Source organism: Periplaneta americana, chromosome 4, assembly GCF_040183065.1.
Source record: "Periplaneta americana isolate PAMFEO1 chromosome 4, P.americana_PAMFEO1_priV1, whole genome shotgun sequence".
Taxonomy (NCBI): domain Eukaryota; kingdom Metazoa; phylum Arthropoda; class Insecta; order Blattodea; family Blattidae; genus Periplaneta; species Periplaneta americana.
The window spans coordinates 185,647,900-185,719,988 of record NC_091120.1 but is presented as its reverse complement, the minus strand read 5'-3'; the positions used below and the strand labels follow the sequence as shown (position 1 = coordinate 185,719,988).

The window sequence follows — 72,089 nt, the reverse complement described above, 5'->3', positions numbered from 1 at the left end:
AGAACTGGAACAGAATGAAACACAGATTTCTTTCTTACAAAAAGTTGGACTTAGAACAGTCTGGTTCTCAGCCATTCATATGTTATTAAATGTTGTGACTAAGAAAAGAGAAAAGTTGATTAGTAAAGCTGAACAACGCAACAGAAACAGCTGCAACATATATGGGCAAGAGTGTAAGTTCTATCAAAAGGATAAGAAAATTTAGTACAGAGAATCCTGATGAAGCACATTCTATTCCAGGAAAAACAAGGTAGGTCATTTCAATAAAACCATATCGAAGGTAGGATTATTTAGGTCACATCAGATCCAAGACACCCTAAACAGGGAAGTTTCATATCAATGATTTCTATAAAATGGTTATTAGGGACACAATTGAAGAATTCTATGAACAAAAAAAAATTGTTTCAAAAATGAAGAAACTCTTGGTAGTTCTCCAAAAGAAGATAAAACTGAAGTGAAGCTACTCAACACCTATAAGGGTCTTGAGTGGAATGGAATTTGTGTGGAAGAGAGCTCAAAATAAAAGGGTATTTCTTGTTGAGCTGGTGGATATTGTCACCTGAAGGTGTAGAGTAAGACTTGACAACCACTTAACGATGAGTGCAGGGGTAACATCATTGAGCAGTGCATCCAAGAGACATAGTCATCACCTTCCCAGAGTACATGATGAATGAACTAGAATTAGAAAATTCTAGTCATTTCAAAGAGTGGAAAAAAAGTGTCGAGGAGCAAGAAACAGCTTCATACATTAAAAATCGATCTCGAAATACGTATGCAGACAGAAAGATCGTTTATTATCAAATGTCACCATTCGGGAAATACAGATGGAGATTATAGTACAGGGATCCTAAAAAATATATGCACATTGCCCTGCCAGAATTCCCTCTCATGGGTACTCACCTTGTCGTGGTAAGGGGGCTTAAACTTGTTGTTTAAGCTAACAAGTAACAAAGAGTACCCGCATGAGCTGCATTAACACCAACTAGTCCCACTATATTTTTCACTGCGTATGATTCATGGAGTCCCTCAGTGTAAAATTCTCCGGAGGTAAAATAGTCCCTCAATCGGATCTCCGGGTAGAGACTGCACTGAGATATGCCAAGAATCATACTAAAGTACTTATTTGGAACACCAAAAGTCACATCGTCCAGTCAATCAGAGTCCAGCCAGAATTAAAGCTGTATTTTTTATGCGGGTTAATCATTGTGTAACCCACGTTGGGCATAAAATGGAATTGACTCATTTGACTCTGCCTTCTTATGAAAGAAAAAATATAGCATCAAAAATAGCCGCAAAAGTAACTTTCGAAGCTATCTTAGACAATGTGCAAAGTTCTGTCAAGGATGAAATCAAGCAGAAACACCTTGTTACAAAGCAAGATTTACACAATATAATAAGAGAACTTTCTTTAGACGACGACTCCGTACTTCATTATGATGCGCTGAGTGTCAAGGCATGGGTAGAGAAAGAGAGGAGAAACAATGAGAAAATTTGCATTATCCTTTATAAACTCAAAGGCGTAGTTGTGGCAGAATATGCTCCAAATCAACATCATAAGACAACCTAATATTGAAGTATATCGTCGGATACAAATGATATCCAGAACAACTTTGAATAATTAGACTCAAGGCACAACCTCAGTCTATATATTATGACGTACATACATTTAGAAGGTGAAATGACGTGCAGTAATGAAAAAACAAGAACATGGGCACGAAAAATCAGTTAACATAGTTGAAAGACTGTAATGCATCTCTTCACACAATATAGTGTACAGATTTTATTTTATTTTTTATTATTTTAACAGTGAAGACCTGCAAACATATTTGTACAAGTATTGTAATCATTTGACAGTAGGGTGTAGTCACACAAGATAGACACATTTATGTCCTAATTATGTTGGTTTTTATCATGTTTTTATTATATTGTATGCTTATTAATTTATATTGTATTTTGGTTTGTAGAGACATATGTATCTGTTAGTGATGATATTGCTATATAGAATGTTGTATCTGATGATGTTGGTATGAAACCGACGAAAACGTTCATACAATATTAAATCATGTAATGTAAGGACTCGCACCTTACATATATTAATAGTAAAGTCATTGACTGAAAATAAATATTCGTATTATAGAATATCCTCAATTAAAAACTGAAGATTTCATGCTGGGAATTATGACAGAAGCACAGTCAAAGATATTAAAAAAAATATATATATGACACAGACTGTATATGCATGGATTCCACTCATGGAACAAACACCTACAGTTATGAAATGGCAACACTGCCAGTTCTCGATGACATGAGACAAGGATTCTCATCTGGATTCTACTTTTCAAACAGAAATGACCGAACTGATCTAGACGTGCTGCTAAAGGCTGTATGAGAGAAAGTAGGACACAACGACACTAAGATATTGATGACTGACATGGCAGAAGTCTTTTACAATTATGAGAGACTGTGAAAAGAGGTTTTTTGCAGTTGGCATGTCAAAAAAGATGACTAGACAAAATAAAAAATGAATCGAAGGAAAAAAGACACCTATACTACAATTTATATTTCACTTAATGAACTAGATGAAAACGCATTCAGAATTATTTTACCTGTTATCATCAATGAGATATACGAAGATGAAGAAACACAAGATTTTTTCAAGAACAAGTACCTAAAAAACTGTCAGTATTGGCCTATTGTTAAAGAAAAATGCCGGCATAAACACAAACATGCATTTGGAAAAGTTTCATTTGACTCTGCCGTCTTGTGAAAGAAAAACTACAGCATCAAAAATAGTTGCAAAAGTACCTTTCGAAGCTATCTTAGATGATGTGCAGAGTTCTGTTGAGGATGAAATCAAGCGGAAACACCTTGTTACAAAGCAAGATTTACGGAATATAATAAGAGAACTTTCTTTAGACAGCGACTCCGTACATCATTATGATGAGTTGAGTGTCGAGGTATGGGTAGAGAAAGAAAGGAGAAACAATGAAAAAAGTTGCGTTATCCTCTATAAACCCAAAGGTGTGGTTGTGGCAGAATATCCTCAATTAAAAACTGAGGATTTCGTGCTGGAAATTATGACAGAAGCACAGTCAAAGATATATAAAAAAAAATGACATCGACTGTATATGCATGGATTCCACTCATGGAACAAACACCTACAGTTATGAAATGGCAACACTGCCAGTTCTCGATGACATGAGACAAGGATTCCCATGTGGATTCTACTTTTCAAACAGAAATGACCGAACTGATCTAGACGTGTTTCTAAGGGCTGTAAGAGAGAAAGTAGGACACACTGACACTAAGATATTGATGACTGACATGGCCGAAGTCTTTTACAATTACGTATCGGAAAACCGTCATGAGAGACTGTGAAAAGAGGTTTTTTGCAGTTGGCATATCAAAAAATCATGGCAAAGATGAATAGACAAAATAAAAAATGAATCGAAGAAAAAAAAGACACCTATACTACAATTTATACTTCACATAATGAACTAGATGAAAACGTATTCAGAATTATTTTACCTATTATCACCAATGAGATATGCGAAGATCAAGAAACACAAGATTTTTGACAATATTTCAATAACAATTACCTAAAAACTGTCAGTATTGGCCTATTGTTAAAGAAAAATGCCGGCATAAACACAAACATGCATTTGGAAAAGTTTCATTCAACTCTGCTATCTTGTGAAAGAAAAAATATAGCATCAAAAATAGTTGCAAAAGTACCTTTCGAAGCTATCTTACACAATGTGCAGAGTTCTGTTGAGGATGAAATCAAGCGGAAACACCTTGTTACGAAGTAAGATTTACGCAATATAATAAAAGAACTTTCCTCAGACAGCGACTCTGTATATCATTATGATGCGCTGAGTGTCAAGGCATGGGTAGAGAAAGAAAGAAGAAACAATGAAAAAAGTTGCGTTATCCTCTATAAACCCAAAGGCGTAGTTGTGGCAGAATATCCTAAATTTAAAACTGAGGATTTCGTGCTGGAAATTATGACAGAAGCACAGTCAGAGATATTAAAAAAAATATATATATGACACCGACTGTATATGCATGGATTCCACTCATGGAACAAACACCTACAGTTATGAAATGGCAACACTGCCAGTTCTCGATGACATGAGACAAGGATTCCCATGTGGATTCTACTTTTCAAACAGAAATGACTGAACTGATCTAGACGTATTTCTAAGGGCTGTAAGAGAGAAAGTAGGACACACTGACACTAAGATATTGATGACTGACATGGCCGAAGTCTTTTACAATTCTTGGAAAACCGTTATGAGAGACTGTGAAAGAGATTTTTTGCAGTTGGCATGTCAAAAAAGCATGGCAAAGATGACTAGACAAAATAAAAAGTGAATCGAAGAAAAAAATACACCTATACTACAATATATACTGTACTTCACATAATGAACTAGATGAAAGCGCATTCAGAATTATTTTACCTGTTATCATCAATGAGATATGCGAAGATCAACACAAGATTTTTGACAATATTTCAAGAACAATTATCTGAAAAACTGTCAGTATTGGCCTAATGTTAAAGAAAAATGCCGGCATAAACACAAACATGTATTTGGAAAAGTTTCATTTGACTCTGCCGTCTTGTGAAAGAAAAAAATATAGCATCAAAAATAGCCGCAAAAGTACCTTTCGAAGCTATCTTACATGATGTACAGAGTTCTGTTGAGGATGAAATCAAGTGAAATAAGATTTATGAATATAATAAAAGAACTTTCCTTAGACAGCGACTCTGTATATCATTATGATGCGCTGAGTGTCAAGGCATGGGTAGAGAAAGAAAGGAGGAACAATGAAAAAAGTTGCGTTATCCTCTATAAACCCAAAGGCGTAGTTGTGGCAGAATATCCTCAATTAAAACTGAGGATTTCATGCTGGGAATTATGACAGAACCACAGTCAGAGATATTTAAAAAAAAAAATATATGACACCGACTGTATATGCATGGATTCCACTCATGGAACAAACATCTACAGTTATGAAATGGCAACACTACCAGTTCTCAATGACATGAGACAAGGATTCCCATGCGGATTCTACTTTTCAAACAGAAATGACCGAACTAATCTAGACATGTTTCTAAGGGCTGTAAGAGAGAAAGTAGGACACACTGACACTAAGATATTGATGACTGACATGGCCGAAGTCTCTTACAATTCTTGGAAAACCGTTATGAGAGACTGTCAAAAAAGAGATTTTTTGCAGTTGGCATGTCAACCACCTTCTTGGAACAAAATATTATTAGACTTTCTTGTTTGTCATAATTCGAGATATCATATCCCAGAAGGATTATAAAAGGTTACCTTCCACCCTGTATACATGATCCCTAATGCTAAAAGAGGGGCAAAGAGCAAGTGGAATTTCCTAGTATACAATTGGGTAAAAAATTCTAATAGAAGTAACAATTATTGTTTAAGATACGTCAGCTTTCTGAGTACACTGGCTCGCAAAACTTTTGTCCTATGAAATAACGTGGAAGTGAACTCTGTGAGACGTTATGTTTGCAATATATCTACATACCTCACTCCACATGTTCTGGGGAGGGAGGAATTCGAACTCTTGAGTTCCAGGTACTATATACCGAGCTAATCGAACCAAAAACATTTTAGAGCAATAGCGGTAAGTTATATATGTAACCTACAAAAATAAAAACATTGAGTCAATTTTGCACCGAAATGTTTAAAACATGCTGTTTATTTCTCTTAGTATTATAGGTTCCGTGCGTTGCAGGGAGAAATGCACCGCTGCGCTCTGAGTGGCGAAAATTGTAAGTTCTTGCGTACTACCGCACGAGCATCAGCTGTCATCTCACAGTGTACTGCCATGGCAGATTTAATAATAACAGTGGGATTTCAAAGTATTTTCTATGACAATAATCGGCCAAATTCTTCTAAGAAAGGTCGTTTACTTGCAGAAAGTGGTCATGTATTAAATTTACAAGAAAAATATTTCGCTGGAATTTGCAAGAGTGTAATAACTGCAAATGTAATAAGACAGACATCAGTTAGCCTGAAACCTTATCATGTCACCATAGAGGTAACGTAGTTATTTATGTATTATTACTATTTGTGATTGATGTTAATTTATACATTAAACAATACTGACTTAATAAGACGACCTCATGTTATCGTAGGTTAATGCTGCTAGAGAAGCGACTAATAGTTCCTGCGAATGTCCTGCTGGATCGTCAGGAAAGTGTAAACACATTTCCGCTGTTGTTTATGCAGTTAACTCCGAACGCATCACTTCGCGAACTGATCAGCCCTGCGAATGGTCTCGACCCCATATCTCAAATGCGGGGAAAGAGAAATATAGCAAGGGGAAGAGATTAAAAGAACTTTTTCCCAAAAAAAAAAAGCAGAGGCTTGAAGTTGAAGCAATTGAAATTCCTGCACTGAAAACCCCATGCATACTGACAAAAATTTTAAAAGAAGAGAAAAAATCAGAATCACTTAAAGTTGTCAATGAACTGCTGGGACATTTAATAACAGATATCACAGCCATTGTTGAGAATAATGCATGTAAAGGGCTAATCACAACATTGTTAATGAAACAAGAAACTAGGCCTATAATAATTAATGAATGTAGTAGCAAAATTTCTGCATTAGAAAATGATTTTTATGATAATCATGTCCTAATTGATAAGACCAGAGCAACTGAAATTTGTGTAAAAACCTTGCATCAATCAAAATCAGATTTATGGTTTACAGAAAGAAAAATAAGGATTTCTGCGAGTAGGGCACATTCAATTAAAACTAGAAAAAAAGATCATGAGAAGCTGGTAAATACCCTCATGAACCCAAAATTGCTTCATGGTAGGGGTCTTAGGAATGTAACTTTTGGAAGTAAATTAGAAAAAACTGCACTTGACAAATACACAAATTCATATGACAGAACAGTTGCTGGTTGTGGTCTTATCATTCACTTAACCCAACCTTGGTTGTGTGCTAGTCCTGATGGGATAGTAATGATGAATGGTAAGCCAGAAAGAGTATTAGAAATTAAATGTCCTATTTCATGTAAAGAAAAACCCATTGTCGGTGAGAATGGGGACATTAATGTATCCTATATTATAAAAAATTCACAAGGAAATTTGGAACTAAAACAAAGTCATACATATTTCACTCAGTGTCAACTGCTGATGTACTGTTGTGGCGTTGATTTCTGTGATTTTTTCATTTATACAGAGAATCATATTTCCATTCTTATAGAAATTCAAAGAAATGATATGTTCCTGAAGGGCTGTATTGAAAAGTTGCAACAGTTTTACTTCACATACTATTTAAAAGAACTGGCATACCGTTCTAATAATGATCTTCAGAAATCAATGGAGGCTGTACATTAGTCATAACACAACACATGTGCACAATGTCATCAATACAATGTAATAGTTCACTTGGACATTTCTGAAGTATATTATACACTTTCACTCTTTGAATGCAGCGTTCAACGTGGATCCGCACACTAGCAATATTATAAGTATCATCAACTTGATCAGGTGTTAAGTGACCTTCATTCATAAAGGGTGGCATTACCAAAATTGCATTGCTCTCCTCCAATACAGTTTTTATTCCGGGAAAACCTTTATCTGCCATAATTTGATCTCCTGGTTCTATCAGTTTCAAAATTCCACAGTCATTTGTGATAAAACTGTCACTGGCTCTACCTCCATAACATTTGGAAATAAATGTTACCATACCACAAGGCGCAATTCCAATAAGAACTTTTGCAGTATATGCAGACTTATAGTTAGAGTACATATATACACGCTGACTGATTTCAGGAGGTTGTTCTGTTTTAATTTCAATGCAGTCAATAATAGCTCTACAATTCGGATAATTATCTTTAAACACAGTAGGCAACGTTGCATTAACAGTATCTTTGCTGGGCCAGAAAACAAAGTTTTTAGTTGCTTGTGCAAGTGTAGGTAAAACAGATTGGAATATTCTAGAAATAGTACTACGGTGAACATTGAAAATTACAGCAAGGGCAGCAAATGGCAAGGCTAACTTCATTTTCATTAAGAATATTAAAAGTTTATTTTCTTTACTAATTTTAAGCTGGGTACTGTCTGACAGTAAGTTCAAAAATAAATTTAAAATTTCTGTGTTAACACCAGCCAGGACATTTAATTGTGATTCATCAGAAATTGAACTATAACCAAAAAATCCTCTTTTTTCATATGGGGAGTCAGACCCAGACAGTTTACTGGAACACTTAGGTTTGGCATATAATGCGTGGAAGGCTGATATGCATGCTTGTGTGCTGACATTGTTTCCATCCGCCACACAACTGAATTCAAACTTGCTTTCTTTGTCATAATTTCTATCTGTCTGAGTTTGGGCATCAGTTTTCCAAAGGGTCTGATGTATCCGGCTGTGAAATTATTTCAGTTCTTTTCTTCAGTCTTTTAAATCTGTTGAGAGAGTCTGTTCCTGTTAACTCCCTTTTGTAACATTCAGGAAAGATACTTGGAACATATGCTGGACTAGCAGGATTTTGAGATTTACACCCTCCTACGAAATGTTCGCTACAGATTCTAGATGATTTGGAAGGTGTCCATAAAGTGCCCTATAAAAATAATTCGTGTAAATGTGACATATTAATGTAAAGATATTGTTTAATGTTTGACAAAACTATAAAGGCAGATGATATTTAGAAAATCACTTCAAATAGATTTCATAAAATGTAGCTTTGGTTTCTATTAAATGTTTTGTAATTTCTGTTGTAATGAGTATAAATTATTTTTTGTTATATGTCTTCATAATGTTATATCTTTAGGACTATTATAATATTGTAATGTACTTTTATTTATACTATTTTTCTGTATTTGTAATTCCTTCTATATTCATAGTATGATTCTGTAATTGTAAAATATGTATGTAATGATACTATGTTTCCATATTTGTCATATACGCCTATTTCTGTAATTATATAATACAGGCTATCATAAAGACTTTGCTATAATTACTGAATATAATGTGCCCTACTATTATGATGTGTTTACAAATATGGCCTACAGCAGCTTATTTTGTAAGTATAACATTAACGTGATTATTTGGGGCTAAGCGGGATGAAGTTAGAGGAGAATGGAGAAAGTTACACAACACAGAACTGCACGCATTGTATTCTTCACCTGACGTAATTAGGAACATTAAATCCAGACGTTTGAGATGGGCAGGGCATGTAGCACGTATGGGCGAATCCAGAAATGCATATAGAGTGTTAGTTGGGAGACTGGAGGGAAAAAGACCTTTAGGGAGGCCGAGACGTAGATGGGAGGATAATATTAAAATGGATTTGAGGGAGGTGGGGTATGATGATAGAGACTGGATTAATCTTGCACAGGATAGGGACCGCTGGCGGGCTTATGTGAGGGCGGCAATGAACCTTCGGGTTCCTTAAAAGCCATTTGTATGTATGTATTTGCATGCAATAGTTACTGTAGGTTTATTGTAAAATCCTCGATTACGATAAGTTCTGTAAAAACTTAATTAGGTATTAATTAAAATACTTAAATCCCAAATACTTAATTTAAACTCACTCTTTCCGATTTACTGCTATTATCCACCGTCTTTTCAAATCCATTTCGTGGGGTCGTGATGGAAAACTATAAAACTTCACATTTTGCTCTGTATTACAATATCTATTATTACAGCTAAAAACACAGCACATAATTTTGCTGGACCGCTTTGACATTTTTAAAATAGCAATCTAAAGGCAACACTTTATGAAAGATTAAATAAATGCGTATAAAATCACTCCTACTCGAATCTTCCAGCAGTCGGCTGTCAACACAGATCACACACAGCTGTTGAAGACAAGCCTACAAGTAGTTCTCGTAGTGTCCGCCTGCAGCAGCACAGTGCTATACGCACGGAGCCTATAGAACATTCCAGGATAATTTTTCATCTTTCCTGCACGTATAAATACCATATTGGATCACAATATAACATCAGTTTTTAATAATGGATACTAAAGCTAAGGTGATAGCGCTTATTGAAGAGGGAGGAATGAGCACTGTTAGTGCTGGAGAACACTACGGAGTGCACCCAAGAACAGCATCCCGTTGGTGGAAACAGTATCAAGAACGAGGTTATTTAACAAGAAAACCAGGGGGCGGACGACCACGCATTTCTACTCCAGAACAAGACGCTGCACTAATTGCTGCCGTTAGACAACAACCATTCAGCACTGCTAAAATCCTGCATGCTCGTGCTAACTTCCCAGGGTCGAGAGACACAGTTAAGACACTAACTAATACAAAGCCAAGAGGGCAGCTATTAATCATCATCATCATTGGCATTACAGCCCTTGTAGTTTAGCCTTAGCCTCCCTCAGAACATCCGACCAATCACTCCTGTCTAACGCTCGTGTTCTCCATCTTCTAATTCCAACTTTTGTTAGGTCAGCCTTAACATCATTCAGCCATCTCAATTTAGGTCGTTCGACTTTCCTTCTTCCTACTGGCAATGCATCTACTAGAGCTTTGGGTGTGCGATTGTTCTCCGGGCAGCTATTAAGGATATATTAAAGGAAGATCTTAGAATAGATCGCATCGCATTTTGCCAAGAATATTATGAATATCCGTGGGAATATGTGATATTTTCAGATGAAAAGATTTTTTTCAAACACCAGTCATGGGCTTATTAGGCATTTCGTCCTATCGGGTCCACAGGGTTCCAACTTGAATATGTAGCATCAAGACAACGCAGTGGACATATTTCTGTCGTTGTTTGGGGATGGATTTCCACGTTAGGAAGAGGAACTCGATGGAAAATTTAAGAGAATTTGACTTCCCAGCAGTATATTCAAATACTGGAAAATATGCTACCCAGCATGCGCATGTTGCAACCTGATGGAATTAAATTTTTTCAACAGGACAATTCCTCCAGCCACACATCTTTGATGTGTCAGAGATGGTTTCAGACTCATGAAGGTGATATTTCACTCGTCCCTTGGATTCCAAAATGTCCTGATCTCAATCGGTTGGAAAATGTTTGGGCCGAACTTCAGTGCATGGTGAATGATACCCTTGATAACACAAGATCCCAGACGTCACAGCAGTTATGGGGAATACTACAGAATGCTTGGGATGATGTAGTCACATCTGAACATTCAGTGCACGGTGAATGTTATCCTGCATAACACAAGATCTCAGACGTCACTACAGTTATGGGGAATATTACAGAATGCTTGGGATGATGTAGTCACATCTGAACGCTATATAAATGGGTTGGTGACTTCCGTGAGGAGAAGAATGGACAACATTATACGATATGATGGTAACTGAAGTGGCTGTTGATTACATTAATCAAAACAAATTAAAATGGAAAGTAGTATTTAATTTATTAGCTACCATTCATTACAAAAATGTTTCTCTATTAACACTTAGGCCCGGTTTCTTCAACCTTTGTTAAAATGCACCTAACATAGCGTTAATTATCTGTAAGTTAAAAATATGAATTGCTGTTAAAAATATTGCGTTTCTTCAACTTTACATTTCACATTTCAACATTCTGTTTGTTAACTCTCTGTTAGGACCAGAGATTCTAGAGTTTAACCATAACCTATAACCAAGTATAGGCTCACTTCTGTTTTCTGAACTCTGACAATTGCGATTCTCGCTTGTTTCCATTGTTTGATTCAGAGAGGATAGAAGTCTTTCTATTCTCTCAGGTTTGATTTCTGCTTCTTTCCTCGTCTGTATCACAATAGTGTAGAGCGGCATATTGGTATTGCTGTTGTGAAATGGAAAACACTGGAACAGAAATCTTGGGACTAATTTCTCTTCGTTCAAAAGAAGCCTTCTGCTGGAAATTATTTTGCAGTATAAACCAATTAATGAGAATAAACAAGCAAACGGATCTAAGTTGAAAGCGAAAAGTGAGGCTTGGCAGAAAATAGCCTATATCTTTGTATGAACTTCTGGTCTGTCAAATCACAGAATCATCCCCTTTGTTCATGTATTCATGGATATCATTTTCTAAATAATTCAGATATATAAGTTCAGCATTTAACGCACCAGCCATATTGGATACTTCTATGCTAACAGAGAGTTAAATGATTTAACTGCATGAAATTGGGCAGTTAAATTAACATAGGTTTTAACAGGCTGTTAGTACTAACAGTAGTTGAAGAAATGCTTCAACTGTTAAGTTTACAGTTAAAATGGAATAACACAATGTTATAATTTAACAAAGGTTGAAGAAACCAGGCCTTAAATTGGTGAAAATTCAGTTTTCAAATATATGTCATAAACCCACCTGGAGTACAAAGAAACGAAATAATGAAGTTTACCAGTGGCATACTATAATTTGATTTTACTTGAAATTAAGCATTTTCACTAATTTCCTCTCCGTTGTATTATTTATAAAATTAAACACATGGAAAAATGTTTTGCATGTTCTAAATTAGCAGTCAGTGTTTACTGTTTACAAGCCAATATCATGTTTGGTGTTGAAAGAACAGACATTTGCTATTTTCTATAATTATGCTTTGTTTATTTTTTGTTCGTTACATCCACATTTTCGTTCTGTTACTATAATATGAGAGTAATATGCAAACCTATTTTTTATGTGTGCAAAATATAAATTAAACTGCGTATCCCATGGGATACAACTGACAATTAAGGTTTAAATTATAGACATACCCATAAAAATTTGTCTTAATAAAACTATTTAATTATTTACACGATTTTTTTAGAATATTAATCAGTCAGTTGTTAGTGCCAGCTTTAATTAATGTAGTAATTAACGTAGTGTTATTTCTACGACAACAGCCAAAGAAAATAAACTATACGCGCATCATAACGAAAAGAACTATGGCTAGAGGAGGATCTACAATATGTCATGTTTATTCATCTATGACACTAGGATTCTCTTTCAGTTTAAAATCAACTAGCTTACGTGTCGTCAAGCTTCTTGTTGTGAGGAGGGGTGGGTCATGGTTGGTTACCTGCAAGGAGGCTACCTGCCGACTGGGGTGAATACAAATACCAACTTAAGAACAAGGAAAACTCTACAGTATATCGGACAAAAGTTTTGCGAGCCAGTGTACATATAATAGTAATATGCGTTGATGTTTTCATGTTCGAGGAAAAGATTGAAAAAGCGAAACATAGTTGAGCTTTTTTAATTTCCGAGAACATGAAAACAAACATACCGCTCGTGTATTGTACATTATTTTGTGCAAAGATCGTTTATTACATACCTGAAAGAGGAATTTCTAATTAGTTGCAATGAAATCTCCATCTTGGTTTCTGTTCAATGACAGCAAATTTTAAAAACTAAAATATCTATCTTCAACATTGTTGCTATAAAATGTTTTCTGTGTATACTATATTGCAGCAGGCCGTGATATACGTCTGTCTTTTTTTTTCCCCCAGTCTATAAATGCGAACTTAAAACAAACTGCAAGGTTATGTAATGATTTATTTTTCATTTTAATATTTTAACAATATTATTTATATAACATATTGCAGTAATAACATCGGCATCTGGAATCTTGTTGATTTTTTCATGGCTTCCTTAATGTTACTTGCATTACAAATGAAGTAACTTTTGTGGTGTTGTAGAGTTTACTTAATTTTTGCAAATATTTAAAAACAATAATTAACAGTGCAATTTAGGTGAAATTGCAGTGGTAAGTTTCCAATTTATAATTATTACTATGTTAAACGTCTCTAAAAATAATATGTTTAAAGCCTAAAGCAGTAAAATGAATATGGCGCTTAAGCAGTAAGAAGAGGGAAATTGTTATGTGTTTTACGTTGGGAATACTGAATGCGGTATTTCACACTTACCGTGTATTGGTTTTGTGCAGAAAGCAAGCAAATACGCATGATCTCACACAAAAGTTATTTTTCGTTATTTAATTGAAACCTATCAGGGAAACACTGGATTAATGCAAATTATTTATCAATATAAGTCTCTACAAAATAACGACATGATTAAAAAGTATACAAAATAAACAATTACTTAAATACAGTGCCCAAAGAAATTATTTCTAAAAAAAATTTTGCATATTAGTTTATTACATACTTAAGATGAAATATGGATATTTTTAAGTACAAAAATACATCTGCATATTTTTTCATAAGTCTGCAATAAAATAACACACAATAATTTAATCTGAGGACCATAGTAAGAGCTACCAGAACTGTAACAACTAATCCCAATCTCTACCACTATCATAGTCTTCATCATCTTCGTCAGTGTCATCATCAATGTCTTCTTCTTCTTCTTCTTCGTCACTGCTAATTTTCCTTCTCTTACGTACAACTTTCTGCTTACCTTTTCTGGCAGCAGGTTTGACATTTTTAGGAACAGGTTTAGTGTTGCTAGGAGTGGGTTTCGTACTCTTCTTTCTGACGATAAACTTCTTGGATTCTGAAGGACCAGCTTCATCACCAAATGAATATCGCAGCTTGAGTCGCTCTCTAATGAGAAGACCTTTGATGAGGCGTCGCCAATTTCCATATACACGCTTCTCCAACTTCTCTTGGTGACGTTTTTCTGCTTCATCTTGTTCCTGGTGACACGCCACAACAATCAATATGAAAGATAAGAATCAGAATATAGTAAATCTCATGCTGGGTTGCAAGAAAGCATTTATAGGTTCGTTAAACACTATTGGTCCTATAACTGTTCATTTAGCGTCAGTAAGCGTTGCAAGAACGACCTTTAAAGCTATTGGTTCGTTAAAGCACTCTGTAAACTATAGGTCGAAAATCGGAGCTGTAAACTGTTAACGGATCGTTATCTGCCATATTGTACATATATTTCTTGTTTTTGTATCTGACAGTATTAAGTAATTTCGTGGATATGTTATCATCAGAAGTAAGTAAGTGAAATGTAATATACCGTATTGGTCCGAATATAAGCCGCACTTTTTATTCAAATTTCAAACTCGAAAAGTTAGGGTGCGGCTTATTTGCGCGGCCGATAAAATTTAAACTTGATATGTGGCGCATGTTGCTACCGGTAATTTTATCATTTTGAAATGGAGCAACAATGCCACGCGCTTGTGTTTGAAATTGTCAGCAGTCGTATGGTATATGACGCAACAATGTACCAGTCTTCATAGTACAGTGATCGTACTCTTTTGTATGATAGGACAGATTAAAACAGTTTGTACGTAGCTACGGGTTCAGCCATGAGCGGAAACGTAGAAAGAAAAGCTTCAACAAGCTTGGGAATTCGGCGCAGTTATGACGCTGGTTTCAAACTTGCAGTTATTCGTCATGCTAGGAGTACGTCTAATAGAGAAGCCGGCAAAAAGTTTAGTGTGGATGAGTCTAATGTGCGGCGCTGGATCGCCTCGGAGGATAAACTGAAAAATGCCAATACAACCAGAAAATCTTTCAGAGGACCCAAGGCTGGGAAATACCCTGAACTAGAACGTAGGGTCCTTTCCTTTGTACAAGACAAAAGGAAAGAAGGGATGCCTATCTCTCGACAAGTAATCCAGGTAAAATCGTTGGAAATAGCGAAGACCCTGAACATTCCACAGACAGAATTCCATGGGAGTATAGGTTGGTGCCGCAGGTTTATGTGTAGAAGTGGCCTTGTTCTCCGACGAAGCACTTCATTAGCACAGAGACTGCCAGAGGATTTTACTGAGAAACTCGTCAACTTCCAGAGGCACGTCATTGAATTGCGTCAGTGCCACTCTTACCCATTACACCAGATCGGCAATGCCGACGAGACGCCCGTATTTTGGGACATGCCGAGCAATATGACAGTTGACAATAAAGGGGCGAAAAGCATATCATTGAGAACAACTGGAAATGAAAAACAAAGAATCACTGTGATGCTGGCGGTTACGGCAGATGGAGGAAAACTGCCTCCGTACGTTATTCTGAAGCGTAAAACTATGCCCAAGGAGAATTTACCTAAGGGATTAGTGATTCATTGCCAAGAGAAAGGATGGATGACAACCGAACTAATGGTGGACTGGCTAGCTACGGTTTGGAATCGCAGACCAGGTGCGCTGCTCTGTAAGAGGGCTATGTTAGTATTGGATGCCTTTAAAGATCACCTCACACCAGAAGTAAAGAAGAAAATTACTGCATTGAAGACAGACTTAGTCGTCATACCTGGAGGTATGACATCAAAATTGCAGGTGCTTGATGTCGTCGTGAACAAGCCTTTTAAAGACCATCTCCGAAAACAGTATTCGGATTGGCTTCTAGAAGGGGGTCATGCATTCACTCCATCTGGGAAGATCAAGAAGCCATCTGTCAGCCTTATGTGTAAGTGGATTCTCTCTTCATGGCACACGATATCACCAGATTCAATCATCAAAGGCTTCAAGAAATGCTGCGCGTCTAATGCTCTGGATGGCAGTGAGGATGACGTACTTTGGGCGGAGAGTGATGAACAAAGTGACAGTGATGAAACAAATACCGGTACCGGTAGTAGTGAAGTCAGCAGTGACATTGGAGAAGACGGTGATTAGTTGTACCGGTATTTTTGGTGATTTACCCACGTAATACCGTAATTGAAGAAAAAGTGTTTAAATAGTGTAAACAGTTTTGTAACTGGATAATGTGACAGGTAAATTTCACTGCACTCAATTTTTCTTCCCCCCCCCCCTTTCCCCCTAAAATTAAGGGTGCGGCTTATACTCGGGTGCAGCTTACACTCGGGCCAATACGGTACATATCACAGTGAACTCGAGATTCATGTGTGTATAGGAAAAGTTTTGTGAATAAAACAATTTTATTACTATTATAGAATCGTCTGATGTAGAGGTCATATTTGATATGGTACAACATCTACCAAGACCAAGAATACTGAGAGACAGATCGAATCCTCTACAAGAATACGATAATATTGATTTTAAAGTTAGGTTTAGATTATCGAAAGACACAGTCATGGCTCTCTTGCATGAAACGGGGCATCATATTGGAAAAAAAATCACATGTAGTAAGACAGTACCATCAAGTAACAGCTGTTGATTGTCTTGCGCTATTACGCAATAGGATCATTTCAGAATGTGATAGTGGATCATATTCATGTTTATAAATCTACAGTTTGTAGAATAATAAGATGTGTGACTGCATTGCAAGAATGAGAAAACAATAGATTACTATGCCTCAAGGAAATTCTGTACAAACAGTAAAACAGGATTTCTTCTTAATTTGCAATTTTCCCAACATTAGTGCTACATAGACTGTAGCCATATGAAAATTCTAAGCCCTAGTGGACACTTGAATGAGATGTACCGAAACAGGAAGGGTTACTTCTCTATCAATCTGTACCAAGAATCGTTGCATGTTGGCCTGGGTCAGTATTTGACGCCTGTCTTGTGCAAAGTTTGAAAACAGTAACTATCCAAAAACACAATATTACCATAGCGACACGCACGTATAATAAGGGAATTATTTGCGCCGGCTACGTCGTTTTGAATCTTTTCCGTTTAAAGATGGAATAGCTAACAGATCGTTAAATATCACATTTGCAACAACGTATACTTTAAAGACTGGAATAGTTTAAAGGTCCGTTACTTTACGAGAGAATAGCAATTTATGAAACAGGTTTATTGCAACCCAGCATCAGTGTATTATTTATTTTCCCAAAAGGAAGCTACCAATCTCTCTATCCTAGGGTCATTAGTTGGAAAAAATGAAAAATCATAAAACTTTATCTGTAAAAGCAAGATTTTCCACAAAAAAAAAAAAGAGGTCATAATAACATGACGTAATGCATATTTTCAATATTTTATAAGTTGTTGTTGTTGTCTAGTACCTTGCATTTGGCAATGAAGCCATTAGCAGTCGTGCTTTCCAATACTTTTGTGGCTTTCATGTAACTGTTTTCTTAACGGGCACCAGTTTTTACAATGTGGCAGTTACATCACCCGACGTAAACCCCCATTATGCAAGGGGGCCGCACCTGTCGTTGGTCAACGGGTCCTTTGGACCTAGCCGGGAGGACTAAATAGATGTTATTTAGATCCACCGACCTTTCCCTCATGTGCCGCTGAGGGACGCTGTTGTGCTGTGATAGGCCAGCACATATGTAAATGACATTTCCTCCATTTTAGATGAAACCATTATACCGCTGTGACTCGGTCCCCAGATCCTCATCTGTTAAAAGCAGGGGTGTACCACGGGCAGGTTGAGGTTGGGAATTGGGTAAGAGAGGCTATAGGAGGCTCATCACTACCCCTTACACCCCATATTTTATAAGTTAAACTGTTAGTTTTATTGATATAAAACTGATTTAATTAAATATTTAATTACAGAGTGTTGATACTACAGTGCACATCACTTATTGTAATCACAGATAATGATTTAATTAGTGACAGTATATTACTATCTTGCAGTTTTATATCACAGTGACAGTGTGCTTTATTTTAGTGAATAAGCCTGTTTGTATCAGTAACTTCGAAAACTGGAAACAACTTTTTTCGGTCATTGTTGTCAATTGGTTAATGTTATCAGATTAGCAGCATTCCAAAGTGATCAGCTGATCACAATAAGCGGTGTGTACTGTATTCTGATGACCCAATTTGTTTGAGCAAGGAATGTTGTTTGTCATCCAATAAATACAGTAGTGTGCAAATTAATCCGAACACGACATATTTTTACATTTTCTGTCATTGTTGGCCTCACAGCTGCTCATACCGCTTTAATTGACATCTGTAGTACGTGTAATTCCATTGTTGAAGGTCTGTCGTTATTTTTTTTATAATATGTGACATTTTGCCTGTTGTTTTGTACTTATAAGCATTTCAGTTGTGTTGAAGACTTAATGCTGCAATCCTGTGTACATTCTGTCGTCTTCACAAATGGATACAACTCCATGAAAATGGTCTAAAATTATAACATTAGCAGAGCATTCTTCTATGACACAGAGGCAAATTGCTGCAGAATGTCACATCGGTTTGGCTACTGTTAATTCGATCATAAAACGATACAGGGAGACTGGATCCATCATACCCCAGAAAAAAGGAAACTGTGGCCGGAAAAGGAAGACTTCACCTGCAGATGATCGTTTAATTGTCAGGAAAAGTAAATCAAATCCTAGACTAACTGCTGTCGACTTAACCCGCGAGTTAATGGCTACCACTGGGGCGAATATTCACGTTACAACAGTGTGGCATAGGCTTTTGGAAGCTGGACAAAGGGCTCGTAAGCCTATTAAGAAGCAACTGCTAACCCCTGTTATGTGCAAAAAACGCTTAATGTGGGCAAAATTACATCAACACCAGACAGTGAATGACTGGAAGAATGTACTTTTTTCCGATGAGTCTCATTTCGAGGTACACGGCCACCATGTTTCTTACTTTACGGAAAGGATCCGAAAAAGTAACAGCAGCTCATCTCCAACAAGCACCTGGAGCATTAATACCTATCAAGGGAATGATGAATTCTGACAAATATATTCAATTATTGGAAACCAGAATCGTACCCCAGCTGCAAAAATCATTTCCGGATGGCAGAGGTGTGCTCCAACAAGACCTGGCACAATGCCATACATCTCGAAAAACTACAGAATTCTTCAACAAGAAGAATATTCAGCTATTCCCCTGGCCAGGCAACTCACCCGACATCAACCCCATTGAGAACTTGTGGTCAATTTGCAAAAGAAGAATGCAAAAAATGGATTGTTCTACAAAGGAGAAGATGATTTCTGCCCTCATTGGTGTATGGTTTCGCGATGAAGAAATGAAGAATATTTGTGGGAAATTAGTGGAATCCATGCCAAATCGTCTCAGAGCTGTTATTAGGAACAAGGGAGGCCACATAGATTACTGAGGTATGTCTTAGATCCTTTTTTTATCCCATTTGAGTGTTTTTGCATAAGTAATTACGTTGTTCGGATTAATTTGCATGCTACTGTACTTACGGAAATCCACAAAAGATGATGCCTTAAACTAAAATTTACAAACTCCAGACAGACTGTTTCTCTCTTTTGTCTATTGGAAGTTGACAAGAGAGAAAAGCAGGACAACTTCTGATTTCCTAAAGTGCTGGGCCAGATGTAGCACATGCGGACATGTCCAACAAAATCCAGATGTTTGCTAATCCTAATGATTGCATAGTACCGAAATATCCCTTCCTCTCAAAAAGCAATGGCTCTTACCTGGTTCCAGGCATCAAGCAGAGTGTCCTTATGCTCCTCACAGACAATAAAGCCATCAAACATGGGATGACTTCCACCACAATGGAAATCAAACCCAACAACTGCGGGGGCACAATCAATTCCGAGTTTGCGGGCTACACGATTCAGACCAGGAACTGTAACAAAAGTGAAATCATTTCAATTTATCATTTAATAACCAATCTTGAAAAAGTTGAATTGATATACCGTAAAACAGGGTGACTTGATACGCTGATACTTGATATATCAACCTACAAAATGTTGTTGTTTTCTAATGCCAGGCGTTTGACAATAAAGTCATTTGACCTCTTGCACTCCAATCATCGGGGTAATGTAACTCCGCCTTCCAGGCGCGCCAACCTCAGAAGTGGGTTACAACTAAGCCACAGCCAGGAGAGAAGACCAGAAATGTCGAAAGACAACCTGGTGGCATTGGATTAAAAAAAAAAAGAAAAAAATAAATATTTTTCAAAGATATTATCATGACCAGCCACTGAAGCACAGATTTTGAGGTGTTCCGAATCCATTTCTTGGTTTGAGTTGCACAATGGGCAGTTAGGGGACTGATATATTCCAAGTTACATGGCAAGTTGTAGCCGATTTAAGTGAACACCATATTTTAACGTTTTGGTGGCTACTTCATCCACACACAACCCCCAGAATGTCTGGAGGACCACAGCTGCTGTTGGTCGACGGGTCCATTGGACCTAGCTGGGAGATCTTGTTGATCACCAGCTTTCCCTCCTTAAGCCACTGGAGGACGATTTTAGTGCCATAGCAGGTCAGCACTACGAACAGAAAAGTAGAAAGAGGAGGAAGGAAAGGGAAATGAACCCCTAGCCCTCGAATGCTCTAATGCCGTTGGGATCGAAGAAAGTAAGAGTTCAGTCAGAGGACTGGATAGGAAAGGGTAAAGAGGGAATTAGGTATTGAATAGAGGAAAATTATACCAAATTCAGTCATTAACTCATCAAGCTGTATCAAGTCCCCTCAGTGTATCAAACCACCCCGTTTTACGGTACAATAGAATTCATCATATCCGGCAACTGTGGGACAAAGCCAGTGCCAGATAATTGGAAAATACGTTTATAGGTTATATGAAAGCACACTGTACTGCACAAATTTTTTTTTTCATGTTGAAATTTAGTAATTTTCATACAGATAATTAAAAATGAAGTGTTGAAATAAGTACAATATTTATTTTTAGTACTGATTACAGTAATGTACATTCATCAGTTCATAATTATTGTAATACAGTAATACATAATAGCGTAAAAATACTAAAAGCTTTCGTAACCATATGACAATTTTAAATGGCAGTCATGTCAGTCATGTGACGTGAAGAGCAGTGTAGCCAACGTCGCACTATAAACACTATGGAGAGTGCTCGATGATTTGAGCGTAAGAACATTTCACTTGTTAATTGATGAACTAGTGGACATACTCGTGTTAAATATGAAATATCTGTCCGGCTTACAGCTGTTTCAGTGCTTCACGCACCATCATCAGAGCCTACTAGATCGCGGCGTCATCTCGAACTTCTCTGCCTGTTAGGAGGGTGTGTTTTATTGTTGGAAGGTGTTGAATTGTGGAGTCGAATAGTGTGTGTGTACTGAAATTGATCTGTGTGTTGAGGTTTTGATCGGGGTGTGTTTTAGTGTGTGTGTATATTTCATATTGTTCTAGTGTGTTGAGTTTTTGGTTCTTGGGTTGTGTGTGTAGGATTTCCATGTCCGTATTTATGTTATTGTATGTATGGTTAGTATTGGTTATGTGATCGGCGTATGTAGATGTATTGTGTCCTCTGGTTATAGCTTTAATGTGTTCTTTGTAGCGTGTTTGGAATGATCTGCCTGTCTGTCCTATGTAGAACTTGTCGCAACTATTACATTTGAGTTTGTATACACCTGTATGGTCGTACACACACAACCCAAGAACCAAAAACTCAACACACTGGAACAATATGAAATATACAAACACACTAAAACACACCCCGATCAAATCCTCAACACACAGATCAATTTCAGTACACACACACTATTCGACTCCACAATTCAACACCTCCAACAATAAAACACACCCTCCTAACAGGCAGAGAAGTTCAAGATGACGCCGCGATCTAGTAGGCTCTGATGATGGTGCGTGAAGCACTGAAACAGCTGTAAGCCGGACAGATATTTCATATTTAACACGAGTAAGTCCACTAGTTCATCAATTAATTATATTCAAGTGTTAAAAGTGGTGTACGCAAGATTCAAAATGGATTTCACTTGTGTTTGACAGAATCCATTGTGCAACAGCAAGACTTAATGGTACTAGCCATGATACTATCCATCACTCGAATGAAATTTTTACGTGCTGTAGAAACAGTGAATTTCACACTTTCGTATTTAGACTCATCCAACACTCCTTCGATATGGGTGAGTTCAAGTGTTAAATTGAAAGATATCGTCCCTGCACATTGTTTGCAAGGTCCAAGTGACAACTTACCGATGCTACATGATATCTATTCCAGGGACATAACAGGTTTTTTTGTCTATGTTTCCACACATGAACAGTGTAAAGAGTAAACACAATATGTGGCATGTGCGATCTACAAAAACCACTCACATCTTTGTCAGATTCTTCTCTTTTGCATGAATGACTATTTTTTTGGTCTACCCAAAAGTGCTGTTGTTTTGGTATTGCTGGTTACTTGGGTGCTGGATACGAGGGATTTTACTGTACAGAAATTTCCATGAGAAGCAGAAATCATGTCTCAAGTTAAGATATACAAGGGTACAATGGAAAAATTTTACATTGATAATGGACTGACACAAGAGGATGGTCGTCTAGCACCAATGTTCTTCAATCTTGCTTTACACTGGGTGACAAAACAGACAGGAGTAGATCCTAACAGCACTTCACTACTTTATGAGTGTTCAGATAGTAGGACACGCAGATGATGTGGATGTTATGGGACGGTCATTGACAGCAATAGAAGAAGTGTAGAAAGATCTGGAACAAGGAGTCACTAAAATCAGGTTACAGATTAATGTAAGTAAAACCAAACAGATGACGCAAATAAGAAACAAACAGGATATATACAACCTTCCCAATCTGACGGTAAACATGTTTGAAGAAATGGAGAATATTAAATATCTTGGGACAGTAATGACAAGTAACAATAACGAATTAATTGAAGTTCAGAGTCGAATCGTGCAGCCAATAAGGCCTAATTTGCATTAAACAGAATATTGAAATCTGTGTGCACAAGAAAACAAAACTCAAAATAAACAAAACAATTATTAGAAGGATTCTCTGTTATGTCAGCGAAATGTGGACATTATCTAAGGAGATAGAAGTTAAACTCGGTATATTTGAGTGAAAAATATTCAAAATAATTTTTGAACCTACTTGTACCTGTAAGTATAAATATAACTCATAAATACTTATCATCTGAAAAGGTGTAAAAATTCAAATATCTCGGAGCAACAGTAAGGAACAAATATAAATGACATTTGGGACGGAATTAAACGCAGAATAAATATGGGAAATGCTTGTTATTATTCAGTTGAGAAGCTTTTGTCATCCAGTTTGCTCTCAAAAAAACTGGAAGAGGAATTTATAAAACAGTTACATTACCAGTTGTTCTGTATTGTTGTGAAACTTGGACTCTCAATTTGAGAGAGTGACAGAGGCTAAGGGTGATGAAGTTACAGGAGAATGAAGAAAGATACAGTTAGTTAGTTAGTTAGTGGGGTTTAAAAAGGGCGCGTCAGCTACTATGGCTATTTGCGCCCTTATCTAAAATCATTCACTAAACACGAACATAATACAATAACCATAATGTTTAAAAAACTAAAAAACGTTGTCACGGTAGAAAGTTACACAATGCAGAACTGCACGCATTGTATTCTTCACCTGACATAATTAGGAATCTTAAATCCAGACATTTGAGATGGGCAGGGCATGTAGCACGTATGGGCGAATCCAGAAATGCGTATAGAGTGTTAGTTGGGATGCCAGAGGGAAAGACCTTTGGGGAGGCTGAGACATAGATGGAAGGACAATATTAAAATGGATTTGAGGGAGGTGGAATATGACGGTAGGGACTGGATTAATCTTGCTCAGGATAGGGACCGATGGCGGGCTTATGTGAGGGCGGCAATGAACCTCCGGGTTCTCTAAAAGTAATTTGTAAGTAAGTAATTATGTGCTTCACATAAGGCCTGATATTTTATGTCGTGAAATTCTGTGCTTTTATGTGATTTTTAAGAACATGTATAAAACTTTTGAGGAGAAATGGTTAAAATTATGATAATTTTGCTGAACTTATATAATTAACAAGGGATTACAGTACTGAAGCTTACCTTGAAGGTGGACAGTTCCCTTAGGCAGCATACACGGCTTGTACAGCTCCACATTGCCATATTCATTTCTGGGAACCTTACCATCCACAGCAGGAGGCGGAATATAATCTTCCACTTGCCAGGAGCCGAAGACCTCCAGGGGCAAGTCTTTTACAAATTGTCCTGACATCTGTAATAAAACATCTTTTTAAAATTCACTTAGTAACTGTGTTCAATTTTTTGATCCCGGTGTTCTATTATAATAATATTGTGAAAGCCGTGTCGGAAGTCGAGCACGCGTCCTGCAGAAGGGAGGGCGCGCGAGAAGACAGGCGGCGGAGTGGGAAAGACGCAAGTCGGCGGACACTATGGCGTGGCACAGCGAACGGTAGGAAGACTGCAGCCAGCCAGACTGGAGGGGACGGATGTAAGGGAAATGTCTAGATTCCGAGAGAGGAAGGGGGCCAACTGCGGCGCGAGGTGAAGGGGGAGAAGAAGCAGGAGGAAACAGATCATTCGCGAAGACCGATTGCTGTAGAAACATCGAGAATGTGTGATTTAGTAATAAACAGAAGACGCGAAGAAGAGCCAATTCCAGTTCAGTTTAGAACAGCGAGTCAGTCTTGTGAAGCAGCAGTGAACGAGCAAGAAAGCCAGCCTTCAAGATCTGGGTTCGACTTGAGGAGGACCGCAACTGTGGCAGCAACCAGGCGAGTGTGGCGTATCCGGAAGTCTTGAGTTCGAGTGCAGTGGACTGTCCCTGGAAGTCTTGGGATCGATATACTGTGAACTTGAGTGAATGAGCTAGAAGAACTAGCCACGGCAAACGAACTGTGAACTGAGAACTGACAGTTTTCTTTTGTAAATAGTGCTTTGTGAACATTAGTTGAGATTAGGAGTACATTGTTGTTTTCAATAATCCAAGTAAATTGTCATTGTCGTCTGTGGAGTGCAATAACGAATACTGTGTTGCTGTGTGAAGTGAAATACCCATTGTTGATGGGAGTGTTTAAATTCAGAAATAGAATTGTTGTGAATAAAAGTAACATTATTGTTGTGTGAATTAAAGTCACAATATAAACAATGAACTAGTTTCTTAAAGTTAGGAAAAACTACAATATTAATTACGTAAAAGGTAAAGGTAAAGGTATCCCCGTAATATGCCATGAAGGCACTTGGGGGGGCATGGAGGTAGAGCCCCATGCTTTCCATGACCTCGGCACTAGAATGAGATGGTGTGGTCGGCACCACGCTCTGACTGCCTTTTACCCCCGGGAAAGACCCAGTACTCAATTTTATAGAAGGCTGAGTGAATCTCGGGGCCGTTCTGAAAGTTTGGCAACGAGAAAAAATCCTGTCACCACCTGGGATATTAATTACGTACATTATTTAAAACTACTAAATGAGAAAGAGTTACAGGGCATTGACTGGTGGATCCCCAAGTGTGAAAATGGGAATTTTTATGGAGCCATCAGATGATATGCAATGCACCTCTTCAAATACTTCAAAGATGTTCAATTTATAAATGAAAACTCGTTTATTATGTACATGTAACATCTTTCTATATTACTGGATCTGATCTTTGTTCCTTTAAGATTACAGGATCAAAAACCATATAGCGCTCTCAACCTCTGTATTATCCGGATTGCTGTTGGCCCGTATAATCGGGATTCTCACTTATATGTTTTTATTCCTCAGATTTCAATAATTGAATAGTAATCTGTATAGCTCTGTTGGTAAACTGTTTGTGTTTGTAAGTTGAAGTAGTTTGCATGATATGTATTATCAATTTCTGTGTATCACAAATGGTTGAATTGTTTATGCCTTAAATTTAATTAACTTACTTGTTTTGTATTATACATATAGCTCAACTTATAAATGATTGTTTGCGTTTGTAAATTTAATAATCTGATTGGCTATGTATTGTATACTTTAGTAGAGCCATCGATGTAGTTCAGTCGACAGACTCGCTGGGCTGCTGATCCGGAGCTGTGTTCGGGTTTCGGTTGGATCCCCCTTTGGTCTTCGGTTTCTTCCGAGGTTTTCCACAGCCGTGCGACTGAAGCCGGATGGTCTATGGCGAGTCCTCAGCATCAACCCCTTTGATTTGATTACCTGGTTGGGTTTTTCCGAGGTTTCCCCAACCAAAAGGCAAATGCCGGGTAATATTTTGGCGAATCCTCGGACTTCACCTCATCTCACTACATCTTGCCAAAATATTGTAAAAATTTGCACAAAATTGTAAAAATTGTAGAAAATTACTAAATTGTAAAACTGTAAAAATTTGTAAATATTGTAATTGTAATATTGTAAAATTTTGACTTGTTCCACATCTTAAAGCTTCATTGCTCATGTAAGATCTATGGAATAAAATAAATAAATAAATAAATAAATAAATAAATAAATAAATAAATAAATAAATAAAATAAAAACTTGTGAATGAAGTTTTACTGTAATATGATAAGGGAAATTAGGTATGTGGGAAAGAATATTTGAAATAGTTTGGACATGTTAAAATAATGTCAAATTGGACATTACCAAGAAATATTTTAGTGGGAGGTAGGGAAAAGGAGAAGAAAGGGATGACCAAAGAAAAACTGTTGTATGATGTCCGACACAATAAGGATCAACATTGAATGAAAGCAGCCTATGCAGAAGATAGAATATTAAAAAAAAAAAAGTAAATAAAATTTATTTTGGATGAAATGAAATGATTGTATTATACGATATTTCTCGTAATAGAAAAAAAAACAATATAATTTGGTTAATAGGTTTCTAGAAAGAAATATAAATTTATTTTAAGGTATTATATCCTTTCCTTCAAAACGTGGTTCAAAGAATATAATTAGTTGCTTATAGAATATAAATATTTTTAATGATCATATTCATTTTTAAGTTTTCAATGTTTACCTTGTCATACTTGGGTCTGGCCTTCACAATTTTGTAAGGTTGTTCTCCCAAACGAACTACTTTCGCTTCTTTCATCCAAATCTCCCTCGAATGCAAGGTATGAACACATTCTCTTGCATACACTGGCTTTCCTCTCACAAAACCCAAAGTAGGAGCGTCTGGTGGATATATTGCTTCAAATTTCAGCAAATCATCTCTCAGAACATACAATGGGTGGTTCTTGAACCTGTAAACACATTTCGTATCAATTTCATACCATGAAGTAAAAAAATGTCATCTTTAAACATAACACTTAACTAGGGTACTTCAACCAAAAATGTTACTTACACTTATTGTACAACTGCAGATAATGGCACAAAGTGCAATATGAAAATTGTAATCCCTTACTTACTTACTTACAAAAGGCTTTTAAGGAAACCGCAGGCTCATTGCCGCCCTCACATAACCCCGCCATTGGTCCCTATCCTGTGCTAGATTAAGCCAGTCTCTATCATCATATCCCACCTCCATCAAATCTATTTTAATATTATCCTCCCATCTACGTCTCGGCCTCCCCAAAGGTCTTTTTCCCTCCAACATTGAAATCCCTTAGTAAATAAAATGATTTTCTGAAAGACCAAGATAAAAAAATCCTTGCACCTCTTCGAAATCTTTTTGTATTCTGCAAAGTTTTTCATTAGCATACTTGTATGAAAGTACATTTTTAATCTGGTCTTCTTCAAGAACAAAAAAATACAAGTAAACTCAATGCTGAGAAGACTTGTGACTTAGAATATCGAAAATATTGTCAGACTTCGCATCATAACAGCAACAATAACATTATGGTAAGTCTAATACTTACTTAATTACAAATGGCTTTTAAGGAACCCGCAAGTTCATTGCTGATCTCACATAAGCCTGCCATCGGTCCCTATCCTGAGCAAGATTAATCCATTCTCTATCATCATATCCCACCCCTTTCAAATCCATTTTAATATTATCCTCCCATCTATGTTTCGGCCTCCGCAAAGGTCATTTTCCTTCCGGCCTCCCAACTAACACTCTATATGCATTTCTGGATTCGTCCATACGTGCTACATGCCCTGCCCATCTCAAACATCTGGATTTAATGTTTCTAATTATGTCAGGTGAAGAATACAATGTGTGCAGTTCTGTGTTGTGTAATTTTCTCCATTCTCCTGTAACTTCATCCCTCTTAGACCAAATATTTTCCTAAGAAACTTATTCTCAAACACCCTTAATCTCTGTTCCTCTTTCAAAGTGGGAGTCCAAGTTTCATAACGATTCAGAACAACCGGTAATATAACTGTTTATAAATTCTAACTTTCAGATTTTTTGACTGGATGGCATATTCTATAGAGAAGTTAAAAAGTAAAGGTGATAGTGCATCTCCTTGCTTTAGCCCACAGTGAATTGGAAAAGCAACAGACAGAAACTGATCTATACGGATTATGCTGTAAGTTTCACTGAGACACATTTTAATTAATCGAACTATTTTGTTGGGAATACCAAATTCAATAAGAATATTATATAAAACTTCTCTCTTACCCAAGTCATATGCCTTTTTGTAATCTATGAATATGGTAAGTCTAATAAAAAGGTTTAATTTCTCACAGCAAAAAAATCATCGCACTGATAACTTCATGGTAAATCTAAAAATTGGTTTCACTTTTCACAGCAAAGACATGATGTAAGTTCTAATGCAAAATAACTTTGTATTTATGTATTTTCAGAATATATTTGAAAGCCAGAAGTGAAATTTATTATGGATGTTTATTTCACTATATTACGCAAATATTTAATGAGTAGAACATGATTACCAGCCTAAATTATACGGTAGACCTACAAAACACCTGGGAGGTGGACAAAATAAGCATGAACTTCAAGGAGGACATATCATAGTTGGGAATGACTGGTCTATATAGTCCAGCATAATTACGTGCTTAGTTTGTAATCTTGAGAGAAATGAAAATTAAATCTCGCAAACTAGTGCTTGGCCAAACTGAACAAGGACAAAAAAAAAAAAAAATCTGTTACAATTCAAGAATTAAAACTTACTCTTTGAGAGTTGTTGGCATGGGACGGTCCAACATGAGTCTGTTGAGCTCCTCATCTTCCTCTCTGTCTTGAGCAGTGGGGGCTGTAAGGAAAGGACTCAGTGATTCCTGCCACCACTTCTCGTCGACACGAAGTCTCCGTGTTGTTGTCGTGAAATTAGCACAGTACCGACATGTAACATCTTTCAATGTCAGGTCGTTGTTGAAGGCCAACACGTACGTTACAGGTTGAGTTGCACGTGACTGTAACAAATCAATTATGTTTGCTGTAAATACAGTCAACTCCGGTTATAGTGAACTTCTGCGGACCAGCATATCTCGTTCACTATATCCGAGGTTCACTAAAACCGAAGTGTCTGTTTCTATACTACTGACGTTGCTACAGTATTAATGCCCGTTTGGGTCAGACCACGTTCAATATCAGTACTAATGTTCGCTGTATCTTCCAACTTAAACACTTTACCCTTTGACATCCTGATGTTCACAGTTCGAAACTTGAATCTAATCTGGCCATGTAGGTAGTAGGCACTGACCGATTTCGCACTTCTTCCCATTAGAGGTATGCTACTGTGTACTCGGCCTTGGAATTTCCCAGGGTTCACTTTTACAAAAATGCCGGAGGAAGGGTTGAGGACCATTATACTGTAATCCTTCTTGTATTTACCCTTTGGTCACCAATCTGCTCCCTTTACAAAAGAAAACACTTTCTCTTCCCATTCTTCTAATAACCTCTTCTAAAAAGGAGTCAGAATCCTTCCTTTATCCCTCACTGCATACACTATTCTCTTCAACATGTTTCAAGCTGTCCAGGAAGCTGAACAAAACCTTTGTCTTTCAATGCACTTAAGGAGTAAAAGGTTTGAGATTTTGTTTTGAACATATTCTTGGAAGTTTACAGGAGAAAGGGTTTCCTATATTACTATTTTGGTCATTTTAAAATTACATTTTCTTGGGGAAGTTGACTGTAACAGTATGTTGACATGGTGAAGATTCTTTATGTAGGCGCCACTAGAAAACATTTCTGAAATATCTTGAAAATGGCTAGGATTTATAGTATGGAGTAATAGAAATTTGATGTGATCACTAAGAGAGCTGTAAGCCCACCCAATCCACCCGAAATACATACCTTACGAAATTTGTCGTGCGTGAATTAAGAAAACAACTATATTTTCTTAATGAAACATAATGTAAAGAAGGTAATCATGGTTTTTTTCAACGTCCCCAACTGTGATGAACCTCTCACACAATACTACACACCTAATCTAACTTAAGTTAACCTAACCTCTCACAAAATAATGCACATCTAACCAAACCTAACCTAACCTCTCAATACACACCAAATCTAATCTCTCACATAATACTACACACCTAATCTATTTTGTTTGCAATGTTGCCGTCCCTGCTATGCCGAGTCAGAAGCCGCCTAGTGGATGAAGTGAAAAGCATGCCAAAAGAGGACAATAATGTCCGACTCATTCAAACCACTATTCGTTATTTTTACATTTTACTCCTGAATTCCGTTTTGTCAATAATCAATATGTTAATATAGTGAACATCCCATATATAGTGCAATAAGAACGTAAATGTGTTATGACAATGATAAAATTGTGAAAAATTCGTTTACAGTGGTGCTAACATACTGAACCTTGAATGTTGAATTACCAATTTTAAATTTTTGATGTTAACATTCAAGGTTCGCGCCACTGTAAACGAATTTTTCACAATTTAGTACACATTTACGTTCTTATTGCACTATATATGGGATGTTTACTATATTAACGTATTGAACATTTCAAAGATTTCCTTCCAAAATTCAGTGGCGATCAGCTGTTTATGAATTATTTGTGTCAAAACAAGTGTGCAAACACTTACTTTTTGAAACATTGAGCAAAAATGTTGTAAGTCAGCCTCGGCATTTCAAGATTTCTTGTGTATTGTTGTCAATTGTTGCAACAGAGTCAGTACAGTTGCATGTGAAAGTGTTTTAAGATGTACAAATGGAATAAAATCCACCCTCGGAAGCGTGCTAATATTTGAAACAACAAACAATTTAATGACCATTAGCATGAATGGACCAGCTGTCACCACCAGAATGCATTCAAAATTGGTTTGTCAACAAATCATGTCGAGTTCCCTTCAAAATGCAGTAATCAGGTACCAAAGAAAATGGGCCTCTAGATTTTTTGATGGGTCTCTAAATATTCCGTGTAGGTCTAGTTTAATTGACAGATGGCACCATACAACAAGTCATGATACAAGAACGCAACCATTTGTACTTCAGTTCACTATTACTACAAAGGAGAAGTAAGGCACAATAAGCCCACTACAGACTTCAATGATACAGTAGACTTTAGACCTATCTTCCATAAAAAAAAAGTGACTAATTTAAAGAATTGTTGATAAATTCTTCAAAAGAAGTGAACCACTGCCACATGTTACCCCAGCATAAGAAGCATTTGTGCAATGGGAAAAGGGACGGCTCATTTGTCATCTCGAGAGGTCCAGGGGTAATTCAATGCAAGGGATATTATCAATGATGTAATCAAAGAGAATTTTGGGTAGTAAAAGGAAGGGATAACATTGGCAGGAAAGTCCGGTGAGGATAATGGTGGCATCTTCTTCGTCTTTCCCTTTTGCACCACAGCATCGGGTCTGTCTCGATCCATCTCCTCCATTCCTTTCTATCCCTCGCCATTATTCTCGGTTCCCCAATTCCTTTTCCTTGCCATCATCTCAATATTATTCATATACTTCGTCCTTGATCTTGATTTTCTTTCTTCTCCCATTCGCACCTTCTGTCCATAACCACTTTAGTTGTTTTCTTCTTAACGTCTCTTCTTATTTCTGTTTTATAGTCATGTCGCTGTTATTTCTGGTGTGACTATTCCCCTTTGCTTACGTCTTAGAAAGTGAAGGCTCTATAAATTCTAAGTAGGTAGTATCGTTCGCCAATTTTGTTCTTTCGTTGCCGAGCTACCAGATGAGGAATCTATTTGCTTCACCGTTAAACATTATCATGTCGTAGCTCCTATGATAATAAATCAAACGCACTGTAATTCAGCAAATAATTGAGTGGCAAATAACGTCCTCGTGTGATTTCTGCAAACGCCAATGAAAGAGCCAAAATGGCGGGCGATTATATTAAGTATTTATCGAGCCTTAGGAAATTCATTACATCATCAATAGCGAATGACAAGACGCACACATTTAAATGTAGCCGACCTGCAACGTGATTGGCTGCCGGAAATAAGAGCGACGGGACTATAATTGGATAAAGGCAAATGGTTGCATTATCTAGGATTCCTTAATTGTATGGAAGTAAATGAATCGTTGTAGCCTATGTGAAGTGAAATTCTTCGATTCTCCAGTAATTCGTTATGTACCCCTCAGAGAAGTTGATTATACAATCATGTGTTGGATTTGAATGGCGATGTTTGAATTTCGTTATGTAACTTAGGCCTCTCAAGTGAAGATTAGGAAGGGTACTGGTTTTAGGGGAGTAATCTTGAAGAAAGATGGGAGAAATGGAAGGGCATTCTACAGCCAAGATGACGCAGTTACAGCAATATTTAAGAACAAACTGAGAAAATATTTTTTTATTCTTATGTTGAAAGTAAGTTGAAATTGGAAAATAAAACCATGTGTTTATCAGTGTATAGACCTCCCAGAAGGTATTAAATAAAAAACTGTCTCTCATTTGGTTCACTTGGCTGAAGAATTTGCCTACCGAAATGTTAATATAACCATCTAAGCTTAGAGGAAATTAATTCAAAATGGAACCAAATTTACAAAACTGGCATTATATTAACATAAACAATGAAGATTCTTCTCTTTGCAGATAATTAGGTTGTATCTTAACTGACAATTCAGGAGATAATCTTTTCCAATACCTCAGTCAAAACTACACACTCAGCAATAAATAAATTCATAAATACTGTAGTTCACAGATAAATTTCCTTAGATACTCACATGTAATTCAGCAACGCAGTGTACTTTGCCTCTTCCAATATCTACACTGATCCATTTCTCTTCCTCTTCAACAAAAACCTCGGTCCACACATCATGACCTACTCTTTTCTTCTTCTCCTTCTTCTGAACTCCAGTCCCATCACCTGATGATGCAGAATCTGATGATAAAACCCTCCTGTCCACCACATCAACACTTTTTGATTTCTTCCTATAAGATACTTTCTTCGGTTCAAACTCGCTTTCACTATTTGAATCTGTCGAATTTTCTTTTAAGTTCTGTTTACCAGTAGATTTCCGTCTTGATGAAGATTCTGGAACGAAGTCGCTGTCGCTATTGTCATCTTCAGTTTTGGTTCGAGAAGTGTTACCTTTTTTGTTAGTATTACCTTTCTTCTCACCAGATTCTTTCTTTGTTGACGAGGTAGTAGGTTCACTTGATTTTTTGCGCCCTTTATCATTTGTACTTGCACTTTGTCTCTTTTTCGATTCTACACTCGTTTTCTGGCTCTTTTTCGATTCTACACTTGCTTTCTGGCTCAACACACCATTTTCACCTGCACTATCAGAATCATCTTTGTACTTATTCAAAACTTCTTTACGCTCTCTTAGTGTCCTCTTCAATTTATCCATCTTTTCGTCCGATATATCTGCATCACTTTTCTTTTTAGGAGTTTTACTTTCATGAGATTTTGACTTTGAACTTGAACTGCTCGATTTTGTGTTACTTTTCTTGGTATATTTACTAATTTGATTCTTATTTTGTAATTTTTTGTCACTTTCTTTTCGACTTTCCGTAGACCTATCGGTACTTTTACTTTTTGTTTTCTCCAACTGTTCCTTAGATGTGCTTTCGCTAACACCAGCATCGTCAACTTCATCCTTCACAATAGATTCTTCTTTCTTCACTTTAGTTCTACTAACAGCACACATTTCATCACTTGGTGGTTTCAGTGGAAGTGGTTGCAGTGACAGCAAAAGCCTAGCTTTTACCCCTATAGTTCGAAGCACACAAATGAACATCAACACTAGATCACGATTAGAATAAGCAGTTCTTGACTGAAACTGTTCTTGTAACGAATCACACAATGACAAAGAAGGATTTTTCTCGGTAGTTTCTTTAACAGTCACTGTCTTCCTGAACCATTCAACTATTTTCTCAAGGTAGTCGAGGTTCGTATGCTTCCCTGGGTAGCAATGTTGGGAGGGAATAAATGATAAGGAAAGGGCCATCAGAACTTCCGAATTAAGGGTTGAATTTATGTATCGGCCATGAGCAATCCAGCACAAAAGATGGACTTTATGAATTAAAACCTGAAGTTCACGTTTTACTCTATTCAACCTACGTCTAAGATGTGCTTCCATATCAAAACCCTTTTTCTTTCTTTTCCTGTAAATATCTGGCATCTGCAAAGTTACTTCAACCCCTTCCTTAGGAATGATGGATTTTATATTTTCATCTTTTACATCTAGTGGTCCTAATCCTCCAACATCTTCCCAGTCCGATATATCATCTTCTGAATCTGATGTTGCAGAATGTATTCTATCTTCAACGTCCTTAATTTCTTCCTTTACAACACCTGAACCTTCACCCAATGCCAATAACTCTGACACATCCATCTTATTTACTTCTGATGTAGTAGGCAAGATCTTCACTCCATTTTCTGAATTGTTTTTACTTCCTGTTTTTGTCTTTGAACTAGACCTATTTTTCTTCGTCGATTTCGTTCTGGAATGATCACTTTTCGTCTTCGTTTTCCTAACTGACTTGGTAGGTCTATGTTCTGTTGTCTTCTCTTCAACTTTAGGAAGTGGTAAATAAGATGGTTTGACTTCTGCAACATCTTCAAACTCTGAATCTTCAGAATCAGTCAATCTGGTGACACCAGTTAATATATTATCCTCTATAGCGGTGAAATCTGAGGTTGTCACTTCTTGTTTCAAATTAAACTTATCCGTATCAATATCTGGCAAGGAAGAAGGACGCATAAATTCATCAGAGCTACTTTCTGATGATTCATCTTTCGCAAGTGAAGAGTTCTCATTTACATTGTTGCTTGACTTGACACCGTTTCTTTTTGTCTTTGTTCCAAGTTTTCGCCTTTTTCCTTTCAATGTATCTGTATCGTTAGTGAAGTTTCCAGAACTGTTTATTTCGACGTTTGTAGAAGGCGAAGCCCTCTTCATAGATCTTCGAGACATCATTATGTTCTATTTGTAATACTGTATAGATAGAAAAGCTTTGTATGAGTTGTGTGAGTAAATAATCCAATTGTTATTAACTGCGGCAATAATTAACCATTCACCAATAACAAAAATGACAGTAGGCCTACAACACGTGATTTACACATTTGCCGAACATGTTGTTATTGACAACTGTTTATTAGACTCTAGAGGTCATTAAAACCCAAAAATAATACTAGGTGAACTAAAATACACACTTCCATTAAATCAATGTACTGTAAACAGCCTATTAATGTAATAAACTGGAATGGAACAAAGCATTTTTAAAAATATTATTATCATTAACCAGAACGTAAACACAGCACTACACTTCGCGCCAAAAGTAAGCTGCACATTTGGAATCGATGCACTTCAGTACATTAAACTGCATAATATTAAACGCTATGGCTAATTAAAAATACACATAAAATCACTTATTGCACGTTGAAATATATTATATTACCAATACACAAAGCCATGTTATAAAGATAAAGCAATGTTATGCAATCCGTGCGTTTTTTTTTAAAGCGCTTCATGCTAGCAAAATGAGGGTCGAAAAAAAACGCAATTCGGTCAGCTGACTGCAAAATGGTGGACAATTAATATTGGCTTCTATCACTGCAGTAATAAATTCAACCTTAAAAGAACCGAATATGTTAAACAGTTTCGACTTTCATGGTAATGACATGGAATTATTATTATTAAACGATTTTAACAATAATAAGCGTTTCAAAAGACGAAAATACGCATTCCGCCATGATGGATCGTGCAGCAAATTCGTAAAGCGGTGTTTGGATTTCTTCACTACAGACGAGAGGAATGCTAACACAGGACAAAGCCGAGTTTAGTTGTTTCAGGTAAAAACTAATTTCTACTGACTTGAGCGCGGAAAAAAAAATAGATTTCTCACTGCCCATCGTTTAATAATTTTTCCCCACCGACAGAGAGAGAGAAAAAAACTAGATTTAGTGGGAACACTGTTGGCATCACTGGTTACGGTTAAAATATTGTTTCAGATAACGCTTACAGATGGCACATCCTCCTATATAGTGGAATACTGCACTCTCTTGAGGGAGATGGAAACTACGTACTTATTTTGGAAATGTTCTTTGTAGATAATGGAGGAAAGAATATAATTATTCTCCATTATCTTGAAAAAAAAAAAAATTCTTGAAAATCACCTAGTGTTAAAAGACTGTTTTAGATAACGTCTGTAGATAGCAGGTCTTTCTATGTAATTGAATCTGCATCACAAATTAAATGCAATTTTCGTCGTCGTCATCATCATCATCATCATCATCATCATCATCAATTCAGGGGCGGACGCAGGATTTTTTCGGGGAGGGATTTGAGGAGATAGTAAAAATGGAGTAATGAGAAATAAGTTTATATACTCACAATTTGTTTCCGAGTCACAAACATTTACAAGTTGGCCTGAGTAGCGTAGTCGGTATAGCCTTCTGTGCTCGAAGTTGCGGGTTCTACCCCAACCCAGCTCGATGGCATTTAAGTGTGTTTAAATGCGACAGGCCTCATATAAATCGATTTACTGGCGTGTAAAATAAGTCCTGAGGGAAAAAATTCCGGCACACCGGAGACACTGATATAACCTCGGCAATTGCGAGCGTTGTTAAATAAACCATAATTTTTTTATTTTAACATGTACAATGACTGCAATACAAAAACAATGACAGAATGACATTTACAGAAGAAGGCGAGGAGGCTTCTTAGACATTTCATCCAGTACTTCATGAGCTTTTACTTCTACATTTTTATGTGTATACATCAAGGCCAGTCCATTTAATCTGTCTGCCTCCATCGTGCTCCTCAAGTAAGTCTTCAAATACTGCAATGTTGAGAACGACGGTTCTGGTGTTGCTGTAGTTACAGGCAACGTGTAGAAAAGTTTCAGCGCCTTGCGAGTGCAGGGAAAAATAATTTCATTGCACCTGTTCAAAGATGATATAAAAACAGTAGGTATTAGGTGAAGATTTCTTCTCCACATCTTCAATTCACTGAAGAAAGACTCTGGTGATGCATCAACATCATTGGGCCATTGATTTACTACAGTCTGAAGAGCAGTTTCTAAATCTTCACCTGATGCTCGCACTATGTTTTTAGGCAGAAAAGTTTGTACGGATTTTAGGATTCCCTTATGATTTAAAAACCTGACCTTGAGCTGACTAATGAAATAGTCTAAGAAGAGAAGGAAAATTACAAGCCTAAAATAATCTTCATGACTCTCTGTCTTGAAGTAAGAACTCTATGTTTGTCTTCCTGCAGTTCATAGAATTTTACATTTTAGCAAAGAGAATTTACGTGGAAAACTCTCTAATTTCTATGTACATTCACAAATTAAAATTAATATTATTTTTGTTTCTTGTTTCGTATTTTTCTCAAAATTTCGGGAGGGGATGATAAATCCCTCCCCCCCCCTTGCATCCGCCCCTCATCATCATCATCATCATCATCATCATCATCATCATATTGAATATTAAATGATTAGGCACAAAAAATATTATTTTAACTTCCTTTTAAGTGTTTAGAATATTATAAAGAGATGAAAGCGACACTTAAATTTTGCTTTGTGTGGTATACCATTTTTGGCTGGATTTTATTCAAGGGATTTAATTTTGGAAATGGTATCTTTAAGATATATAAATATTTTTGGATTTTTTTTTATTTTATTTTTCTACAGGTTTAACTGTTTGTTATTCTTTTCGTTTATTTTATTATACTTTGTGTGGTGATTTTAATATATTAACCAGATTGTGTATCTGCACTGAATATAATTGTATTACGATAGACTTTTTGTACTTAAGTTCATTTATTTAATACCTTTTTATCATTCTAATTTTATTCTCAAATTTATGATGTTTAATGGACAAAATTAATTTGTAAAGTAGGGTTCCCATCGGGGTTGACAGACGTTCTGGATTTCCCAGGATTGTTCTGGATTAATAGTGTGACTGTGTCCTGGATTGAATTATGTTTGTCTCAGAATGTCAAAAAGATTAGAAAAATACAATTTTTTCCTCATTTTATTACATTATTTTTTTAATTCCTTATTAATTTTTTCAAGACCCTGTCCAATCTATTTTCAATGTCGTCGTCAACACCAACTCGTGTCTTCTATCGGGTTATATTGAAATAAAATCGATAATACTGTAGTATGTATTAGGTATTATACCATAAGTTATCTTTATTCTTTACCATGTATGGAAGTTGATTTATTATTCATAGCATTTATACACTGTATCATTCGTTTTTTCTCTAGGTCAGACTTTATCAATAATTGAAAGGAAATTTCATAAACTAGCAAAAAAAAAAAAAAAAAAAAAAATTAAAAGTTTAGGCAGGCCCTATATAATTAGTTGAAATAAATAAAACAAAGAAAATCAGTTGTATTACAAATTGAATTAATCCAAATGTGTAGCCCAGGGCCTCCGACAGGATTTATGGGCCCCTGTGCAATATTGTGCTCGGGCTCCGTTGAAAAAAAGTTAAAAATGACAAGTTACGGTACCAATTATTCTGACCATAATAATTATTTGCAAAATAAATAAAAAAAATAACCCCATACACAGATACGAATCTAAAAATATACACTTTTTGTTACATTGAAAACTTTTAGCAAAACTTCACATTAGCACAATATATTATATTCATCATGCTTCTTTTTCAGTAGGCTGCATATAGTACGGTATGTTTCGTGACGAAATTTTCATCTTTTCGTTGTTTGTTTCGTTTCGTTTTCATAAAACACTATTCTTAAACAGCTGTAATTTCTGACTTGCAGGCCAACATCAACAAACAACTCTCCTTGACTTCATTGGGATGCAAAATCATCAATTATAAAAGACCTAGCAAGATCGCTCTCCAGACTAAGGAGGCCAAGGTTACTCAGTTTTTCTTGACACATTGTTACTCTGAATACATTTTTATTTCCTTCATTTTGTTTGAAGTTGGTGTGAAACTGAGTATTGCTAGTGAAGGTGCAGAAAATAAACAAATCTCAAGCCCGTCTGTTCAGGTTGTCAAAAATGAAGACAGTTCATACTTAAAAGTGAATACTGATGGTTGTGGTTGTCTAGAAAAAATCTGATAACATTAGTATGGAATCAGAACAAGCGAACAATAATAAAAATGATGTGTTAATATGTGCAAACAAATTTACACAAACCAGTTTCTAACTCTGAGTCATGGAAAGTAACATGCGACCTTGGAAAACTAAAAAGTGGCAGACAAATTGTATCATTGACTGTGTTGTTCGAAGTATCCCCAACCTGCCTGCCTGACGGAACAAGAGCCTTTAAAGTATTATTTTCAAAACTCAAGAATGAAGAATGTGTTCCCAGAGACTGACTAGTGTGGAGTGAAACATATCAATCACTGCACTATTTTCCCTGATTTGTTTCACTCCACACTAGGCAATCTCTGGAAACACATTCTCCATTCTTGAGTTTTGAAAATACTGTAATATCGTTTTTGGAAAGGCTCTTGTTTTCGAACAACACATCCAGTGACACAATTTGTCTGCTACTTTTTAGTTTTCCGAGGTCGCTCAATTTCACACCACTTCAAACAAAGTTCTACTCCCTTTCTTAATATCTTCCATTTTTTCTGTCTCACCTTCCGCTTCTCAGCTCCCGACTTATGCTTCTACTTGTCCATTGTCCACTGGTAAGACTAGTGAGCAGAGTTTACTAGAAAAACGACAACTAAAAGACGAAAGTTTCGTCACGAAACATAATATGTAGGCCATACTGAAAAAGAAACGTGATCCTCCGGCTTGGATTTGGGAGAGTTCACTAGCATATTGTGGTGGGCCGGCAGGGGTTAGTAGTTAAGAGGACAAGCCAATTGAACGTGTTCGGTACAAGAGACAGAAACATATTTCAGGCAAATCCCGGAGCCCTCAAGTGTCGTGTCGATGATTGTTAACGTGGGAAACCGATATTCTATTATATAAAAGTTAAACATTTACATAATGAAGTTGTAATTTGTATTAATTCTACTATTGTTGGTTAATATGTCAGATTCATGTAACAAATGTTCTTACAAAATTTTATAGTACTGGTATGTATCTGTGAATATTCGTGATAATAAAAAGTAATCAGAATCACTTAGCCTGACGGGCCCTTACTGCTCACGGGCCCATATGTACTTGCCCCCTTTGCCTCTCCTTCTCGGCGGCCCTGGTGTAGCCTACTCATGTTAAGGTGCGCAGTATCATAACCTGTCCTGGATTTCCGTTGAGAAAAGCTGGCAACCCTGTTTCCCTTATGTCTGTCCCTTTTTCCGCTAATTTGTACTGTTGTCCCAAAAGAGATCTCTGGGACATGTGTTTGACCTGTATTTAAAAACTGAAGACAAAAAACAAAACTGGGAATATCAACTGCTGTTTTGTTACAAATACGTGTCTCCATCACTGCTGGTGACATTGGAATTCGCCACATTAACAATATTGAAGGTGTTCTTAAAACAGTTCACAATTTGAAGCAAATTTTATTGCTACCAGATCAAACATTGTTGAATCTCGCTTGTTTGATGAGATCATAACTGTGAAAAATGTTCTGCGTTACTACAAAGAAGATACCGGTAGTGAATTGAAGGAAATGCTTAAATCACAACATTTATAGGTGAAGTCTAGGTCGATCTGTTCAGAAGTGTTGATGAATAGCTTTCAAACACCAAAACATCCCAAAACATAACATCTGAATTACCACAGGCTTACCAGAAGTCTTAACAGCATATCACATAGAGGCAGCAATTTATATAATAAACTTCCACAGAAAATCAAAGAACTTAACATAAGAAAATTAAAAAAAAAGAGGTAAAGAACATTTTATTAACACATATGCCATTTTGCACAAATGAATATCTAAATTTAAAATTTTAGTATTTAACGTTTCTTGATACTGCCCTTGACCATTTATGTTTCAGGTAACTCAGAGTTGAAGAAAAGACAGGGAAAGCAAAAAGAGAAGATACTAGATAGAACAGTGGAGACTGAAGATCAAGCTTGTCATATATTTTTTTTCTTTTTTTTTTTTTGCGTGTCACGTAATATTAAACTGTTAAATTTATTTAGAATTAAGTCTATTTTTGTATTATATTGTATGTTATGTCATTTTTCTTGTGTACTGACGACGCCATGAATGCTTGTAATTCTATCGGCTAATAAAGATCTAATCTAATCTAATCTAATCTAAATATAAAAAAAAGTTATGGAGTTCATTATGTGTATCCCTGGTACAATTGCAAATGTGTTTTTTTTTTAATTTATTGAGTATGCTCCAACAGGTATAACTCATTTGTAGGATCTATACAAGAACACATGCCGGTACATATGTTGTATAATGTAATTTAATAAGGCATGAAGCTACATACAATATCTCAAGAATTAAAGAAAAATAGCAAAATAAAAACAAACAGTAAGGTAACATAAAGTTTTGAGTAGAAAGAAGGAAACCATGAATAAATAAATCAACTAAGAAATTAAAATAAAATATAATCTTACCAAAACACTAGCAATTTGGTAAAATTCTGTATTCTATAGGAAATTGGTTAAAAGTTATTAAAAATGCTTAATTGCTTTCGATCCATAAGTTACTGAGCCATTCTGAGAAAAAAAAAATTATTTTTGCCTTGTTAAATAAGTGTGTATACTGTATATCTTATTAAACTGAAATAATATAATATTACTATATATTAAATTGTTAATTACTTTGTACATGAAAATAACAGCATCTAATTTGATAATTAATTCAACTGGTAGAACGAAAGAAAATTGATATAGATGTTTAACTGGAGTCAAAAATGAAAACCTAATAAATTTCTTAAAGCTCTATTTTTAATAATTTTTATGCTCGACCATGCCGAAATGTAGTAATTATACACCTGGTAGCAGACCTTTAATGCATGTCATTAAAGTACACCCACTCATTAAAGGTCAGGTCTTTCAGCCAATGACGACTCAGGTTACAACTGTTCAGCCAATGACAGGTCAGCTTTCTACCGTTATAAAACCGCAAGTATCGATTATTCTCGGATATGCAATCGAAACAGAATTAGCGAAAAGTCACGGAGGCTGGAAATCCAATATTGTCGCAGAAGGTTATGTTTTGTTACTATAATAATTAGCGTTAATTGTAAATAATATTCAAATAAATTCAATTTGTCATCTCGTTTTTCAATGTTATCTCTCTAGGTTCTTATGGCCTAGCAAGGTCAATGTGAACATCTGTTCCTCGAAAAAAATCAATACTTTCGCGTCTGCGCACATCTCACAACATACGGGACATTGGTCAAGGTCAGATACAAAGAAAATTAATAATATCAAGTTAGAAATATGGTCGAGCATAAAAAGTCGTATGAAACTCGCTTATAATGGTAATTAAGAAGCTCGTATGAAAATTATGAAATTTGCTTGCGCTCGTTTCATAAATATCCATACTCGCTTCTTAATTACCTTCATTATAGGCTCGTTGCATAATGTACTATTAAAGGTCTCGAAGCAGTTTTCTTATAATGTCCCCAAATAAATAACATATACATTAAATGAGAATGGATAAAAGCATAGTATACATTCAAGAGACAAGTAGGCAAAGATCTTTTAAACCTTTTCACAATACCAGAAATTGGAGCAATTTTGTTACAGACAGCCAAAATATGCTTATCCAATGTTAAATGTTCATCAACAATCAAACCTAAAAATTTAACTAATGCAGCTTTTTGTATTACAGAATCATTAAACTTTAATTCTTTCGGAATAATAATATAATAAAACTAAGGTACAGTGAAACTTGTATGAGTTTTAAAATTCACATAAGCGTCCCCTTAAACAATAACTTTGTAGTATAAAGAACTAACTAAAGGGCTAACGACTTCAAAGCTGGGTACCTAGTTTTAATAAGTACATTGGAGAATAACATATCATGGAAGCATGAGACAATAAAATTACTCTGTCTGCCATTATGATTCATTCTGGTTGAGTTCACCCCTGTCTCATTGATTCATTGATTGATTGATGGATGAGATATATAAAAAAATTGAATACTCTTTCAAATTTAAATATTAAAATATACTGGGCCATTTGAAGTTTCAAAGGAGAGCTGAGGGGGTGAAACCTGAAATGTAATTAACACTGGTTTTAAATTTCCTCCTCAGTATCTGTGTTTTATGTTTAAATTAAATTTACCTGATTGAAATAAATAGTTATATAGATTGGGAAGATTTATAATGAAAGCTCTGTATAAAGAAGTTTGAGAAGAGTTTAAGCGGGACCCTATAGGATAAAATTCTTCCATTTTTTCTTCTTACAATGACATATGTAATAGTAACATGGAAATGGAAGTGTAATTGGTTTTCCATGTGGTCCGTCTCGTTCTATTCTCTATTTTTCACACAATAGTCATGAAAATATTGAGTATTATTTTGAATTTTATTCAGCTTCCTCCAAGTGAAGGCTGCCTAGAAGACAAAGCTTACCAAAAAATTGTTGTTTTTTTGAGTAAATGGTAGGTACACAATTATAATGAAAAAAAAAAATGGAGAAGGAAAAGAAAAAGAAATAACACAATTATAAATAATTGAAGACGATTAAACAAAAGATCATTAATTCCAGAAAAAAACATAAAATTTCCTAGTACAGTATCTATTTGCTATCAGGTGATCACAGTTACAAGATCCAACTTCAGTGAGCAGATCGCCATAGGAAAAAGATCAATCTATTTACGTGTAGAGATGGTTTCTTAGGATTTTTATAGATCCTTTCACTGCAGACAGAGATACCTCAGTCACAAGAGTTTTTCCTAGACCAAACTGCTTACAAAAATGCGCGAATCTTTTTGTGATGGTTCCTCTAGCCCCAATCAGTAATCCAATAACTTCGATCGACGTTAGATGATATTTCCCCTTATAATATGGTATAGTGGGGTCGTATATGTCGCATTTTTCCTGATGTACCTCAGCAGGTTGATTTTCGTACGTTTCCATTCTTACAGTTGGATCAATTATGAATCTGCTTGTTGATCTTGTCGGGATAGCGATGATGTCAATGCGCCTTGTAGATCCATTTGTGGACAAACCATGGACCTCCTCCTCTACTTGGTAGTCTTTTCCTCGTAGGGCCGATGCTAGGAGGGATCGAATCTTGTGGTGACGACTATTTCTCAGTAGTTCTCCATGAGGACAGGCTCCCAGTATGTGAGCAAGTGTTTCTTTCTCACTCCGACAATGTCGGCAGTGGGTTCCATTCTGAGACCTACCTGGTAGAGCACGTACTGGACATATATTGGCAGTCATCTTAATAGTGTGGATTATGAATAGACATGAACATCAATATTAATAAAATACACTACAGTATTAAGGAAAGTACAAATTGTATCTTATTACTTTAATTCGGGTAAAGACGTTTCATGCAATCATTAAGATTTCTTTAAATTCCCTGTCTACTTTTTAAAATTAATTTTTATCTTTATCTCTATTTCTAACTAGTCATACCTATATGCTTCACTGCACCTGATACAAACAAATATTTATGATTGGTTGATTGGCAAACTTACTCATGTTAAATTACGTAAGCAACTGTGGCTTACAGCTGTTTCGGTGCTTATGTAATTTAACACGAGTAAGTTTGCCAATCAACCAATCATTTATATTTAAGTGTTAAAAGTAGTGTGCGCAAGGTTGCCCATTATCACCAGCACTATTTAACTTATATATCGACGCAGCCATAGATGAATGGCAAAGAAATCTTACAATTGGACTAAAGATAAATACTCTGTTTATTAACACCATGTTTTTCGCTGACGATCAAATTATTTTTGCAATGTCAGAAAGTGACTTACAGCATGCTGCCTACAAACTACAAACATGTATGATGAATTATAATCTAAAAATTTCTAATAGAAAAACTAAAACGATGGCATTTTTGGGACCAGATCATTTAAGATGTAAAATCGTCATACATAAAGAAATTATAGAACAGGTATCATCTTTCAAATACTTAGGCTGCACTATTACATACTTAAAAGAACAAGACGTGGATATAAAAATAAATAGATTTCAAAGTATGTGTGTAACAATTTATAAGAACACTAAAAAATAAAACATTACCTGAAACACAAGTAAAATTTTATAAAACACTTGCAGTCCCATTACTCACGTATGGCTGCGAAAATTGAACATTAAACAGAAATAACAAGAGAAAATTAGAAAGCAGCGAAATGAAATTTCTTCGAAGTGCTGCAGGCCTCACATTATTAGATAAACAAAAAAATGAAGATATACGCAATAGATTACAGATATATAATCTTTATGAGCGGGAACAAGCACAAAAACAAAACTGGTACGAACACATTCAACACATTCAACGTATGGAATATTATAGACTTCTTAAAATCCTCCTTGATTACAATCCTATTGGTAGGAGAAGCGTTGGAAGACCTAGAACCCGCTGGATAGATGACATCATCCTTTGAAGTCGGAAAAGCCTTAAGGCCTATACCCTGAAGTTGAAGAAGAAGAAGAAGAAGAAGAAGAAGAAGAAGAAGAAGAAGAAGAAGAAGAAGAAGAAGAAGGAGAAGAGTGTACGCAAAATTCAAGATGGAACAAATATTTATTTTTTCAGCATGACTCACTAACTTACCCTACGAAAGAGATTACATACATTCTAAGTGTTCTGCCCAAGGACAGGTCTTTCACTGCAAACCTAGCATTCTCCAGTCTTTCCTGTTTTCTGCCTTCCTCTTAGTCTCCGCATATGATCCACATATATCTTAATGTCGTCTATCATTTGATAGGGGAACTAGGGACAGTATGGAACCCAAGGCGGAACTACCCTTTTATTTGAATTGTAATATAGTGCACTCTAACAAAACTTTCAGGAATTATTATTGCAGCTGTAAGGAAGAAGAGAAGACATTTTGACTGTTTGGTTGTTGTATTTGCAGCCTGTAGTGAGTTCTTCTTTGTTTCTTCTGTATGAATTGTAACTTGCATGAATATTTACTAACAAGGTACCTAAAATGTTGCCATAAGCTGAAAAGTTCAGTTGTTTTTAAATAAATTAAATTTCATATATCCGCGTTGTTCGCCTTTCAATAAAGGTAACACAATTTGTGTGTTCTGCGAAGATGAAAGAGGTAGGTCACTGCCATGAACATGAACATCATGATTATATTATAAAAATTCCAATAAAAATGGCATCTTTCTCACATCGGAATTATCTCACTGAATACAATTCGTGCTTGGTATTTTCTCTGTGATAATTTAATTGAGCTTCTAAAATCATGTACGTTGTCATACGATAATTTTTCTCGACCTTCGTTCTCGAAAATAATATCATGACAACATATTACATTCGTTAAGCTCAATTAAATTATCGAGAAACTCGTTCGTATTTTAGAAGATAATGAGTCAATCTGCCAGTCAGTTAATCGGTGAATCAGTCCCTCAGGCAGTTAATCGGTAAGTCAGTACCCCTTTCAGTTAATAGATGAGTTAGTCTCTCAGTAAGTTAATTGGTGAGTCAGTCTCTTAGTGAGTTAATCGGTGAGTCAGTCTCTTAGTGAGTTAATCGGTGAGTCAGTATTCCAGTAAATTAACACGTGAGTCAGTCTCCGTCATTCGGCTAGTCAGTGTCTCAGTCAGTTAATCGGCGGTCAGTCTTTCATTCAGTTATTCAGTGAGTCAGTCTCTCAGTAAGTTATTAGTCTCTCATCCAGTTAATAGGTGAGTAAATCTATCATTCAATTAATCAACGAGTCAGTCTCTCAGGCAGTTAATAGCTAAGTCAGGACCCCATTCAGTTAATAGATGAGCCAGTCTCTCAGTAAGATAATTGGTGAGTCAATCTCTTAGTGAGTTAATCAGTGAGTCAGTTTCTTAGTTAATGGTGAGTCAGTCTCTTAGTGAGTTAATCGATGAGTCAGTCTCTTAGTGAGTTAATCGGTGATTCAGTCTCTTAGTGAGTTAATCGGCGAGTCAGTCTCCGTCATTCGACAAGTCAGTCTCTCAGTCAGTTAATCGGTGAGTCAGTCTCTTAGTGAGTTAATCGGTGAGTCAGTATTCCAGTAAATTAATACGTGAGTCATTCGTCGAGTCAGTCTCTCAGTCAGTTAATCGGTGAGCCAGTCTCTTAGTTAATCGGTGAGTCAGTATTCCAGTAAATTAATACGTGAGTCATTCGACGAGTCCGTATCTCAATCAGTTAATCGGTGGTCAGTCTTTCATTCAGTTATTCAGTGAGTCACTCTCTCAGTAAGTTATTAGTCTCTCAGCCAGTTAATAGGTGAGTAAATCTGTCATTCAATTAATCAGTGAGTCAGTCTCTCAGGCAGTTAATAGGTAAGTCAGTCTCCCATTCAGTTAATCGATAAGTCAGTATCTCAGTAATCGGTGAGTCACTCAGTCTTTCAGTTGTTTGGTCAACCACTCTCTTAGAAAAAGAGTCAGTTTTCAGTAGATAAATATATAGAGTAAATAACTTAATTAATTCGAGTATTCATTCAGTCCGTCGCATCTGTCTGTCAGTAACTCAGTTTTTAATTAATTCGTTATTGAGACGCTTCGCTAGACGTCTTAAGCAAAATCACATTTCTTGAGAAACACAATCTTTAATACAATAAAAGAGTAAGACCACAACACTCCGTGAAAGGTTTAAAACAGTTATTCTTAAAACTTCAAATTTTTTAGTGGAATTCCTAGAAAATCGATTATTACATCTACTTCAGGGAAAGTTCGGTTTCCAGTTTGATGGTAACTAAAATTTTTTATGCGTCCGCTCGTAAAAGAGACGAAATGGCTCCCTTAACAGCGTATCTATTAGATTTAATGTAAATTCTTTACACAGGCAGACATTCAAACGGGAAGTTGTACGTCATTTATTCGGGGAAACTGACTTGGTGTCGGGGGCCGTACTAAAAGATTTATAGACGGATTGGTGTAATAAAATCCTATTTGCTTTCTGTAATTCTTTGATTTACGAATTAATTACCATATAACACCAACTCAAAGAGATGCTATATCATTTTCAGACCTACAAACTCTTAAACGAGAGTAAGGGTATCAATAAAAGTATTATTGCAAAGTTGAACGCAGAAATGAGTTATACAAAACTTGTTTTATAACTTTCCTTACTGGAATCAATAAAGAGGTGGCCCCTATTTCCGGAGCAGAAATTCCATGTTATGTCTCATTTTGACGCATCGTAAAACAAACGAAACAAATGAAGGATATATAAAATAACCGATTCCGATATATATTATTTTTATCTCTTGCAAGGATTTGTAGTAGACGCAAAATACAGATTTTCTGAACTTTTGAAATTAATTATTGGACTCAAGTGGAAGATAAGCTAAAATAAGCTTCAAACTTTTACTAAAGTCCAGCCATTACAATCTTCTCAAACTGAACTCCAAACTACGGTTTGATTTTTAGAAACCCAATACAAGAAACAATTTTAAGAATCCTCAGAAAATTTACATGTGTAGGTATTATACAGAGCCATCTATATACAAAACCGGAGCATTGAGTCGGCAACACTGTAATTAACTGTCAAGCGGAGGCCTACGGTACAAAAGCACGTGTTTGTGTTAATGTCGATTTTCAATGTAGGCCTAAATGAATGTTATAACGAGTGTGTTCCGATGAAATTATGTTCGTTTATTGTTTATGTGTTATAAACTAAATGCTTATTGGCGATAAAAGCAAGACAAAAAATGAAAAAATGATTGCAGTCTCTGACAATTTTTATGGTTAATGATGACAAAGTTTTTTATTTTCATAATTTACATTCTAAATATTAAATAGGGGAATTCGGGGGAATATGGGCACGTGGGGAATATGGGCAATATTACGTTTTCATGTCGAAACTCTTGCAACGAATTATGTTTCTTCGCTAATAACGGTTAGTATAAAGTGAGAGTATCGTAATGGTTGCTGTGGGAAGCGCGCTGTGCAGTATTGTCTCGTATTGTTAAAACAGCCATCTAAACATGAGTATTGACTTCAAAGTATACTAAAATTTCACAATACTTATTTTAGATAAGTTATATGCAATAGATCGTACATGAACTTTAGAAAATAGTTAAAATCTAATAGTATACATACAGAATACACATCTTTAACTGCCGTTCTTTGCATCAGACGTTGTTTTGTGAATAGTTTACGGTAGAGCCAACTGTTGAAAGTAAACCCTACATGTCGGGGTAATATGGGCGCTAATGTTCGGGGGAATATGGGCATGTGGGGAATATGGGCAATATTACGTTTTCATGTCGAAAATCTTGCAACGAATTATGTTTCTTCGCTAATAACGGTTAGTATAAAGTGAGAGTATCGTAATGGTTGCTGTGGGAAGCGCGCTGTGCAGTATTGTCTCGTATTGTTAAAACAGCCATCTAAACATGAGTATTGACTTCAAAGTATACTAAAATTTCACAATACTTATTTTAGATAAGTTATATGCAATAGATCGTCCATGAACTTTAGAAAATAGTTAAAATCTAATAGTATACATACAGAATACACATCTTTAACTGCCGTTCTTTGCGTCAGACGTTGTTTTGTGAATAGTTTACGGTAGAGCCAACTGTTGAAAGTAAACCCTACATGTCGGGGTAATATGGGCGCTAATGTTCGGAGGAATATGGGCAAACATAACATTTCATAAAAACGACTCTTCAATCTTGATGAAAATGGCCTACAAATGATTACAAGAGCGAAAGATGTCATTGCACCCAAAGAACACAAATTGGTGCATTGCATTTACCCTAAAGAAAAGGGAGAAACCATTACCCTTGTGGCCGGCTTCAATGCAGCAGGGAACTACTTTCCTCCAAGTATCATTAAAAAAGAAATGAGGACAATAATGACTGAAAGAACAGTTGCCTGTTGTCAGTAAGGTGTACTTCAACAAGCAGTCTGCTTACATTAACGGAGATACAAGGTGTGATCATTAAATTCCGAGTCCTGTCCCATAAGTGGAAATAAAATCATCTCATTTAAACCTGGCTGCCATCCCCTTCAAGGTAGTCCATTTGGGCAGTTATACACTGATCCCAACGTGTCTGCCATTTTTTTTAATGCCTCCTGGAAGTCGCGTTCTTGAAGCCTGTCAAGCACCTTCTGCGATTCGCGTTGGATCTCCTTCACAATGCCAAAACGGTGACCCTTTAGCTTGAATTTCATCGTCGGAAACAAAAAGTCGCAGGTGGCCAAAGCTGGTGAATAAGGGGGCGAGGAACGAAGACTATCTTATTACGAGTGCAAAACTGGAGTGTTGCGAGAGATCTGTGAGCTCTGTGAGCTGGCGCAGTGTCGTCGTTGCTTTTTGTCCAGAGTTGTGGTCGTTCATATTCAATATGGACGTGAGGATCATTATGCACAATTTGTCAAATTTTTTCGACATTTTCGGTAGTGTTGCACGTGTGTGGTCGACCTGGCCTCTCGTCGTCCTTCAGCGATGTTCTGTCATTTCTGAAACGCGAATGTCATTCAAAACACCTCGCCTGACTCACTGCTTCGTTCCCGTAGGCTTGCTTCAACATTCCATGGGTTACGGTTGCCGATTTCCCAAAGAATTTGACGTTGGCTCTCTGCTCCAGTTTCGAGTCCATCGTGATTTCGCAAATGCGCGGATGCACGTGCTAACAAAACTTTGTGTAACACAGGTCTCAATGAAGATAGCGCTTCGAAACGTTGTGTCATATCTCTTCAAGGTCGTCTAGTGTCACTTCTGCGCACGCGTGTCAATCACGTGATCCCTTCGCCCACAGTAGACACAATCTCGGAATTTAATGATCACACCTCGTATATTTTTCTTAATAATCAAGAACTTCGCTGTTTATTTCAACATCATTAAGCATACACCTGCAATTTTGATAGTAGATGGACGTGATTCACATAGTTGTAGTCCTGACACTCTTAACTTTGCAGTAGAAAACGGATTATGCATGTTTTGTCTTCCTCCACACGCCACAGCCTGACTTCAATCAGCAGATAAAAGTCTGTTTGGTCCTCTGAAGAAAGCTTACAACAGTGGTGCTACAGCTTTCTTCAGGCAACATAGGAGACCTTTTACGAAGGTCGAGTTTGCTTCCTTGTCAAAGAAGCATGGAACAGATGTGTCAATGTATGTCTGGCTGTAAATGCCTTCCGAGCTTCAGGCCCTTTTCCACTGCACATGAGTGTCATTCCTGATTATGTTTACATTGGCACTGCAGCATCAGGTGACAAACCTACAATTCATACAATTCCTTCCACTGATTCAAATGTCTTAGAATCTCCAAACGTCATTCATCGCCAAAGAGTCACATCATCTGCCAAAGGCCTTACGCAGTAACCATCACAAATTGCATATACAATATATAATATAGTTAATACAGTTATATTTTGAAGTATTTTAAATGTTTTTTTTTCACTTCTTTCAGTTGGTTGTGATTCACATCGTTAATGTCCATTTTACCCCCACACTCGGGGGAATATGGGCAAAACACATTAACTTGCATTTTGCAGTTTTACTTGCATATGTTAGGATTAAGCAGTCAGGATTCTTATATAATATAGCTAAATTGTTAAGAAACATAACCCAGCTGTAAAATTAATTATTACAAAAAACCGAGAGATATTGCACCCGAAATAATACTAAGGTGCCCATATTCCCCCGACTTCTCCTATTGTATAAACTACATTTTTATAGTCCTACTGTGGCTTGTGATATGTCAGAATTATAGCCAAATTGTTGGGTCTCGCCTGCTACATATATCAATAAAGTTACGCCGTTGATTTTCAAGTTCATTGTAAACAGCTGTTTTGTGATCCCATAAATGTTGCAGTTTTGTTGAAGATTCAGAATGCCTGTTAAACGTCAGAATTACCTATAATTAATTTTGTAGATGCGTACAAGGTTTGTTTATTAATATTATTTTTCTTGTAATAAATTAGTTACAAACATGTTTCTTTCACTTAATAGGCCTATTTACAGGATTTAAAATTCACTGAATTTACGCTAATTGGCACATACGTAATAGATCATGTGTTTTCGTTACGTGTTATGTTAAAGATTTGTTTGTGCAGTGTTTCATAGATCTTTATACTTGGTCTCACTGCGAAATAAGCATTTATAAGCACTAACAAACATAGTTAAAACTGCTTATCTAGGTGTGTCTTACGAAGTACAGGGACATCATTTTATTTTTACCAACATTTTTAATATTAACTTGCCTATACCTTTGGATCAACGCCGTTGTCTACCCCCTTCCACGACTGGAGTTCGATGATACTGGCGTAATATACAATCAAATCACTTTACTAGGTATAGGAGGGAAGAAAAGTAGTTCATCCATTTACGTAAACTAGGAAATATCGCGCTTTTGAGTTTGATCATTTTCATTAGGTTTCTGTTTAATCAAAATACAGTAAAGTATTAACAATGAGTGTTTTTACTCACGAACTGAGCTGTCCATGCGGACGTATTCATTATGCAGTGTATATTATACTGTCTACAGCACATTAGCGTACAATATAGAGAATAAAGTTAAATTGAAAAATAATCATAATATGGATATTTAAACACATTTTTGAAAATGGTGACCATTTCGATACAGGCTTCAGTTCTAATGTGGATATTATCGCACTATAGACTACTGTCCCTAATTCCAATTACCAGTTTCGTCCTTCGTACTAATAACTCATGTTGAAATAATTCTGTACCTACTCTATAAAAGAGTACGTACCTTACGTACTGTAATTTCAATCTTCACTTCTGCCCGATCCGAAAAGATAAAATTACTCAGACATACTATCTACTGTCCGTCCAAGTGGTTATGTCGTAGGGTCTTAGAAAGGGAGGAAATCACGTGACAGTTAATTACTTAACGAGGCCCTTTTATTTAAGTTGTTTTAAACAGTTGTATAATATCACGTAGACGTCCAATTCCTAACAGAAATTAATGTTCTCAGAAAAGAGCTAAGACAGCCCAGCCACTAGCTGGCGAATAAAAGCAGGTGAGGGAAACCGGGATACGACGTAGGCAAATGGACGACAGTACCTGTGCGAAAATGATTCAATATTGAAAGCTCTTTCGTCACTGGAAAACGCCAACATATTTTTGGAACGTACTGTTTACTATGACCGTAAGGCTACTATGACTGTATATGCGGTCTTGGATCTGTGTGGGACGGTTGAACTTCATTAGTAGAAGGGGTGGGAGTGAAGAACATTAAAAAACTCAGGTACAATAAAAATTGAAGTAAAAATAAAATGATGTCCGTGTATAACCTTTCTGCTTACCTTTAGAAGTGTGGAAAAGAATATACATTTTGCTTAGAAATCCGGGCTTTAACACCATATATCTGTAACACGATGCGGAATTTCCTGAAAATTTTTACACTCGATTGCGACTAATAATTGAAATTCTCTCTTCGTCTGTTTTGGATTAATGATTGTAAATCTGTTTCAAAGACGAAAATTTTGGTATGAAAATAACTGAATCGTGAATTGCAGAGACCGATGTGGTTGTAGCGTGATGGCTACCTAGTACATTTCACACATAATGTTCGTGCGTTCCTGACAATATCTTTCCAGTAGGTGGATTGGCCGTAGTGGACCTGTTACATGGCCATGAAGGTCTTCTGACCTAACCAGACTGGACTTCTTATTGGGTCAAACGGATATGTTAGTGTACGCCATTTCTATAAATGATGAAAAGGGCCTAAGAAACAACATTTTGGCCACAGCAGACTCGAATATGTGCTATTCCTGAGATCTTCGAGAGAGTCCGACAGGCAATGGTTCGTCGCTGTGAGATCTGTTGAGAATTCAATGGTGCTCACTTTGAGCACCTCCTCTAATTCGCATGTAAGCTCTTGGGTGGGTCCATTGTACTACCCGAAGTGAAATGGCATGCATATCCTAAGATCCCTCGCACTGTAGATTCCCCAACAGCATTACCGCTGTCCTCTACTCCGGTCTCACGAGCTACAAGAAACTGAAGAGAGAGAGTCCAAGTTACATAGCACCACCAACAACTAAAGACCACATATCACGGGGTCCAAGTTCTGTGACGGTCCACAGCCGTCTCTACATCGGACACAAGTCTGAAATACGGGAATGAAACGGATATGATAATGATGATGATGATGATGATGATGATGATGATGATGATGAAAAGGGGGAAGTGTAATTATGATAGCGGAAAGGTGCCCAGCAACTCTGCTTCAACTGGTTGAAGGAATATTTCCGAAAAACTTGAATCAAGTGACTTGTCCCAATCAGGATTTGAACCCGAGCCTGCTCGTTTCTGTGTCGGTCCACAGCCGTCTCTACATCGGACACAAGTCTGAAATACGGGAATGAAACGGATATGATAATGATGATGATGATGATGATGATGATGATGAAAAGGGGGAAGTGTAATTATGATAGCGGAAAGGTGCCCAGCAACTCTGCTTCATCTGGTTGAAGGAATATTTCCGAAAGCCTGCTCGTTTCTGTGACGGTCCACAGCCGTCTCTACATCGGACACAAGTCTGAAATACGGGAATGAAACGGATATGATAATGATGATGATGATGATGATGATGATGAAAAGGGGGAAGTGTAATTATGATAGCGGAAAGGTGCCCAGCAACTCTGCTTCAACTGGTTGAAGGAATATTTCCGAAAAACTTGAACCAAGTAACTTGTCCCAATCAGGATTTGAACCCGAGCCTGCTCGTTTCTGTGACGGTCCACAGCCGTCTCTACATCGGACACAAGTCTGAAATACGGGAATGAAACGGATATGATAATGATGATGATGATGAAAAGGGGGAAGTGTAATTATGATAGCGGAAAGGTGCCCAGCAACTCTGCTTCAACTGGTTGAAGGAATATTTCCGAAAAACTTGAACCAAGTAACTTGTCCCAATCAGGATTTGAACCCGAGCCTGCTCGTTTCTGTGTCGGTCCACAGCCGTCTCTACATCGGACACAAGTCTGAAATACGGGAATGAAACGGATATGATAATGATGATGATGATGATGATGATGATGATGATGATGAAAAGGGGGAAGTGTAATTATGATAGCGGAAAGGTGCCCAGCAACTCTGCTTCATCTGGTTGAAGGAATATTTCCGAAAGCCTGCTCGTTTCTGTGACGGTCCACAGCCGTCTCTACATCGGACACAAGTCTGAAATACGGGAATGAAACGGATATGATAATGATGATGATGATGATGATGATGATGATGAAAAGGGGGAAGTGTAATTATGATAGCGGAAAGGTGCCCAGCAACTCTGCTTCAACTGGTTGAAGGAATATTTCCGAAAAACTTGAACCAAGTAACTTGTCCCAATCAGGATTTCAACCCGAGCCTGCTCGTTTCTGTGACGGTCCACAGCCGTCTCTACATCGGACACAAGTCTGAAATACGGGAATGAAACGGATATGATAATGATGATGATGATGATGAAAAGGGGGAAGTGTAATTATGATAGCGGAAAGGTGCCCAGCAACTCTGCTTCAACTGGTTGAAGGAATATTTCCGAAAAACTTGAACCAAGTAACTTGTCCCAATCAGGATTTGAACCCGAGCCTGCTCGTTTCACGGTCAGATATGCTAACCGTTACTCCATAGCAGTGGACTTAAGTTGTCTGACAAAAATGTTAGTTTTTGTCTCTTATAAAATCCATGAAGTTAATGCACGGTCTTCTGGAACACACTTTGTATATCAAATGAGTATTACCTTGCTGGCAATTAGATCTGAGGTTGAAACCCTGGTGATAGGTTTTAACGGGCGATAAAAACTTTAGCATGGCTTCCTTTGGAAGAGAAGTAAAGAGCTGTGCTTCCGTTTCATAGATTTACGGCACCCAAAATAACCCTATTGCCGATAGAGGGCTTCAGACAGATTTCGTTGGTCATTTCTGGTTGAATTTGGAAGCTGGATAACCCGTGTAGTTGACGACGTCGTTAAATAAGGTATAAACCTACTATTATTACTAGGGGGCGGATATTGATGACCTAAAAATCTATTAAAATGATCATTAAAATGCCCTTAAACTAATAAAAAATGACATAAAATTAAAAGAAAATAACATTTCAATATTATTCACCGTACTCGCACCACTTCTTAAAATTAGTCACCTTGTTTCAATGACAGCCCTGAAAATCTCGGAGTAAGGAGGCAAATTCCTGGAATTTGGCTAAGATAAAGGAAAAGAACATGCAACAAATTGAAGGTTTTAAGGGAAAATTATAGATTTTAAGGAGGGTTTACAATGTATTTCAATCAGAGATTGTCCATGTTAGTGCCTTCATTCTCCGTCTCCTCTTCCTTCCGCTCTTCACTTTTGTTACTACATCTTCCAGATGAGGGAGTATGAATGACAAAACAAATTGTGGGAGCAGCGTGCATTCTTGCAGTCTTTGTGTTAAAAATACTATCTACTACAGTATACATCCCTTCCGAACCATGTTGAGGACACAACGTTCTATCCAGGACATGGTGAAAGTTTCCCCCTTCCAAACATAAATTGTAAAGACACCCTGGTACCGACAAAAGAACAGTAGCGGTCAAAGTCCTCACTTAAACTAAGCTGCTGTCAAACATTTTATATTACTTCCGTTGTGTGAAGTAAAGTCTTCAGTGGAATGAGGGATGGACTTTAGAGTCTGTTCCAAACTGTACAACTCAAACTTCACTGTTATTCACTTATTCAGTAGGTAATTACTACTGACCTATTTGGTTAGAAAATGATTTAACAGACCTATCAAAATGCATTCCAAATGATCTAAAAGTTCTTCAAACTATTAAAAATGACCAAAAACTGCTGGAGAAAATATAAAAATGACCTATTAGTTCAAAAACGTTAAAAATGCAATATAAGAAATTACTTTTTTACGTTGATATTAAGCTAGAAAGGATTTCTATATTAATAGGCATCGTCCTAATGTGAAAAATAAGATGATGAATTTTCCGTCCCCTAATTATTACTATTATGCTAATAATAAATCTGTAGCCGAAATTTGTCTGGTAATTTTCGATTTTCCAAAAATAATTGGTCCTAACATATATAATTAATCACCCTGAAACCGAAAATCGCTTTTTTGAAATTTTTGTTTGTATGTCTGTCTGTCTGTCTGTATGTTTGTTACCTTCTCACGCGATAATGGATGAACGGATTTCGATGAAAATTGGAATATAAATTAAGTTCGTTGTAACTTAGATTTTAGGCTATATGGCATTCAAAATACATTATTTAAAAGGGGGGTTATAAGGGGGCCTGAATTAAATAAATCGAAATATATCGCTTATTATTGATTTTTGTGAAAAATGTTACATGACAAAAGTTTATTTAAAAATAATTTGCGATAAGATTTATTCTTGAAAAATTTTGATAGGACTGATATTTAATGAGACAAATGAGTTTTAAAATTAAAATAACTGCCATCTAAGGCCGTATAATGAAATAAAAAACAAATGACTTCTTCTATAAGGGGCCTTGGACAGCAACAATCGAAAGCTATGAAAGACAGCCTACAGAGAATGATTCTGTGTTTGTATGAAGTAATATCGGAAGCTAAATTAACCGATTTGTATAATTAATTATTATTTCACCATTGGAAAGTGTAGTTTCTCTAGATGAACATAAAGCTATAATGTTATTACAGTAACTTCTGATATAATATAATATAATATAATATAATATAATATAATATAATATAATATAATATAATATAATATAATATAATATAATATATGTAATGTAATATTATATAATATAATTTAAGTTATTTGAAGGGTTCAGAACCATAGTGGGCCAAACGCCATTTACTGAATACGTAGAAAACAAGGGTTAAAATTAAGTTATTACCATAATTCAATGGAAACCTATAACAAGTAAAATAAAATATACACATTAAATCTAAATGATGTCAATGTTCATTAAACTATGGTTGCATGTAATAAAAATTAAGAAACATGTTAAAGGAATTGTCACTGCACCAAATGAGTGTCTCTGGACCAAAATGATCGCATTTTAATTATTTGGATGCAATTTAAATTAAGTAACATATTAAACGATTTATCCTTCTATCAAACACGAATGTTCCCTGGATCAAATGTCCTATTTTAATTATGTAATTACTTTATATTTATTTCTAACGGGTGCAGCGGAGCGCACGGGTACGGCTAGTTAACAATATAATTGCACAGCTTAAAGTAAAAAGAGGCACACTTCGAGTACACTGAAGCCTCCCGTGTCGCTCTGCAGTGCCTCCCTTCTCAGTTTCAATTATCTGATTACACAAACATATCGGGGTGAGGACTAGCCCCCACAGAGCGCCTGGTTACGCAACTTTCTCAATTCCCCTGCCAACCCGCGTCTCGAGGGTCTGAGTCCTGCGTAACACAGCACGCACCGTGTCACGTGACGCCGGTGTGGCCCAAGTTAACATGAATTATCACCGTAATTAGTCACCAGTGCGTACGGTCCGCTAGTCATGTCTTTAAATGCAGATTGCGAAATGCAGCTACTGCAGGCAAAAGCGACACTTCGTGCTGCACCCTCAGTTTTCAGTGAAAACAATAATTATGATAAACCTTTATCGAATATTGTTCACTGCGGTTCGACTTACGATAGGAACACGGACATTTACCTCCTTTCATCGAACCTGAGCATGTGTCTCTGTTCTTGTATTTGTTCAGTGTTGTCTCAAGCAATGGCAGTAACATCATTTTTAGTTTTTTATTACGCGAAGTAGACAGAGAAATTTTATTATTATACATACAGTTTATAATTGAACTCAGAAATGTCTCGAATTTTAAATTTCTTACATCTTTCTCAGAGAAATTATTATACATAGAGTTTATAATTGAATCCAAATATCTTCGCTTTTTCTATAATTATATCCCTCCCAGAATAGTTATTTATGCAACAAGCGGATAATCTTGATGATTATGGAATGAGTGAATGTCACAACAAGATTATCTACGAGTTGGATACAACATTTTATGGCATCTTAGCATTATAAATTGTGTGGTTTTAGACGTAATAGATCAACTATTGATCAGATATTTTGTATTCGATAGATAATGAAGAAAAAATGGGAATATAAGGGTACAGTACATCAGTTATTCATAGATTTAAAACAGGCATATGACTCGGTTAAGAGAGAAGTTTTATATGATATTCTTATTGAATTTGGTATTCCCAAGAAACTAGTTCGATTAATTAAAATGTGTCTCAATGAAACGTACAGCAGAGTTCGTATAGGTCAGTTTCTGTCAGATGCGTTTCCAATTCACTGTGGGCTAAAGCAAGGAGATGCACTATCACCTTCACTTTTTAACTTTGCTCTATAGTATGCCATTAGGAGAGTCCAGGATAACAGAGAGGGCTTGGAATTGAACGGGTTACATCAGCTTCTTGTCTATGCGGATGACGTGAATATGTTAGGAGAAAATCCACAGACGATTAGGGAAAACACGGGAATTTTACAGGAAGCAAGTAAAGAGATAGGTTTGGAAGTATATGATTATGTCTCGTGATGAGAATATTGTACGAAATGGAAATATAAAAATTGGAAATTTATCTTTTGAAGAGGTGGAGAAGTTTAAACATCTTGAAGCAACAGTAACAAATATAAATGATACTCGGGAGGAAATTAAACACAGAATAAATACGGGAAATGCCTGTTATTATTTGGTTGAGAAGATTTATCATCCAGTCTGCCGTCAAAAAATCTGAAAGTTAGAATTTATAAAATAGTTATATTACCGGTTGTTCTGTATGGTTGTGAAACTTGGACTCTCACTTTGAGAGAGGAACATAGGTTAAGGGTGTTTGAGAATAAGGTGCTTAGGAAAATATTTGGGGCTAAGCGGGATGAAGTTACAGGAGAATGGAGAAAGTTACACAACACAGAACTGCACGCATGTATTCTTCACCTGACATAATTAGGAACATTAAATCTAGACGTTTGAGATGGGCAGGGCATGTAGCACGTATGGGCGAATCCAGAAATGCATATAGAGTGTTAGTTGGGGGCCGGAGGGAAAAGATCTTTAGGGAGGCCGAGACGTAGATGGGAAGATAATATTAAAATGGATTTGAGGGAGGTGGGATATGATGATAGAGAATGGATTAATCTTGCTCAGGATAGGGACCAATGGCGGGCTTATGTGAGGGCGGCAATGAACCTCCGGGTTCCTTAAAAGCCATTTGTAAGTAAGTAATGGCATTAAGTGTGCTTCAAAATAATAGTAATTAATATTAGTATTCTCCGTGTTTAATAAATGGTGCTTGGCCCATTATGGCTCTGAACCCTTCAATTGACATGGACAATTTATATTCATATATCTATTAACAAATTTTAAACATACAGACTTATTAATATTAAAATTAATTTGTTATAATCACACCACGTTTTGAACTGAGATATACCTATATCAACTTTATTTATCAAATCATTACAAGACTCCAAACAAACAGTAATAGAGTTATCGAGTGCATATATAAAACTTGACCTTCCTTTATATAATTAGTCAAATCATTTATGTATAATAAAAATACACTATCTACCAAAAAGTAATTGGGCACTGTTTTTGCCCCTTCAGAACCTCGTGGTACCACCTCTTGTTGCTATAACAGCAGCCACCCTGTCAGGCATGCTCTCCACTAGTTGTGTAGGATATCCACTGGAATGCGTCGCCATTCCTCTTGCAACATGGCACTCAGTTGGACAATGGAAGTTTGCCCATGTTTCGGCGGCTACTATGCAGTGGTATGCAGACAATAATGTTCACCGGTTGGACTGGCCTGCACGGAGTCCTGATCTCAACCCCATTGAGCACCTTTGGGTCGAATTTGACCGGCGATTGAGGTCTCTGGAGATGCGGCCAACTACCATTGTCCAACTGAGTGCCATGTTGCAAGAGGAATGGCGACGCATTCCAGTGGATATCCTACACAAACTAGTGGAGAGCATGCCTAACAGGATGGCTGCTGTTATAGCAACAAGATGTGGTATCACGAGGTTCTAAAGCAGGTATGCTCAAAATTATAAAAGCGCCGATTACACGGATGATGCTGCACTGCATAACACACACAGCGTAGGAACTGGGCTCCGCAACTACATTGCAGCACCGCCCGTGGCATCGCTCTCATTGTCTTACAAATACGGATAATAAACTGAATTTGAAAAAGGAAATATTCAGTTATTACATTATTTGTTATATTTTATACAGTTATGATATTGTTATATCATAGATAATGTTATTTTCGTATTCTACATTCATCATGTGTAGGCCTATTCGTTTCTGCAAACAATTGAAAATCTATTTCCAACGAATTTACTGCAATGCACAAAAGATTCTCATCTGTTAATCGGGATCTATGTTTGGATTTTTGGATTTAGCAACCTTCATTCTCGAAAATAATTGTTTGCACACATATTTCGAGTGACAGCGAATAAGCTCATCTTGGGATATTGCGTTTTGTTCATTTTTGAATACTTCTATGCTTGGCAAGTCATATTCTCCGCATTTAGTTCTGAATTCTACGTGACTTTGTAAATCAATTAACTCGTCCTGGAACTGCACTCTCACGGATTGTACTCAATGTACTATGAAAGGATTAACAAAAAGATTAATATCACTTTCCATACGTCTAAAATCATTTAATCCATGTTCTGTGAATTCACATTTGAGCTGTTCCAGTAGAGAGATGTAATCAACTATATTTTGTTCAGGCACCATAGATTTCTTTACAAGTTCACCATCCGTGAAGGGTTTTTAGTGCTTTAGCTAATTCCCAACATACTACATAACTTTGCTCCTAAACGTAGACTCTGAATTGTTCGACTCTTTTCAATGTTTGGCCTATCATGAAGTGCTTTCAATTCTTGAAACTGTAGTGCACGTTGCACCTCTGAAAAATTATTTTATCATAATATTATTTCTGTTGGAATAGAATAACCACAATAACAATAATTGTATTAGTAATAATAATAATAATAATAATAATAATAATAATGTTGACATGAATACATATTACAGAAAACAGCTTCTCTGTCACTTCGGCATGTTCTGGATGGCAGAGCGTATAATGTTTTATGTTGCTCAGTAGTAGTCCTTACAGTACCTTACAACATAGTAAACACTTTACGTTTTCACAACAAAAATAGTCTTCCTCCCACACTGTACGGAATGATCGTTAGCTTACTAAAGGTTTTGACTGTGTCATTGTCCCGCACTGTTCGTGCGTTTACTAAGTACTTGAACTGCCTTCCGCAGTCATCCGTCGAGCTTCGAACGAGGAACAGCACGCTCTACATTCGAAGGTCGTGATTACAGAACGTAATCGGGAGTCAGAGAATGAGCATACCTGTTCTAAAGGGACAAAAACAGTGCCCAATTGCTTTTTGGTAAATAGTGTATAAGAGGTCCAAGTTTCTAGTGAAACACGCGACTCAAGTACAATCTGATAATCCGATTATCGGTTAATCGAGAGACGGATAATCGAGACTTTACTGTATGTGTATGTGCGTGTTTATGTCCTGGTGTATGCACGCATACATAGAAGCCTAGAAATAGGATTCAGTTATTTAAGTTCAGTGTCCCTGCACCATTCGATAGAAATGCTTATCTTTTAAACGCAGAGTTTTCGCAGTAGCAGCAGCAATACGTAGAATCGTCCATAATGGAACTAGAATCAATGGAAATCTGTATTTGTAGTCGAGTGCGGTCGCACTGTCCACGGTGGTCACTTTAATTTAATGCCAGCAATTCAACCAACTTTCCTGGCTATCAAACGGTCTCTGCTAAAGTACGTACGTACCTAGCTTAATTCTGTTATGTAAATAAGCCAGCTCATAAACGGAGATACAGAACTAAATCATTGGTTCCTTATGCTCTTAATGACGAGTGTGTTTGTAGATTAATGAAGAGATTGCATGGCCCAGAAATTGAATTGAAATTGGTTGGACATAAAAAAGCATTTTTTTTTTCTGTCAGAAAGTTCCCAGTCTCCGCGCTTCCATTTTTATGAAAGCATCTAAAATGGATATTAGTATGTAAGGGAAAAATCATATAATGGATAAGAGAATTGCATTACTACGATTATAGACTACCGTATTCATTCATTGAATTCTCAACCCCCCGTCTCCCCCCTTTACCCCTCACCAAATGCACGTTAAATGAAACTACCCCTTTTATATCTTCTATATATACGGTGGCACTGGCTTGTATAGGATGGTCTGGTGTCTGTTGGATGTAGTCTCCCTTGAATCCCCAGGAAAACCAAATTATCGGAAAACCAACAAAAATATATAGCAGTCATATTTTATTCCCTTTTAACGATAGGGAATGTTTTTGAATTATCTAAATATAAAAGTTTTTTCTCTTCCCTTTACCATCCATCCCTCCTTTTTTTCCTCTCTCTCTCGCTTGACTCTCTATCGCGCTCTTTCTCCCCTCATCCTCTTTTCGCCTTGTATCATTCGTTTTGGATTTAATCAGCGTAATAGAAGGTTTAGGTCTGCTGGTAGACGCCGCCGCTGCAGCAACTATATGGTGCCCGACATTACAAATTGATTCCTTGGAAAGCCGCACAATTTTGTTAATGGGGAGAATCCAATAAGTCTTAGGTTCCTGTGGACCACCGCACTAGAGGAGGAACAGTTACTCCTCTCTCCCTCTCTCTCTTCTTCTTCTTCTTCCTCCTAGCTCTCCATTAGATGCATGTAACGGCGCAGATCCAATGCTTTTTCATTAATATATGGAAAATTTATAAAATAGGCAATCGAATTATGTGAAATAGCGCGTGGGCAAGTAATCGGGAAAGAGCTTTCTGGACGACGAGTTTTTTTCTTTCACCCTCTCTCTCTCTCTCTCTGTTTCTTTCTCCCTCTCTCTCAATGAAGATCGATACGACTAGAGGCTATGTATACTTTACTGTGAGTGCTTTCAAGAGCTGAAGCGAATAATAAAGATACTTATTTTATACCTCTAACCGACCAAGGAAGAGAGAGAGAGAGAGGAGAAAGGTAGAGGAGAGAAAGAAAACAAACTTTTTTTTTACAGTAACTCCAATACATCGTAAAATATCAGCAGAGGGAGGATAGAGTGGATAAAAATTTTTGTACTGTATAAAGGGAGCCATTGGCCCTAAGTGTAAGAGATCTAGGAAAGGGGATGGCGGGGGGTTTGAAGGCACTCATCTTTCTACAAAAACGGTAGGTACACTGGGCGATGTACGGCACCCAATAAAATTGAATGACTGCACGTTATGGGAGAGATCAGATAAACCTGCTAAAGCCGCCACAAAATCATATAAATATTGCATGAGTCGTTCGGAAGCAGGTTGTGTTCTGATATTTAGATCCCGCTCGTGGGGTGCATATAGCGAGCGAGATTGGGAGTGTGTAAGCCCGTGTTATTGGCACTCGAAAACAGCACAACAGCGCATGAGCGCCAAGGAAAAATAAAAATCAGAACATGTATTTGAACCTAATGAAGTTATCAATGTAGTGGACACGTGTTTTACAAGGAAATCTAAACGAACATGAAATGCAATATTGTGCGTGTTGGCTACCAATTATCGAAGACGAAGATACTACCACAGTCTACTATATACAGTCACGAAGTTTGGGATGATTTTTAGCAAATCTCGCGATAGTTGCTAGCCGCTTGGAGCGCTGTGAGTACTAGGAACAATAGACTGTGCCACAGCCATCGTGATCTAATACAGGCCGTAAGGCAGACCATGTAACTCGCTTAACCCGATCACGACGGGCGGCATTTCAACCATATGAATTAGTTGGAATGCATAAACAGTAACATATGTTTCTCTAAAATGTAGTGTAATTCCATTAATCAAATTTAAAACAATGATTATCAGACACTTCAGACATAATTCACTTGCGAATTAAGATGTAATATTATTTACGGTGTGAAAATTACGTTGTTCGTATGTGTAATACCTGCCTTTATTTCGATTAAATATTGCGAAATTCTTGTACATTCATTTATGAAAGATTCAATAATTGAATAGTTACCCTGAAAAGAGATCTAACCCACAAACGACAAATTGTTGAGGAAACGAAAAAAAACATTTTATTCTTATTTGAAGGTTAATATCTTAAGCCAAGCATACATACTTGTAGCATTCCATTCTATTTTAAACACATTTGAGTCAAACTGTACGCAAAATAATATATTACTATTAAATATCAACACATTAATGCAAAATTGAATGGAAAAACGATCTATCCCTGAAGAATGGAAAAATGATCTAACCTACAACTAATTTAAAATGCTATAATAAGAAGTGTAAAGGTCACAATCAATAATGATTCATTTTCAAATGTTATATTGTCAATTTCACTCAGCTACTTTGAGAGTTCTTTTTATGAAACTTCCGTCCTATTGTCACTCAGTTACTCTAAGATTTTGATAGAATTCACGAAATTGGAGAGGAATGAACTTGCACATATGCAGCAAATCCACTTTCTTTGCTTTCTTTATTGCCATATATCCATTGTACAGTTGAGCTATAACTGTTGGGAGTGGAATTAGCTTATTACTTCGTTTGTGAGTTTCCAAGATCTCATAGGTTTACCATGGTTGAAGAATATTATGGCTTGCTCGAGTTCTGAGTCTATTTGGCTCCTCTTCTGAAAACTGGATCCAAAAGCATGAAGTAATCTTAAATTTAGGATCTCTTTTAAGCATGCCGTCTATGAGTGACAGATCAATAAAATTATCTGTGTCCATAGGCCTATAATATGCGGAAAATCCAGGACTAGCATTGACTACCACTTCGACCCACTGTTTAGGGTGATAGACTGTGGATTTTTTCTTTCTTCTCTCTATTAATGTAAAATCCCTGTATCAGGGAAGAAAACTGTGTCCACTAACCAAGAACTTCTGATCAATGGTTGTTAAATATTTATTCCTAATGAGGTAATGATAGAGAGCTAAGTATCGCCAGTTATTATTTTGACCGATGCAACGATCAGACCACACTACTAATCTCTTCTTCTCGTCTGGTTTTAGTGGCTGGAAATATAGGTCGATGTACTTCAGAATGCACGACGTAACTTCTGAAGAACCTTTTTTAGCCACTGACTCATTCCATACGAAAAAAAAGGCTGTATCTTCTCCCAGCACTAATACTCACAGATTGTTTCCCTACTTCCGCCATTTAGAACAGATAGATCACTATTCGCCGGAATCCCAATATTGAAACAAAAAAAACTATCATTTGAAAGAGAAATTATGTCACTTTACGTCCGCTAGGCGATGACATTTCTTCGATAGATCACTATTCCACTGAAAACTCAACTTTCGATTTTTTGTTCGTTAGATCTCTTTTCGGGGTAACTATTCAATTTTCAATTGCACCGCACGGATATTTAGATAAGTTCAAATTATAGGTTATGTTTACTGTACCAGTTGCCCCTTTCTGTCTAAATTTAGTGATCTCCAATGCCTTGCCATTCATATGAAAATTATAGGTTATGTTTACTAACTTATATTCCTAAATTCGCAATCATACATTATAATTAAACATAATGTCATGTATGATACCCCGGACATTCAATTTATCTGTATTTTAATACTACAATTGAGTACTGAATTATTGTATTTATCTACTACTTAAGAGACGAAGTAACACAATTGTACGTACACTAATTTCATAGGAGTGGTAGGGTAAATGTTTTGTCAAAAATTAAGGAAGGTAGATGATGTGCTAAATTGAAATCACAATATAAATTATTTTTTATTAAACCTCAAAATAGCTTCCATTCTAAACTTGAAACGTTGACGCGAACAGATTATGTTAACATGTAAAATTCTCTTCACATCAAAATAACACATTTTTTGTAATTATTTCTGCAACATATTATGCAACAAGTAAACCGAACTTATGGACACATTACACTAAATAAAGCTTAGCAATGATACGCAATAAAGTTATAATATAATACTTCACTGAGCTCCATACACTGAAATAGAAAACCCGAAGAAACATTACGGCCTGGTCTAGATCGAAAAAGCCGTATTTCGCATTTTTGTGAAAAGCTATGTAAACTGTGAAATGTTCGTTATCGGTTGAAATAACTGTAAATGGCTAAAAGACAATAATTTGAATAATAATATGGGACAAGGAGACGTTTGTAGTACTATAAATTGTAAGAAAAATAGGTTGGAGTTATCTTTCTTCCGAAAGATCCAGGAAGATGAGTTTGTGGAATATAATATATATTTTATGATAATAATATATAAACCTTATGTATTTCATATTGCAATAGTGGAAGGAAGGTGTTATCAAAAGAAAACGATATCGAAAGTACAATACATTTTATGGTCTGCTAGGGAAAGAGTCTGTGATGAGGCGATAGTAGCGATTCTGGTGGTGAGTAACTACTAAGGATGCATATTTCAACTGTCTACGTTTGCATATTCAGTAAGTATTAAGCTTCATGACTGTATATACTAGACTGTGATACTACTAAACTTCGGGCGAAACCTGTAATTCAATAACCCCGTCTGCTACCAGGTAACTCCTCCTGCAGCATAGTGGTTGTTCAGAAGAACCACCGTTTTCTTTCTTTCTAAATTTTATGGCACAGATATTCCACCAAGGAACCACCTCTTGAATATACAGAGAGGTGCCATCTGTGTTTTGAAATTGTGTGCAGAGTTAAAAATGTTGAAAAAAAAAATTGATCGAAGCTTTGTTATGATCAGGCTTCGAAACTTCGGACCCAATAGAGCAGTTCAGTAGGAAATCCGCATAACGGCGTACTGAGTATAGTGGTAAAGCGTACAGTGGGTGGGGGTACTGTAGAATGAATGTCAACAAATACGAAAAGGAGAACGCTCTGAATTTGAAGATTCTGACGAATAATTTGGTTTTCATACAAACTGTGTTGGAAACTATTATACGGTTAGAAAAGTCAGAGCAAGAGATGCCGGAAGCCCTCAAATTAATTTAGAAAATGATGCAGAGAATTAATGAGACATCAAGTATACCAGTTACTGAATGTGTAAAACAGAAGTGGAAATCAATTTTACGTAAAAATAACGGATGGAACATTGTGTAACATAAACAGCAAATTAGTGGACATAGAGTCACCCGAGAATAAAGGACTGTCTCTTAGAGATTGCAGTGATATCAGGTTTTTTCGTTTTACTCCTATCACGTCATGCGAAGTTTTTTTTTTTTTTTAATTTTAGTTGGTTATTTAACGACGCTGTATCAACTACTAGGTTATTTAGCGTCGATGAAATTGGTGAGAGCGAGATGATATTTGGCGAGATGAGGCCGAGGATTCGCCTTGGATTACCTTGCATTCACATTACGATTGGGGAAAACCTCGGAAAAAACCCAACCAGGTAATCAGCCCAAGCGGGGATCGAACCCGCGCCCGAACGCAACTTCAGATCGGCAGGCAAGCGCCTTAACCGACTGAGCCACGCCGGTGGCTTCATGCGACGTACAGCGCAGCTTTCTATAGTACAAACTTTGGCAGATAACCGAAAAAAGATTTACGTTTGAGACACTGAGAATGTATCTTATAGTAGGTACATTGCAATTCGGTACTGTAACTGCACTTCCTAAAGACGACCAATAGGATAAATGAAAAAATTAAAATTGCTACATGCTTATTTCCACCATTAACACTGTGTATAATTAAACACAAATGCTTATAAAAGACAGGAGAATAAATGCTTTTCACATTATTTTGACATTATCATTGTGTACAGTATATTTACTTTCACAATGTACATATGTGTTTCCCCATATTACCGTACTCTATTCTAAATAGCAACGTTGTTACCTCAACACATCTCTATCTACCTGCAGCGAGTTAACAACCTATACTTCATGCACAGTAAACTTATTGTATCGGGTCCAAAGTCTCGAAGCCTGGTTATGATCCATGAAGTGAAAAACATAAAAAAATTAAGGGGTTAGGTACAGCTTACAGCAGTAAAATTTTGGAAATATTCAAAAATTTTTTCCTCCATTACTGTACAATAATGAATATTAGTATGTGTAAAACTAACTCCGAAAATTATCTGACTCTAATCTTGAATTATAACCACAACACAACACATAAAATAACTATTATGTATTAATATTAATACTGATATTAATTATTGATATGTTCAAATTTCACTAGTTTCTAGTAACAGGCTCAGAAATCTAGTACCAGGTGGCCCGGGTTCGAATCCCGGTTGGGGCAAGTTACCTGGTTGAGGTTTTTTCCGGGGTTTTCCCTCAACCCAATACAAGCAAATGCTGGGTAACTTTCGGTGCTGGACTCCGGACACCGGCATTATCACCTTCATATCATTCTGACGCTAAATAACCTAGATGTTGATACAGCGTCGTAAAATAACCCAATAAAAATCTAGTACAATTTCAATTTCATAGAACTCCAGTACCGACAAATATTGTCGATATTTGTCTCAGCTGCCAACATACTAGTTACAAAATCACTCCCATTTGTAGTATTTTTCAGTATCGAAATTCGAAACGAAGTTGGCAAAAGAAAATTCAACCTGCAAACTAGAAAATCACCACAATCCACTAGCATATGTAGTAATGAAGGAAAAATTGTTAGGTTTCACCCTTAGGGTATGAAGTAAGCTGACCTGGACTTCAGCTACTACGGACTTGATTGGTATGCACTATGCAACTTTGAATCATGACTTGTTACGTCACATCCGGCTATTTAATGAACTTCAGCTTTAAATACAGCTTTGGGGCACGGCCTCAACTTGTTACTTATCTCTGACTTCCTTGTTGCTTGTCAAAGTAGTTTTAAGAAACAGGCCTTTGGAAGCTTAGTATGCTTGTCGATGGAATTGGTGATAGCAAGATTCACATTTTTTTTTATTTATATTCATATTGTCGTTGTATGTATGTATTTATTTACACTGCAAGTGGGCAAGCACCCGGTGGCAATGGTATACACAATATAAACAATACACAATACAATTATATAAACAATACAATAAAAATACACAATACAATTTAACACAATAATTACATATGTATATGCCCTACATAAGTTTGAATAGTCTTTCACTTTACTCTCATCTCACTCACTGTAGTGGCACTATGACGCATTTCACTGACACTATAACACAATTCACTGACACTATAGAACATATTTCATTGACGCTATAAATTATCACTGATCGGAACTATTCACTGCACTGTAAAACCATAACTTCACTGGCTCACCTCGCTTCACTGATACAACAGTTCAAATAAGTCAAATAATTACACCCTTATGCATACTGTACTTATAAACAGAACTACATTTAAAGTAAACATTTCTAGTCTAAGACCCACTTACACGCTATTTTTAAATAATTTACAATTCAAACCAAGGAAGTAACTCGTCAGGCTAATTAAATACATGTCACCTTAAAAAATTAAATATTAAATGTCGCCTTAATTTTAATTTGCACTTTATACACAACTTTTTAAATTATTCTTGAATCTCCTTAAGGAAGGACAGCCCTCAAAGACCGCTGCAGGTAGGTCATTCCAATCATTTATAGTTCTATTTAAAAATGAGAATTTACCTACATCCGTTTTCTGTTTCCTACATTTGATTTTAAAATCATGATCGTTCCTACCATAGTACGTTGGCTTTTCTAATCGAGCCGTTATGTCTACCCATGCTTTCTGACCTAGATTTGCTCTATACAATGAAGCTATTCTAGTTTTCCTACGTCTGTTTTCCAAAGTTTCCCATTTAAGTTCTTTTATCGTATCGTTTCCATCTTCTCTTTTACCTTTAACAAATTTCGCTGCCCTATACTGAATTCTTTCTAACGAATTTACCTGGTATATTCTATAGGGATCCCAACATGTAGTTCCGTATTCCATTAACGGTCGCACTAACGTTAGATATGCTATTTCCCTCGATTTGGGGCTAGCCTTTCTCAAGATTCTCATAATAAAGTGAAGATGGTATATATTTCAAGATGATTACGAAGATTTGGCAAGGTATTACCCGATATTCGCCTTACAGTTGGGAAAACCTCGGAAGAAACCCAACCAGGTAATTAATCCAAGCTGGATTCGAACCCACGTCGGATACAGCATCAAATCTCGAATCAACTCGCGATCGTTCAGCTACGTTGATGGCCCTTTCCCAGTCTTCAATATCATTTAAGCAAAGTGCAAGACAAGAATTCGGTTCTCCAGTCGTCTCTAAGACGAGGCAACCCGCGTGTCTCCGAGGAAGACAACGAAATATCTACAGAGCGTTGGGTAAAGATCCGTGTGCCCGCTACCTTGGCTATAGGGTCGCAGAAACTGTTATTTACTGATAAGGAAGTGGCACAAATAACAGACGGATTGATTTCATCAGGGGGACACAATACGTTGAAGGCAGGGGGTGAGGATGGAGGGTGCAGGG

General features: G+C 36.6%; 1 protein-coding gene across 1 annotated transcript; it reads right to left on the bottom strand.

Moving 5' to 3' along the window:
- Nucleotides 1-13,771: 13,771 nt before the first annotated feature.
- LOC138698521 (DNA repair protein complementing XP-C cells homolog) lies at nucleotides 13,772-35,771 on the bottom strand. Its single transcript, XM_069824509.1, has 6 exons — nucleotides 33,421-35,771; nucleotides 29,453-29,694; nucleotides 27,395-27,620; nucleotides 24,506-24,674; nucleotides 20,136-20,290; nucleotides 13,772-14,571 (listed from the first exon to the last, which is right to left on the bottom strand). Exons 1-6 carry the CDS (start codon nucleotides 35,620-35,622, stop codon nucleotides 14,209-14,211), a joined length of 3,357 nt encoding a protein of 1,118 aa, XP_069680610.1. The 5' UTR covers nucleotides 35,623-35,771; the 3' UTR covers nucleotides 13,772-14,208.
- Nucleotides 35,772-72,089: the final 36,318 nt, after the last annotated feature.

What these genes read in the sequence shown, in the direction of transcription:
- LOC138698521 (XM_069824509.1), bottom strand. Translation starts at nt 35,622, where the DNA reads ATGATGTCTCGAAGATCTATGAAGAGGGCTTCGCCTTCTACAAACGTC. An exon ending in CCAGACCCAAGTATGACAAG is followed by an intron (nt 24,675 to 27,394) that starts GTAAACATTGAA and finishes GTTTTATTACAG; the next exon opens with ATGTCAGGACAATTTGTAAA. An exon ending in TGCTTGATGCCTGGAACCAG is followed by an intron (nt 14,572 to 20,135) that starts GTAAGAGCCATT and finishes GCGTGTCACCAG; the next exon opens with GAACAAGATGAAGCAGAAAA.